This window comes from Lytechinus variegatus, chromosome 17 (genome assembly GCF_018143015.1).
Source record: "Lytechinus variegatus isolate NC3 chromosome 17, Lvar_3.0, whole genome shotgun sequence".
NCBI classification, from domain to species: Eukaryota; Metazoa; Echinodermata; class Echinoidea; order Temnopleuroida; family Toxopneustidae; genus Lytechinus; species Lytechinus variegatus.
The window spans coordinates 14,076,711-14,136,507 of NC_054756.1; the positions used below are offsets into that span (position 1 = coordinate 14,076,711).

The window sequence follows — 59,797 nt, forward strand, 5'->3', positions numbered from 1 at the left end:
GGTTGGCGAAGATTCCTTGAATTAAAGTTCACAATGATGGCGATGATGTAACGAGTTGAAATGTCTGTGAAGATGATATTGATGATGACAAACAGTCAATTTCAGCAATTCATTGGTTGACAAGCGTTCATTAAAATAGCTTGATGATCTCGATTAGAATTGAGAATTCTTTTCGCAAAGTAGCTGCAAACAGTTCATTAATGGTGTGCAAATAATTCCACAGAAGATAAATGTTGTATTCCAGTTGGAAATAAACTATGCTCTGACATAAAGTCTGGTGTAAAACTCTGAGTTCTGATCTAGTGTGATGATGTCCTTGAATAAACTTCTTTATAATTATATACATTTCTACTATTCTGGAAGCTTTTAGTATTGTCTTTAAAAAGAGCATTATCCTTCTTTCCGGAATAGTCCACTTCTATAAGACTCTTGAATAACCTCAGTGAATTTAACAATGCAAACAACATAGCTAATCCTATTGTCCTTTTTCTCTGCAGGCAGGCTCTTTTGTCTATCTTTCTACATTCCAGAAATGACATTATGAAAGGCTTGCCCAACAAAGCTTTACTGAGACATTCTGGGATATTTTCAATCATTATAATCTATGAATATCCTTAAAGGACTATATCATGCAATATTTATCTCTGTTTTCCACCTCGAATATCTTTGACACAGGTTCGTGGACTTCGCGCCGTTGAGTACGTTGAACAGGACGGCGTCTACCGTACTCAGGTCACCTGGGGTCTAGACCGTATCGACCAAAGGGATCTCCCTCTTAACAATGGCTATAGTCCAAGGGGTAATATATTTCTTTCTTTCGTTCTTTGAATTTTTTTTTAATTAGTGTATTTCTTTTTCAGCATTCTGAAATTGTTCCTGTGTTACGAGCGTCTGAAATTACTTCCAAACTTTGAAAGCAATTATCTCAAAATCGTGCTTTGGGGGCCAGCCGAGGTTTGTAACGTTTCGTAAAATCACTGACTATATGTCATTTTGCTATAAAACACTTGTAAATGATACGAGATAAGAAAAGAAAAATTGTTTCACAGTATCTCACTTTCGAGTATAATGCATAAATTGGAGATGAGCCTTGTTAAGTTCATGTGTGAATGCAGCTAGAAAACACTTCGTCCATCGGAAAGGTCGCAAATGTTGGTCCAATGTTTTATGCACGTTAAAACCAACTATTCGTCTTAGAGTAGGGTATCCGGTGTCTTTGTTCTTGGTGGTCCCCGGGAAAATCTCAAGAGTGCGATAATACACCAGGTGGTCTGTAATCTAAGAGGAAAAAAAAAGGATTTAGATAAGTTGTAGGAAGTTTCCGTGTTTCAGACGATGTAAAATATTACAATCAACCATGATCACGGAATTGCCATACTACCATAGACTTTAGTAATTCAGAAATATTTCCATAATGGCGCTCTACACTAATATTATTATGAATGATACAATCTTAAAAATGTTGGCCAACACACCTTTCACACAAAAATTGGTTAAAACTTAATATCAAAATCTGGGTAGTTTTAATGTGTGCTTTGGGTGAAAACTACAACATTATTGGTTCAAAACTACCCAGAGTTGGATATATTTTAAAACCAATTGTTATGTGCACAGTATGTTGCCCAACATATTAAGGGTATAATATAATTCTTTTTCAAAGTTCCACGCTTCTCAAACGTTTTTTATCGCCTAGGAGACGGTGATGCATTTTTCCGTTCTTTGACAAGATGACTTGCCGAAACCACAGACTCACGTGCCGTGGTCTAGTGGTAAAATGCATTGGCGTTCGTATAGCAAAAAGGTTCGGGTTCGATTCCCGGTGGAGACATTTCTCAGCCTTGAGAAAAAAGTCAAAATGGGTAAAATTAGCCTTGAGGGAACATTGGCACAAACTTCATCTTTTTTAATTATTATTATCATTATTCCCTTCTAATCGTAGATGTCAAATGTGTTTTTTTTTGTGGAAATGTGAGTATAGAAGAATTGTATACTTAGCTTTGATAAAGGTTCCCAAAACCTCTTTACCCATTTGGAAATTTCTCTCTCTTTGGGGGATGTTTCTGTTGGGATGCAAACCCTGCCTGCCAGTGGCGTAACCAAGGGGGGGGGCACGTGCCCCCCCCAAATCGGCTGGCAAAAAACGAGGAAAATGGGAAAAAGAGAGAGAAAGCAAGAGAAACGTAAAGAATAAGTTATGTTCATTATAAATGTTATACTATAATTATGTAATATTACATAAGAAGCATTTTCATAACTTTATGAAACATTATTTCATAAAGCTCGCATAGATTGTTTAACGAGATATATAATCCCGTTGTTCTAAAACCTCCCGTTTTCAAATCAATATACTGTACACCAAATATATTTCCTCGCTATTTCATGTAGTGACATTTGCTTCTTTTTCATGACTACTTAAAGTGATTGCCCTATTTAAGGTCTTAATATAAAACAGTTCCTGTCCGTGCTAACGTTCGCATTAGTTGATTGGTGAGATATCTGCTCTTCATGAATTCCTAAAATCAGTCCTTTAAATGTCTATTTTTCTGATCTCAATATCAAAAATTTTCAGCTCGTGCTTCGCGCTCGCATTATTTGGTTGGTGAAATACGTACGGTCTTAGTGAATTCCTGCAAACAAGTCTTATAGCATGCCCCTCTTCAGGTCTGAATTTCCTAAATTTTGAGCTCGCGCTTCGCGCTCGCAGTATTGGATTAGTGAGATGCGTATGACAATCATGATTACCATGTCTACAAAAAGTGGTAAATGTGTTAAGATGTAATTCTAACACAATCAACAAAGGATGGTACTAGCGTTAGATGACTATGCTGAGACATGTATACTCTTACAATGTCTTAATGGATTCCCAAAATATATTCCCTGTTTGGGTTCAATATATACAAAAAATTCAGCTCACGCTTCGCGCTCGCATCGTCTGCTTAGCGAGGCAGGTACGTATCATGATTACAAAATAAAATGCTTATAATGCCCCTTTTTAGGTCTGAATAATAAAAATTGTCAGCTCACGCTTCGCGCTCGCATTATTTAATCAGTAAGATACATGTCCGTTTAATGGCACTGCATGTCCTTAAGATGTCTCTATTAGGTCAGTACACCTGGCAAGCTCCCTAAGTGACTCTAAATTTTTGCTTGTGCCCCCCCCCATGCCGTGACCCACGGTACGCCACTGCTGCCTGCAAATTTAACACTAGACCACAGAGACAAGTTCGTGGCTCTTTTGAAACTGGTATGGACTGTCAGATATACCAAAGACCAACAAAGACATGACAAAGCTGGACCTTAGCGTGTAGAAACAGAAGCTGGGAAGCCGGATACGACTCCGGTCAGTCATTTTTCGGTTTCACCAGTAAAGGAACATCACAATTGGGAACCTTGATACCGGGCCTTGATCAAAGCTCCATGCATGGCCTTCAGGATTGTTTTCTATTCACATTTTTCATTCTACATGATAATGAACCTTATACAGGTGCCCCCAGTAAGGTAGAGAAAAGATGTGATATAGAAATTACCTTTTAGATGATCACGAAAACTGGAAAAGGTCATGAACCATGAGGAACACAACAACAAAGAGTAAACAAGTGGTACCATCTTTACATCGTCTTGCCCCCCTCCACCCTTCAGATTACCGTTATCCCAATTTCGGTGATAATCACGACATGATCGATGGCCGTGATTAAATTGATGATGATGGCGGTAATGATGACGACGACGATGATGATGAATGTATTGAATATTATTTTTCTCTCTCAACCACAGGCACCGGAAGTGGATATACTGTGTGGGTAATCGATACCGGCGTCAGTGCTTCCCACAATGACTTTGGTAGTCGTGCTACCCAAGTGGTTAACTTCGCAGCTGGTTCAAATGTAAGCCTAACCACTCACGATGGCGGTCTTCTGCGTTCTTTTATTATTATGTTTACATTTATAAAAGATTGATATATACTCACATCCTTATTGTATTTATTATCTAATATGACCACATTGCTTATATTGTGAATTATTTTTTATGTTGTTATTGTAAATATTTTTATATTGTGTTTTTGAACGCAGAAATAAATGCAAACAAACAAACAAACTGTCCGTCAAATGACAATTAACACCCGGGAGATCTTTGTCGAAATTGGTGATCCAGAACGGTGGTTTTGACCTGCACCATACAGAGCTGGAAAATTTCAAATATATCATTTGCCGAATCGCAAGAACTTAAACGCTGTTTTGATTTTTGAATACCTGATAGATATTACCTGAACTTTACACAAAATTAATGTCAGTAAAAACAACTGTGTTCCAAGTTTCGAACGTAAATAACCGTTTATGATTGACGAAAAGAACAAAGGCAATTTAGCAAATGTGGTCACACGAATCAACCATTAACGAATAATTTTGGAATTGTTTTGCTTAAAATAAGGGTTTATACAGACTTCCTATCGAAGATTTAGTTCCTTCAAGAAACTAAAACAATGTTACATGTATTCTAATATGTAAAGTACAATTCCCAGCGGAAAATGCTGAAATTTTTTGTAAAAACTGATACCAATATATGAAGTTATCGGATTTTCAATTTCACAATGCGTGCCGAAATGGATAGAAAATAGGTGGAGCGATGATGTCATGTCCCTGCGTTCATTTTCTTTCATAGTTTACCGCAAGAAATCAAATTCATTTCACCTTTCATTTTCTTTATTTAATAGATTTATTTACCACTCGTGGGATGGAACACCCTATCAGCAAATGCTGTTTTTCGTAGTGTGTAAAAAAGGGCTTTTTATTTTTTTCGATTTTACAGTCGGATTGTAACGGGCATGGAACCCATTGCGCTGGGACAGTTGGCTCCAGTACCTATGGTGTCGCGAAGAGCGTAACCATCAAGGGAGTCAAAGTCTTAAACTGTATTGGATCGGGTACCAACAGCGGTGTTATCTCAGGTAAGCTATCCTGAATTACATGCAAAGTGTTGACGACCCAAAAGTTTGTGATGTGATCGTAACACACCAATACAATATCTTAATTTGTTTAATCGAATACATCACAATCCAAGGCATATTATACAACTAATGCGTGCACAATACAGTTGCTCAATTCGATAGTAATTGCCCAGAATATCCAGAATATATATATATATATTCATATATATATATATATATAACAATATTACCAACATACATTGCCCATCAGAGCACGCGGTATGTGTTGCCCAACATTTTTAGTGTGTATAACTAAATCAGGGAGCTTCATGATAACACAGCATTTTAAATTGCGTTTGGCAAGAGTCATCATAAAAGTATCAAGATCCAGACTTGCTAAATGAATTCGTACATTTACATCAATAAAAAAGTTGTCTACAAAAGTTGTACTACAATCTCTGGACAATGTAAGGCCTTGGTAATGTTGTTTGAGGGTGTGTTCAAATTAGTTTATTTATCAGAGCAAACGAATGTAATATTGAGATCAGTCCCCCCCCCCCCCTCCTTCCAAATAACTTCTCAGTTTCCCCATGACACGAATTTAAGCGTTAGAACGTTTTTGTCACCCAGGGGTGGATTATGTAAAGTACTATAGCGGAAGCAACGACGTTGCTTCAATGTCGCTGGGAGGAGGGATCTCAACAGCTTTAGATACTGCTGTCGAGCAACTTATTTCTTCAGGGGTTCCAACCGCCGTGGCTGCTGGTAATGATGATGCCAATGCCTGCTTGTCTTCTCCTGCACGTGTTTCGACGGTAAGTTCAACCAATCCAAGACCTAGGAGTGAACATGGAACACAAGCGTATGACCCTTGCAATGTTCTTTTTTTCTTTTTTTCTGTTCCTACGAGTATACCCCACATGTAGAAATCGGAAATCTCTATTTATTTTTTTATATTTGCTAGCTGGAATGATTATGGTCGGAAACAAATTCTTGAAAGGGGCTAATTTCTGTACCTATGCACTCATCATTCTATTTAAAAGGGGTTAGAGGGGTGAAAAATATCAGAATCATAGAATTTTTTAAGAAATCAGACAGGCAATAAAAAAACTTATGGCTGTTTTCAAAATTGGATCCATAAGACTTTGTCCATTTGGAGTTGGCAACTGTTCAAATTATGACATGTGGTAGGAATCATGTACTTGATTATCAGGGATTTGTGATTTTATCCCAAATACTTAATCTCTTACCAGGTAGCATATTGCACAATGTCCTCATGAAAAATATAATTTTAAGTAACACCATTTTAATTTTAGTCATTGTATGTAATGGATAAAAAGGGAAGCACGGTCCTTACCTTCTGGCATTATGATATCTTGATTTTAAAAGTCTGAAGCCAATTTGAGGTCCCCATTGATAGGCCTATAGCAATTCCCAATTTCTGCAACTTTTAGCAACTAAAAACTCTCTTATTGCTTGTTCGATATTGTTCAGTCTTTCAACTATCTCCTCTTCCCTTGAAAACATTATTTTATTTGGATCGAATTCCCCTGTTAACAGGTACACATTTAACATAGTTGGGCAAAAAAATGCCCAACTTTTAACCAACCTGGGCAACATACAGTCCACACAACTATTGGTTGAAATCTGTCTAATTGGGTAATAAAACTCATAATTGGGTGAAAAATTTGCTCAATTCGATAATAATTGCCCAGAGTATATATATATATATACAGTGCGTATCAAAAAAAGTTTACACTGAGAAAAAATCCTGTAAAATTATACAATTGTAATATTCTGAAGGTTTTTCCACATTTTAACATTGGTACAGATCCATTTAAGCAAATGACGATATAACTGTCGAAAAATATTTCCGCTTGAGTGCGCACCACTTACTTTTGAAAATATAGTGAAAAATGATTTGCGCAGAACTTTGAAATAGTTATGCAAATAAAAGTAGACTTTAATCATGAAGAACATGTGGAATGTCGCTAGTAAAATTGATTTGAAGATATCTTTTACCTTTTTTTTTTACTTGTTTTCTTGCCCAAAACAATTCGAAGAGTGCATTGCGCCCCACCACACTCCCCCACACACCGAGGCCATCGTGACGATATTTGCTTTACACCGAGCTGGGATTTACATGAAATGGCTTTGGCTTGATTTTTATTTTGTTAATCATTGTCAAGCTTGGGAAAAGTGTGGAGAAACAAGTACTGTATTAAATGAAAATTGAAATGTAAACTCACTTTAAATAATAAAATCTTAGTATAAAATTGTTAGAGATGTCTGATATAAACTTTTGTTCAGATTCAGCTACGTCCTCAGATCCAGCTGGCACAAAAAGGGTGAAGGTTGTGCTTACTAAGTGTTGAAATTTCAATTTGGGTGGCAAAATTGTTACAAACTGCTCGAAAGTATCCGTTTTATTTCAATTGACTAAAAGTGCAAGGGAACAGTATGACAAATATTTCGCAGGGTTTCCCCTTGACACAGTGTGAAAACAAGCATTTCTGCGACCTTTTCCAAAAATGGACAGTGCTCACTCAAGTGTAACATTCTGTCAAAACTTTTACATGCATTGGGTAGATAAGACCCAAACCCAAGATGATAAGTGAAAAAATACTTACATGTTGTATATTTTTTAATTCCCAGGGCTTTTTCAAAGTGTAATCTTTTTTTGTTACGCACTGTATATACAGTTGAGGCCAAAAGTTTACATACACCCATGGAATTTAGTGAAATTTGTTCGCTTTCCAAACATTGCAAAATTTACTATATCTTCAGAAATATAAATACTACCATGACGAATTAGGTATCAAATCGAAGAGCATTTTAAGCTCTTTCACATTATTGGGATGCCATTTGGATTATACTATATTTCAGGTGGAATTTTCTTTGAATAAAAAAGTGATATTCGTGCAAAATGTATTCTATTGTTTGCTATTATATTTTCAAACATCGTTTCATAGAAATATAAAAATGTCAAATTTATGATATATATTATACTTTTTATCATGATATATGTCACCACTGAACAAAAAGTGTAACAAAAAATGATTGTGTTTAGAAGTAAGTAGCACAAATATGAAATGTTTTTGTCAAGTTTTTATTCTCAATTTGTATAAAATATGTAGATTTTGGGAAAAAAATTGACACCTAAATATTTTTCAGCACCTGATGACAAAGCAATGTGATGAAAAGGCATGGCATACTCATTTGTTTGATATCAAATTCGTCATGATAGGACAACTATTTTATAAGATACAGTAAATTTTATGATGTTTGGCAAGTGTCAACTTTTCTTTGAATGTCCTGGGTGTATGTAAACTTCTGGCCTCAACTGTATATATACATATATATATATATATATATATATATATATATATATATATATATATATATATATATATATATATATATATATTGCCAGCGCCATAATGAGGCTGCGATGAATGCAAGGAATGCTCCCCAGGGAGTCGAAATTGTGAACTTTTCGTGCTTGATTGAAATGAATCCAATGGCGGTGTAATTATATGCTGTAACACGCTTTGGGCCATTATGGGAAAAGCGCTTTATAAAAATTGGCTATTATTATTATTATTTTATGTATATATATATATATATATATATATATATATATATATATATATATATACCATTGGTTATTCCAAAATGAAAGGCTATTGAAACATAAATGAGTCATCGATAAATCATGATAGGTATTTGCAACAAACCATAATGTAGTTTATTATTCGCTTTGATTTTCTCGAATGCAATGTCTACATATTGGTGAGCTCTGATTTGATGGTCATTCTACGCAAATCATTAATTTAATTGTACACTGGTTGGTTTTCTCCTCATATTTCTGTGGATTAGGTACATATTCACGACTACATCGGAAAACAGTTTAATATTAATCTCGTCATTATGACTGTTTCTGCGTCAATGCAAATATATACACACACACACATTTATATATATATATATATATATATATATATATATATATATATATATATATATATATATATCAAACAAATTAACGTTAGCACAACTATTACTCTAAATTATCAAGATGTTAACAGGCAAGTGTTCGAAAAGAGGAAAGTTTCACTTTGTTGATGGCTCGCTCTGTTTCTGATTAAAAGAAGTTGAAGCGTAGCACACTTCTCCATTGTGCACAATTTAATTGTTTCTAGATGCTAAGAGCCTTAGTATACATGTTATGCATATTGCCATCTTCGTTTTAAATTGAAGTGATTTTTTGGGGAATTCTAAATTTCAGGCAATCACAGTTGGAGCTACAGATAGTAGCGACTATCGTTCCTATTTTTCCAACTACGGTGGCTGCCTAGACATCTTTGCTCCAGGTTCTTCTATCACGTCTACTTGGCATACGTCTGATTCAGCAACCAATACCATCAGTGGAACTTCGATGGCCTGTCCTCATGTTGCTGGTAAGCCCCATTTCAGTCAGACTCCAGGTCCCGATTCTGATGAGCAAAATCCTATCGTGGATAAATTCAAATCCCTGCAAATTCTCGTGTAATGTGAGGCTTTCTTTCTCAAAAATTGTAACCACTGTACCTTAAGGAATATTGTTTATTCTTGCCCAAAAGAAAGAGTAAATGTCATTCTCTTATGAATAAAATATTTTGATAAATAAGTGAATTTCAGGTAAAAAAAATTGCTCAAACAGATTCCCCCCTCCTGTTTTCTCTTGAAAATTGTGCAAAACTTTTTGTTTTGGGCATAAGTACTATTCATTATCAACAGAAAGTTCATACTCTGTATTTTACAGTATCTTGGTATTAAGATGGGTCAGCAGCTGGCTTTTTCTATCAAGATACAAAACAACATTTCTTAAATTTTTGAGTAGCATAAAATCCAGAGTTCTGACTGGCTAAATAATGTTTACAAAACAATATTCAGGTAATTTGAAAAGATTACCACATGGTGAGTGTGACCTTGGAGAGCCACCGTTAGGATTTGGGCGGGTGTGTGGTCTCAATGACCAATCAGTGCGCAGTATTAGTGTTATTAAGCTGCTAAATGTATCAAACAATTTCCTTTTGTGATTAGTTGAGTTTCAGGTGATTAGGATGTTTTGAACTAGATTAGAATATTGCATGACTGACATACATTTTAACATGATGTACTATTTATACAATACATTACTTTTGTGAAGGCATTTTCAAATTTTCCAAATAGGACTTACTATTTGGGAAATGACTTTACAGTCTGAGAGTAGTGATAAATACTAATACGAGTAGTAGCAGCAGCAGCAGTAGGTGTAGTAGTTTTAGTAGTAGTAGTAGTAGTAGTAGAAGTAGTAGTAGGAGTAGGAGTAGGAGTAGTAGTAGTAGTAGTAGTAGTAGTAGTAGTAGTAGTAGTAGTAGTAGAAGTAGTAGTAGTAGTACTTCTATACTTATGAATACAATATGAATAATTACAACATCAATTTACGGTAACAACGATAAGAATAATCTTTGGTAGGCACCTAAATTACAAATGCTTACTATATTCTGTGTTCGACCAAAAAATAGAAAATATACTTATATCTGGATGACGCCTCGTTAATTCATTGACTTTTCTCCACTCAAAATTTATAGGTGCCATAACACTTTTCGGCAAAAGCACTTCCAGTATGCTTTCTAGCGCTTCTAGCAATAAGATTAGTGATGTGGGATCCAATAGCCCTAATAAACTTCTCTACGTCGGATAATGAGTGGTGAGTATAATTCCCTCTATTCCTTTTCAAAACCTTTGGGAACATTTAAGCAACAGATACAAAACTTGAACCCCTGAAATGAACACAAGTTACAAGGTATAGGCCTCCTTTTTTCAAGCTACACTTAGGCCCATCATGGACCTATTACGAGATAATAGAGATCTCGTAATAGGTCCATGGGCCCATAGCCCCTGGCTGGAGAGTGACCATGTTAAACATACCTTAACATATTCTTCAAGGACGTTCGTGCTATGCACTGACATGACTGGGGTGGGGATTTTTTAAAAGAGCTGTCCAGCTGAAATAGTCTAATGCACTTCATTTGTTTCCACATATATTGTATATGCCTTCTCAAAAAAAAACCCTGGTTGGAGAGTGGTCAAGTAGAGATTGATGTCTTGCGTAGTGAAGTTCATTCTCTTATGAAGTTCCAATCCATGATCCCCAATTGGTATTCATGTTTTAACCGATGCGTACTCGTCGGCCTATATGATTGAAACTTTAAAACTTTGTGTCCATATGTTTTGTTTTCAGATGGCGACCCGCTCCAAGCAGCAACGAAGCAGAGTTATGAAACATAAACTTAAAACAAAAAAAAATAAACTGTTCAATTTTCTTTGAAAACGTGCATCTGCGTGTTTGACTTATCCTGGAATGAATAAATGACGCGGTCAAAATAAACCTGCAATTACTTTTATTACAAAATGCTTCTTCCTGCATATGTTGAAATATATAGGTTAAATTCAATACCGGTATTAATGTAAACGTGGGATAACTGTAGTGTAAAGGCTGTTTTAAGCCATGCAAGAATACGGGGGGGGGGTCTTTCTTTTACGGAACAAGCACTGTTAACGTGCAGTAAAGGCCATCATAACGGGATCATAATTAATGATTGATAACATTCAAAATCATATATCAGTCATGGCGATACTTTGAATTCTAGATGTATTTCTCACTGTATATCGGTTGAGCAAGCATCGTGCTGATCTTTTCTTCATGAGAGTGTTGTAACAAAATTATAGATGACAAGATCTGTTGGTAGTTATTGCCATCAAGAGAATGATTTTGGTCTCATCTACAAAGAATGACTAGGTGGTTGGAATGTCTTCTATACAAGAATGTTCACAATGCAATAAGCCTTTTACATTGAAGTTTTGTTCATCAACATCACCTAGTTAACCAAAGTTAAAAAGACATTGCAATATCATTTACCGATCATAACCGAAATGTATAATCGAATCTTCAGCGAATAAATTCTAAATTGAACTGCATTACTCATTGTAGTATCTGGTTTATTTTTGTAGTATATCAAATCTTATGTCCTGGAATTTTGGGTATTCCTTACATGACATATTACCGTCTTAAAGGGATGGTCCGGGCTGAAAGTATATATAGCTTAAGAAATATAATAGAATTCACTAAGCAAAGTGCCGAAAATTTCATCAAAATCGGATATCAAATAACAAAGTTATTGAATTTTAAAGTTTAGCAAAATTTTGTGAACACAGTGGTCATGAATATCCATTAGGTGGGCTGATGATGTCACATCCCCACTTGTTCTTCTGTATTTTATCATATGAAATTAGGTTTATTCATTTTTTTCCTCCAAAAACTAGAAAAACTGGATTGACAACTTATTTAGTGCATTAGATTTTTATTGCTGCAATTATTTCATTGATAAGGGAGACATATTCACACAAGTATGAAATAATGAAAAAATCATGATTTATGAAATAACATAAGAAAATGGAAAGTGTTACAAAATATTGCTAAACTTTAAACTTCAATAACTTTATTATTTGTTATCCGATTTTGATGAAACTTTCGGCATTCTGCTCGGTGAATTCGACTCTGTGTATTAAAATAATATTTTCAGTCTGGACAATCCCTTTAAAGTACCTATGTATCACAAATCGAAGTTATTTCCCATTGGTGCACATGTTGCCGTTTAAGTATCCAAATATGATTTTTTAGATATATATTTTTAAAGAAATATTGAAAGAATATATTTTTTCAAGTTTCTGAGCTCCATCATAAAAAGAGGTATCAGGTCTCATTTTGGCGCAATATTCAATCAGAGTTTTTGAACTGGTGATTTTTGCTGATGACCGAAAGATGATGTCACAGGAAATCCTATCTGTCTCTATAAGGGGTGGAGCGTTCCAAGTTGGAAATTAAAAAATATATATATCTTAAAGTTGAATTAAGAAGGGGGTGAGTTTCCATAAATATGGGTTCCACACACAATATATAGTATATATTAATTGTTCAAACAGATAGCATGTCACAAAAACCATATGCCTTCTCGATATTTTGCTTAGAAAGTCTATGAAATTAGCCCCCTGTCAGAGCCCGAGAGACGAGTGTACAGAAAAATCACTCTGAGTGTGACGTCACCGGCGGGAATTTAGTGTAAGAGGTGCCTGGGTTTAATACAGAAATGCTATGCAGAGTCAAAGAAAGATATTTTTCAAAGCAACTCGAATCAAACAAATAAGAATCATATGTACAAATCTTTACTTTACCTGTATAAAGAATAGTTTGAATTATTATCATGAACTGTTAAATCATGATGTAAGATTGCAAACAGTGAGTTATTGAATGATATTGTCACTATTTCTCATTCATTTTATCACGATGTACCTTCGAGTGAGTAGCTGGAAAGTAGATCCGGCAGCTAGCTCAGCTCTGCCCGGCCGCCTACACACAACAAACACACAGCAAGCTTAGCGCGCGGCTTTCAACTTTGCTGTATTGCATTTACGTAAACAAACGGTACCGGTATAGTATACTACTGCGGTGGCTTTACTTTTCTATTCGACATTTGTTGACGAAGTGAAAGAATGGCCGAAGATACGTTTATCGACTGGTGAGAAGACCTCGATCAAATTTCATATTATTCGCCTTGAAATTATTCTTTAGGGTCTATGGTATCATTGTGAGGGAATTTACATATTTTGAATAATAGTACGACCATAAATATATTTTTAATCATTTCCTCTTTGCAATTTCTCCGGCTCGAAGATACAACTTCAACTGCAGTTTATGACTTGTTTCGCCATACGGACACAGTCCCGAACGAAAACAATGCATTAAATCGTCTAAAATCGCTACAAAGAAAAAAAGTTTAACAATGTAGGGACATATTATTGACTATATGACTTTCAATAATTATTACTTCCTTTTAATATCGTTCACATGAAATCAATATCGATAAAATGAAGTGTTGACACAAAAGTAAATATGCAGGCGTACGTGCATAGTACACAAAATGGCATTGCCTTGTTTACTACATACCCGCCGGTGACGTCACAGTCAGATAACCCCGTCTCGGTAGGCATTGCAGGAGCGAACTCAGGGAAAATGGGTAGGGATAAATCGTTCAAATTCACTATTTTGACAAAAAAAATTGGGGGGTCGAATCACCTCTTAGTGTTTTGGGGGTTGTAAGGTTGCTATTAATGTAAATATCTCAATATTTGGAATCGTCTTCTTAATTCAACTTTAACGTTTATTCAGATATCTGGAACTTCAAACAGCAACAAATCACTTTTAATCTTCAATATACGCCAATAGGAATCAACTTGTGGATTGCAGATTGCAGCTCCAGTAGACCTAGTCTGCTATGCAGACTCCTTGAATCAGCTGTGATACACACACACTGCAGATGTGGGTCTACAGTTGTAGACTACATGAGATATGCCCATACCCTTTGCAGCGAAGGTAGACGAGTACATGGTAATATCCAGCTTTAGATTTGCAACACAACCTCGGCTCTATGTTGTAGAACATCACTTACTATGAAAGAACCAATAAATTAAGAATATGATGGAATTTGATAAAGGAGAGAAAGAGATAAGTAGGGAGTTTGCGCAATTATTTCCAAGACGCTTTCTGGATCGTAGAGAGTCTTCGTGGCAAAGCAGGCTTTGTCGAAAATCTGTGAATCAAAACATCAGTGTCGTCTGGGACTGGAGAAACGGTGAATTGTTAATTCGTCCACTCACCACAAGTCATGGTCTACCTTTATTTAGTCTAATGCCATAACGTCCATTAACATTAATTAACAACAATTTGGCCCAATAAGCATTTGGTCTAATCATCAGTTTGTCTAATCACCAGTTCGTCTATTACCGTTTCGTCTAATAACCAGTTGGTCAAATCCCCATTTTCGTTTCCTTCATTTTGAACAATTAACACTTTTAGCTTATTTAGACCAAATGGTATATAGACCAACTGGTTATTAGTTGGAATGGCTTTAGACTAAATGACAGAAGACAATTTGGTGAGTGGAAGAACTGATGGTAGAGTAGACCAAATAATAGTAGATGAGTTGGCAATTGCACAAATTGGCATTACACGAATTGGAAATAGACCGGACAAACGGCATATTATTTGCAATGTTTCGTCAGCTACCAGCCTTAAAAATGATAAAATGATCTCCCGGTTCATTAATTTTCGACAAGAACCTTTGAGCTGTTCATTGTAATTTGATTGGCATTTTCAACGTATTCACTCTGTTCTAGAAACCGTTCCCGTTGCAATAGCGAAAACTCGCTATTGAGGAGATTAAGTGAGACTTGTAAAGAGAGAGAGAGAGAAAGAGACGGGGAAGAAGAAAGAAGACATTAAGGGAGCGCGATAAAGAAGGAGAGACGAGCGGAGGAAAAAGGGAGCTGTGAATAAAGAAAATGAGAGGGAATGACAGAGAAAGACCTACGTCCGTATAGAAGATACATATGGAGGAAAGAAGTCAGATCGATATAAGAGGGAGTTCCATGATATTTGCTCCGGCGACAATTGCTCCGAAGGAAATCTGCACGTGAAGCCAAGCATAAAACTAATCTCACAAACTAAGTAAACCCTAATCCTCGTCTTTGCATTATCATGAACCAAAAAATATATTACAATTCTAACTCTAACCAAACACCCTCTAACATGTCTAAGATATCAAAACCGGAACAAATGTCACAGGAGTGAATGTCGTGTAACCAAAACAGTTAGGGCATGGAGAGAGAGAGGGGGGGGGTGAATGAAATGCGAGAGATCAACACAGAAAACAAAGAGATTGATATGAGAAATGAAAGGAATTAGATCGATTAAGAAATCGCCTACATTCGTAATTCCCAAGGTTCGTTAATCCGAAAACGTAATGAGGTTCGTAGTTCCGAAGGTTCTTTTATCCGAAAACGAAGTGAGGTTCGTAATTCCGAAGGTTCGTTAGTCCGAAAACGAAATGATTAACGAACCTTATTTCGTTTTTGGACTAACGAACCTTCGGTACAACGAACCTTATTTCGTTTTCGGATTAACAAACCTTCGGAACAACGAACCTTATTTTGTTTTCGGATTAACGAACCTTCGAAACATCGAACCTTATTTCGTTTTCGGATTACCGAATCTTCGGAATAACGCCACAAATGTTCGGATTAACGAACCCTTTTACTTTTTCGGATTAACGAACATCGAGGTATAGGCAATTTGCGTGTTTCGGAATTACGAACCTTCGGAATTACGAAGTGTAACCAGAAAAATAAGGGATGAATATAAGAAGTGAGGGAGATGGTGGAAAGATCAATTCATTCCGCCCTCTCTGTCATTTATAAAAAAAAAATCCTTGCATGAAATGTAATAAAGGAGAGGGCTGGGTGTGTTTGAATCTATTTCATGTAGCGTGTGAGAAAGTAGGTGTGTATGAGTTAACAAGCACCCACACGAGCAACTGTGTACGTACATACTGTACATTCCATACATTACATGCAATTATTCCCACTGTCTCGATTCGCACAACAAATGAAACTGTGATCTCAATCGTGTAGTAATTGTCGGGATCGGACCAGATCAATAGTGCAACAGTATTGATCGCACAAATTTTTTGGATGTTGTTTTTCGTAGTTACGAAAGGCAAATCGTGGCATTACTTAAATGTCAAGTCCACCCCAGCAAAATGTTGATTTGAATAATAAGAGAAAAATCAAACCAACATAACATTGAAAATTTCATCAAAAATCGGATGTAAAATAAGAAAGTTATGGCATTTCAAAGTTTCGCCTATTTTTCGCAAAACAGCGATATGCACAACTCAGTGAAATGCAAATAAGTCAGTCGATCATGTCCATCGCTCACTATTTCTTTTTTTTTATTGTTTGAATTATACAATATTCATTTTGTACAGATTTGACCGTTGGGACCGACTTGATTGAATCATATAGTATCAAACAATGCTGATTCCACATGTTCAGTGGGAAATTGATCAACATTTCACTTGACAATGAGGAGAAAATTGGAATATTTCATATTTCATTTAATAAAATACAAAAGAAATAGTGAGTGGATGACGTCATCACTCTCCTCATGTGCATACCAACCAGGATGTGCACATAACTGCTTTGTGAATTTGAAGCAAAACTTTTACTTACTTTCTTATTTTGCATCCGATTTTGATGAAATTTTCAGTGTTATGCTTGTTATTTATTTATTATTATTTATTAAACAATATTTCAATAGGGTGCCTTTCAGCAAAAGCTGGTATTAAAAGGGGCCCTAAAAGCATACAAACAAACCATGTATATACAAGAGATAAAAACATACAAGGTAAAAACATTACATAAATCATACATATTAGAACACAGGAAGGCATGCAAAATTCGAGTCATTAAAATATTTGTAGCCCAGGTACCGTTGACATTTGAATATTTTGTGGACATTATATATGACTTGAGTTCTTTTTTAAAACTAGAGAGGGTGGATAGGGCTTTTAAATGAAGGGGCAAGGAATTGAACATTGATATTGAGGAAATAATAAATGAGCATTTATAGTATTCAGTATTGCATTTTGGGACATCGAGTTGTAGATTGGAGGCAGATCTTGTACTCACGTTATGTTTTTCGGATACTAATTTAAAGTTATCATTAAAGCAGTCGGAATATAAATTATTTAAACTCTTCAATATGTATACATCGCAAATACATTACTCTTTGGGGGTAGGAGAACCATTCAAGTTTTTTGAATAACTGATCAGACGGGGTGGGGACGTTAGCCTTGAGTATTATTCTGGCAGCACGTTTCTGAACATTTATTATTTGATTCGTTTGTGTGATAAATCGTAAACCCATACTTTACAATAGTCAATTTGACTTTGGATTAAACAGTTATAGATTAGTTTTGCGTTGGTAACATCAGTGAATGGATTGGCCCTTTTCAGAATGGCGAGAGCAGCACATACTTTTTTACTAACGCGTTCTACATGATCATGCCAAAGAAGTTTATCGTCTATTATGACACCTAAACACTTAGTGGAGTGAACCTTCTTTATTACTTTACCATCAAACGTGAAAGAAATATCTGAATCTGATTGATCATATTTGTTCATTCTTTGTCTTGACCCTAGTATCATCATATTTGTCTTTTCAGTACAGTTCATTTATTCATTTCTAAAAAAAGGGGGCAATGAGTACAGATCTATATATAAATAGAAAATACACTTCAAGTATATGCATTAGTATTTTAAAAAATGCAAACATGCAAAACACTACTTAAAATAAATACAATGATATTCGTGTATAATTAGGCCTGTATACAGGAATAATATGAGAAACGAATAGGAGGACTTGAAATAAAACTAATAGTGGCCTTGTGAGTTAAACCCCAGCATTGCGATTGGCAAGCTGGAACGTCAGGACTATGTGTCCTGGCATCTCAGACAATCTTCAAGAGGGTCGATGACACCCGCAAGACAGCGATCATCGACCGTGAGCTAAAGAGCCTCAACATTGACATTGCGGCACTACAAAAGACAAGACTCCCCTCAGAGGGAAGTATCAGAAAAGAGTACTACACCATATTTTGGCAGGGGAGAGAGCCACAGGAATGGCGACAGCATGGCGTTGGATTCGCAGTGAGGAACTCCTTACTCTCCTCGATTGAACCACCAAATAAAGGCACAGAACGCACCCTTTCACTTTGCCTATCAACTGCCTCTGGTCTAGTGAACATCCAAAGCTGTTATGCCCTAAACGCTCTGCAGCTCTGCAGAGACAAAGAACCAGTTCTATGAGCATCTGGACTGTGCCATTGCTAACGTCCCTGCCAGCGAGCACCTATTCCTACTAGGAGACTTCAATGCACGGGTGGGAGCGGATCATGACTCCACTTCGGCATTGGTAAAATAAATGAAAACTGTCAAAGGTTGTTGGATGTCTGCTCTTACCACAACCTCTGCATTACCAACACGTTTTTTCTACAAAACCATGCCACAAGGTATCCTGGAGACATCCCAGATCTCATCACTGGCACCAGCTAGACCTTGTCATCACACGACGCTCATCCTTGAACAGTGTCCAAGTTACCTGAAGTTACCACAGTGCGGATTGTGACACAGACCATTCACTGGTTGCCAGCAGGGTGCGCCTTCAGCCCAAGCGCATACATCGCTCAAAGCAAAAAGCCCGCCCACGCATTAACACTGCAAATATATCAAGTCGTGACCTGCAGGATCTCTTCGCCGACTCCATCGAACAGGCCCTCCAGGACACGGGTCGTGTGGTCCAGTGGTTAGAGCATTGGACTCATAATCGCAAGGTTGTGAGTTCGAATCCGAACTCTGCCATTGTTTCCACTTTAATAAAAAGGCCCGAGAGTGATATCTGTCGTCTATAACGTCAGCCATTTTGACTGATTAACCTAGACGTAAAATGTTTCATAGGTAATTGGTGATATACCAGCTTGGCGTTTACCAGCAAAATGCTGTCCTGCCGAGTTCCTACGGGAGTTACCACAAACAGAAACAGAAACTGTCATTCTGCTACTGCTGAAAAAAGACGGAATTACATTCGCGATGCAATCCGTATCTCAGCCATGGAAGTATTCGGCAAGAGAGAAAAGCAGAACCCAGACTGGTTCATAGCTGGAATCACAGAGTTGGAGCCTGTCATTGAAGCAAAACGAGCAGCACTCGCTAACTACAAGAGTGATCCATCTGTGAAGACGCTCACAGCCCTCAGAAAGGCGAGGACGGATGTCAAACAGGTTGCTAGACGCTGTGCCAATGATTACTGGTTAGGCCTATGTCAGAGCATCCAGCTTGCCGCAGATAACGGCAACACCCGTGGTATGTACGCAGGCATAAAGAAGATCTTTGGGCCAACCATCCAAAAGACATCACAACTCAAATCAACTACTGGGGAGATCATTACAGACAAGAAGCCTCAAATGGAGAGATGGGTTGAGCATTATGAACAGCTTTACTCGCGTGAGGTGATGGTCAACGAATCTACAATTCAGAGCATCTAAAGCTTACCTGTCATGGAAGATCTTGATACTGTACAGTATCAAGATCTTCCTTAGAAGAGCTTAAAAAAGCTGTGCACTCCCTGACCTCCGGCAAGGCTCCAGGAAAAGACGTTATACCCCCAGATCTAATCAAAGCCGGAAAGGACACTGAACTTTTACGCCATCTCCATGAACTGTTCTGTCACTGCTGGAGAGAGGGAACAATTCCGCATGATATGCGCGATGCCAACATCATTACTTTGTACAAGAACAAAGGGGATCGCAGTGATTGTAACAACTATCGCGGAATCTCCCTCCAAAGCACTGTTAGAAAGACATTCGCCCGAGTGATCCTGAACAGACTTCATTTGCTTGCAGCCCGTGTGTACCCAGAATCACAGTGTGGATTTCGGGCTGGAAGATCAACCATTGACACGATATTCTCCATTCGCCAACTGCAGGAGAAAAGCCGTGAGCAGAGGCAGCCACTGTACATTGCGTTCATCGACCTTACCAAGGCCTTTGACCTAGTCAGCAGAAAGGTTCTCTTCAATTTGCTTCAGAAGATAGGATGCCCTTCCACACTGCTTCAACTGATTGTATCATTCCATGATGATATGCAGGGCACCATCCAGTATGATGGCTCTACTTCTGCCCCATTCCCAATGAAGAATGGAGTCAAGCAGGGATGTGTGCTTGTCCCTACACTCTTTGGGATCTTCTTTTCTGTGCTGCTTTCACACGCCTTCAGATCATCTAAGGAAGGTGTGTACCTACACACAAGAAGCGATGTAAAACTACTCAATCTTGCACGGCTTCGGGCTTAGACACAAGTGAGGAAAATCCTGATTAGAGACATGCTGTTTGCTGATGATGTTTCTCTGCCATCCCAATCCGAGGAAGGCCTTCAGAGACTGATTGACTGCTTTTCAGAGCTTGTGAAGACTTTGGCCTCACCATCAGCCTCAAGAAAACAAACATCATGGGCCAGGATGTACGCAGTGTTCCAGATATCTCCATTGGAAACTACACCCTTCAAGTGGTTGAAAACTTCGCCTACCTCGGCTCCATGATTTCAAGCAAACTCTCCTTTGATCCCGAGCTCAACGTACGCATTGGCAAAGCAGCAGCTATGATATTTTGACTCTCAAAGCGGGCCTGGGAGAACACTTCACTAACCATCAACACAAAAATGAAGATATTTCAGGCCTGTGTGCTCAGCAAATCTCCTGTATAGCAGTGAGTCATGGACATTGTATGCACGCCAGGAGCGTCGTCTGAACGTTTTCCATCTCTGCTGTCTGAGACAAATCCTGAACATCAAATGGCAGGACCACATCCCAAACAAGGATGTCCTCAAGAAGGGAGGAATGACAACCATCTATGCTTATCTAACACAACGACGACTGAGATGGCTTGGGCATGTCACTAGAATGGACGACGGCCGTATTCCAAAAGACTGTTGTACGGAGAGCTAGCGACCGGGACCAGGGCTGTTGGAAGACCTGTCCTCCGCTTCAAGGATGTGTGCAAGAGGGATATGAAGACCAGTGAAATCAACAGTGCAAACTGGGAAGCCCTAGCTGCAGATCGCCTCAAATGGATACATGCTGTGAAGATGGGCATCCAAAGGAGCCTACAGAGAAGAGTAGAACAATGGGAGGAGAAAAGACAACTAAGACGACAGATAGCCATGGCTCCAACAGCTCAGCCACAAGTGACATTTGCATGCAGCAACTGCAACAAGACCTGCTTTTCAAGGATTGGACTATTTAGTCATCGCAGGAGCTGCACTTTATGAATTAGGAACTAAAACAAACTACCAGCGCAAATTCTATTGTCTTTGGAAACAAACAGATGCCATTAATTAATTGATACAAAACATTTTACTGATCTTATTTCAATTGGTAATATTTTTTTCAAGTAGAAAAACCCCAATATTGCAACTTGAAATTGATAAAGGTGGAACATATTCAAAGTATTAATTTTACGGAATAAAGGAGTTGAGGGTGAAAGGTAATGACTGTTGGTGCTTATACAAACTGCTCTCTTTTGTAATTTAAATATTTTATCTAATTTGGATTTACTGCAATTACCCCCAAACAGCAATACAATAAAGAATGTGTGATAATATTATTGAATTGTAAATAGAGAGTAATGCAGGTATAGGAAGAAACTTCTTAATTTATACATAATTCCAGTACATTTCGATACTTTAGTAGTTAAATAGTTTATGTGTGAATCCCAATTTATATTTTCATCAACATGAACCCCTAAAAAACAAACAACTTTAGACTTAGATAATTGGATTGAATTAATACTTAGAGTAAGATCATTACATATATTGCTAGCATTAGATAATATAAATATATAAACGAGGATCTATCAAATTTACCACCAGTTTGTTGGCTTTAAACCATTGGGATACATGTAGTAATTCAGAATTAATGTTTTCATTTATATATTTAAAGTCTGGTTGGGTATAAAAAAGTGTAGTATCGTCTGCATACATTATGAAATCAAGTTTACTAGATGACATTACAATATCGTTTGCGTGAATGAGAAAAAGCAAGGGACCTAATACCGAACCTCGGGGGACTCCATATTTAACTATGCGTTGAGAAGATGTTTTGTATCACAGTAATATCAACCATTAATTATTACACCAATGCTTCACAAACATGTGTATCGCAGTAATATCAAAGAATTCCAATGCCTGCAGAGGAGGGAGAGAGTAAGGCTAAGAATTCACCACATAGGGGGACCGGGTCACGAGTCACGTGACCAGCTGGGAGGATGGTGGCTCCACCCAGTGTCCCAGTTTCCTGGGACGGGGATTCCCCTACCAAATATCTGATAATCTTGGCCTTTCCCCACCATTGACTCACAGAGCTCTTGGTCATTCCTTCCCCTGCATGCTTCGAGAAATAACAATGAAATTACCAAGTACTAAAAAACACCCAAGATGCATGTCGTAAACAGGTTACAACGTCCTGTTAATAACAACCCCAAACATCCACCCATACAGGTTACAACATCCTGTATTTAACAACCCCAACCATCCAGCCAAACAGGTTACAACATCCTGTTAATAACAACCCCAACCATCCAGCCAAACAGGTTACAACATCCTGTGTATAACAACCCCAACTATCCAGCCTAACAGGTTACAACATCCTGTTAATAACAACCCCAACCAACCATCCATTTTTATTTTATTTTTTTACAAAGCCATAAAATCAGCCTATGAAGATACATAAATGAATCTTACTAAGCAACAAGACATGCAAACTCATTTAGCCACCCTATGGACAAACTAAAAGTTCAACTTTCCTCTGGAGCATAGCCAGAAGGTAATAGTTTTGTACCAACCATCTGTTGGCAAATAGTCCCGGTTTTATACCAATTACATGGTTATGTATTATAGTAATCACATTTTAACATTCCTAGGACATTGAATGCCAATTGTTTCCTTCATGCTACTCGTTCATGTTATTTGTGCCTGTCTCGCATGTTATTTATATATATATACACTCAGCAAAAAAAGTTCTTGGACACTTAAAAAAGTTAAAATATTCCATATAGATATTTGATTAAAGGCAAATTATTGTATGTCAGCATGACCAGACAATATTCCTCTTCCAGTCTGACATGAAATTTTAATGTGAACAGTCATGCATGGGTGAATAAATGCTTTAAACAATAGCAATGTCAGTAAAAGAAAATTGCAAGAAATAGATCAGTCAGTGCATGGCTGGTTACAGGCATTAAACAATAGCAATGTCAGTAAAAGAAAATTGCAAGAAAATGATCAGTCATTCTTTCAGTTTTTAAGGTTTATGTGGCATAAATATCCATCAAAGGATAAAAGCAAACTTAAAGGCAAATACCACTATAAAGAGAAGAGAAGGTTATACACCTTAGATGCATCACTTTCCCACTAGAATTTTAAAGCAATGTCAAATTTCAGTATCTTGGCATAAGCAAAAGAAAATTCAATATCTCGTTTGTCCACCCTGGCTCTGAATGCTTGTCACAAGTCGGCGAAATTGCTCTCGGGTGGTATCCCATTCTTCCCGGAGATAACGCCAAACATGTTGAAGAGTGTCTCTAGCTAGCTGATCTGAACAGTTTCTTCTCATGGATGACAATGCGCGTCCCCATCGAGCGAACATTGTCCAAGATTTCTGGATGACCACAATGTTCACCTCTTGGATCCATGGCCAGCTTGTTCACCAGACATGAACCCGATTGAACACTCGTGGGATCAGCTTTGAAAATCGGTCAATCAAAGAATTCAACCAGGAGACACTCTTAGAGATGTCCGGCGTTATCTCCGAAAAGGATGGGACAACATCACCCCAGAGCACATTCGCCGACTTGTGACAAGCATGAGACCTCGATTCACAAACGAGATATTGAATTTTCTTTGGCTTATGCCAAGGAACTGAAATTTGACATTTTTTCATCGACCAACTTTGACTTAAAATTCCAGTGGAGAAGTGATGAATCCAAGGTGGATAATTTTCTCTTCAATTTTAGAGTTGTATTTGACTTTAACTTTGCTTTCATCGTTAAATGGATATGGATGCCACATGAACTTTCACAACTGAAAGAATGGCTGATCGTTTTCTTGCAATTTTCTTTTACTGACATTAATTGCTATTGTTTAATGCCTGTAACCAGCCATGCACTGACTAATCCATTTCATGCAATTTTCTTTTACTGACATTGCTATTGTTTAAAGCATATAACTACCCATGCATGACTGTTCACATGAAAATTTCATGTCATACCGAAAGAGGAATATTGTCTGGTCATGTTGACATACAATAATTTGCCTTTAATCAAATATCTATATGAAACATTTTAACTTTTATAAGTGTCCAAGAACTTTTTTTTTGCTGAGTGTATATAGGACAAATACAGGCACTCATCTACGTATTACTTCGCAGTTTGAGATTTTTCAAATCAGCGGCTCACAAAGTGAAACGATCAAAAGTGTGTACGCGTTAGAATTTTAGTTTATGTTTGTGCATGGATATATGTACAATCGAGGATTCAAATTTTAAGGCCTGGTCACACCGCCCGAGCGTTGTTGGAGCGGTCGTGGAGCGGAGAGAAAAAATCATCACCGCTCGCTACCGTTCACCATGTTCGATTGTTTTTTATTATTGGTTTTCGATTTTCCCAAATTTTGTGAGCGAAATTCGACCCTCTCTCCCTACCGCTCCACGACCGCTCAAACAACGCCCGGGCGGTGTAACCAGGCCTTAAAATTTGAATCCCTCGATTGTGACTAATCGTTGTTACTATGTCACGTTTATGTTGAATAAATGTTTTCTTTATTTATATGTTTTTTGTTTTGATGATGATCCTCCAATGTCAGGGTCTTATATCATATAAACTTTTGAATTTGAATTTGTACGTGAGGGTGTGTATGGGGGGTGGGGTTGGGGTGTATTAGGTTTAGAGAGTGTTAAGGTAGTTTTAAGGGTTGTCCGTGTTTGACGGATGGGTGCAAATTAGTGTGTCATTCGCTCCATCCAACTCCTAGTTCTGCCAACTCCACCCCCCCCTCTCTCTCTCTCTGATTTTTGTGTGTGAGAGAAAGGTCAGAATAAGTGTGTGGGTGTTGGGTTTAGAGAGGGGAGTGTTGTGTACACATGTTAATTCACTATATTTTGCGTGGGTTAGGACGGTCTGGGGAAGGTTTGAACTGTGTATGTGTGTATGTTTGTGGGTGTGTGCTAGGACGTGTGTGACAGAATAGTGTGTGGGCATGATGTGTGTGTGCGTGTGTGTGTGTTGGGGCGGGGGGCGGGAGATGGAGGGGGAAGTTTGGTCCTTATGCATTTTTATAATAACTGATTTCATTGTTTTCTTTTAAGTTATATATGATTCATGATTATATTAAGTTAGTGAAAAAAAAGTAAAAATATGAAATGTAAAGTAAATGTGATTTGAAATGTTAGATTAAAATGTTATGTCACTTTTTGTTCATGAAATCAGAATAAAAACAGTATTAAAAACAAAAAAAAAGTATGTATGTTAAGCATACACTGTATCTGGATTTTGGTTAGACATCAAGATTATAATTACTTTTTTGTAACATGTTTCAATTTTGAATTCATTGTCAAATAAGTTACACCAAGATGATCTTTGAAGGTTTTCATGGTGGAGAGAATAATGGAAGTTTTACGGTAAACACCATGTATGTGGTCATGAAAAGTTACCTATCACCTACTGACCAATCACCATCCTCCTGCTTTCCTATTGGTTCATCCTTAAATACCTCTTCTCTCCTGCTTTCCTATTGGCTCAACCTTAATTACTTCTTTATAACTATAACCTAGTTACATACCGGAGTTTTCAAGTGGATCATCGACGCCACAAACTAGGCATTGTGGCGTGCGCCTGTAAGCCATGCAAGCTGTTCCAAATTGATGCAGAGGTTCAAGTTTCGAGCCCTGGTCACGTCTTTCGGATGGTGACGCTGAAGGTCGGACCAAGAGGTAAATAATCCTATTTGATTGATACACGTCTGATAAAACTCAAATACACACACGGGATCATCATTTCTGATGACGACCAGATACACACTGGTCGAAACGCCGTTAACAGTTCTGTCAGAGCTTACATAAAATTGTTATGTAAAATAATTTTAAGAGTATTTACATTCATTTATTTGGTTATTTCCTGTTCACGGATATTCATGGCATATAATGATTAAGAATACTCCAGAATGGCTCAGTAAAGCTTTGTTAGGCATGCCTTTTTAATGAGGCTGCGTTATCTTTGTTATTTCTGGAATGTACAAAGATAGACAATAGAGCCTGTCTGCAGTGAAAAGAACAATAGGATTAGCTATGTTGTTACATTGTTAATTTTCACTGAGGTCATCCGAGAGTCTTCTAGAATTAAACTGCACTAGAAAGAAGGAGAATGTTCTTTTTAAAGATGATACTAGAAGCTTCCAGAAAAATTTATGGAAATTTGTGGAAATTTATATAAACTGGCAGTTTCTTCATCATATCAGATCAGAACTCAGAGTTTCACACCAGACTTTATGTCAGAGCATAGTTTATTTCCAACTGGATTTATCTTCTGTGGAATTATTTGTACGCCATCAGTAAACTGTTTGCAGACACTTTGAGAGAGGATTCTCAGTTCTTATTGAGATCATCAACCTGTTTTAATGAACGTTTTTCAACCCATGGATTGCTGAAATTGACTGTTGATCATCATCAACATCGTCTTCACATACATTTCAACTCGTTACCGTGACCCTTATGATTCATCGTGTTTCAACATCAATATCCTCATCGCCAGCATTGTGGCCATTAATATTTAAGGAACCTTTGCCAGCCATCTTGGATATCATTTGCAATATACATTTGTGGACTAATCAGAACTGACACTTCAAGAGATGTTAGATTGTTATTTTTGTTTTGTTTAGTGTATGATTGATCTATTTCCTGTAATGAAAAGAAAAGGAAATCAAATGTAAAACTTCATTTTCATTGTTATTTGTTTCAGTATCGTAACACAATTAAGATAGAGTAAACAAACAGTCCTTTTCAGGACTACATACATGGTGTTTACCGTAAAAGCTCCAATAAATTACACTAGTTTTTCATAAAACGCATTTGTTTTGAAGCTGTAATCTTTAAGTAACACGTACGTGTTAAAGTCAAAGTCCATGGATGCCAACATCATGGTGAATTTGAATGAAAAAAAAATCAAACAAACAAAACAAGAAAGTGGGATGTCCAAATAAAAAAGCCTTGGTGAAACTTTACTTTGACAGCTTATTCAAGTTCATACCTCGTTTGAATGCAAATTTGGGTAACCCATTTGACACCCTCTCCCTTCTGACGTCGATCCATTCATGTTATGAAACGTTGGTTTTTATTCATACATGACATATGCATGTTTTCATTTCATTCAATGAAGGGCTAATCCAGAAAATCCGTGACATTACAAAGCTTTGATGAATACGATTTTGCTGAACAAACTTTACATGGGACAAATATAAGCCATTCACAAGAATTCCACATTAATCATGTTAATACGCTACACGAATGAAGTGCATATAACGGGAAAGTGGAGGAAATTCTGCTTGTAGATATAGGTTCCCTTTTTTTACATGATGCTTAGAAATTATTTTAAATACATTCTGTTTTGTAGCTGCGATCTTAAATAAAATTCCCATTCTTAATATACTTTATGTTGAACTTAATGACTATTATTTACACAAGAACACCGTCATCTCAAGCGTGGAAAGGAATGGAAATTTCAGGATACAAAATATGCATCTGATACAAAATTAATTTTGGGGGTGTTTTGTAAAGCTGATCGTAAGTTACGAGCGATTTTAAGAACGACTGGTGGACCGTTTTTAGGAACTTAAAGGTCAGGTCCACCTCAGAGAAATGTTGCCTTGAATCAATAGAAAAAACATCGGACAAGCATAATGCTGAAACTTTCATCAAAATCGGATATGAAATAAGAAAGTTATGACATTTTAAACTTTCTCTTATTTTTACATGAAAAATAGTTATGTCCAAATAAGAGAATCGATGATGTCCCTCACTCTCCATCTCGTTTGGGTTTTTATTGTTTGAATTAAACAATATTTCAATTTTTGCAGATTTGACAAAAAGCGCCAACTTGACTGAACCATGAAATATTAAACATTGGTAATTCGACATGTTCAGGGAGAAATAAAAATTCGTTTCGCATGACAACGAGGAGAAAATCAGAATATTCAATATTCTATCTTAATAAAGAAACAGTGAATGAATGATGTCATCAGTTCCCTCATTTGCATACCGACAGGGGTGTATTTTGTGAAATTTAGCAAAACTTTTAAATGTTATCACTTTTTTATTTTACATCCGATTTTGATGAAATTTTCAGTATTATGCTGGTTGGGTTGCTTTCCTTTTATTCAAATCAACCTTTTATGTTGGGGCGGACTTGTCCTTTAATCAACAACTATAAAAATGTGGTGTATATCAATATCGTTTACCACGAGCATGGGTTTATTATACCAGTCGTTCGTAAAATATTAACAGCTTAATTGCAAAACACCAGCCTGGTGCATGTAGCAGAAATTTCACATTATCTAAAATATATATATAAATGGAAACTTCTGTTTTCTTGCCAGATGCTCGTCTCTTGGGAATGTAGAAAGGTAACACATTATGTTATGCAAGGCCCGCTTGAAAATCACCTAATACCTGAAGCCGCTACCCTGGGCAAATAAGAGTTATAATAAAAAAAAACACCCGATCATAATATCATCCGCATTTTGGCTTTATGAATTGGAATGGCGCCATGCGCCGTTAGGGGGTAACCAAACATTTATTGTTCTACAGCACGTGACTACAAAGTTACCATAGCCCTCAAAGAACCATCGGTTTTCTCGTGAATGTATTTTCTTTTGCCATGGCCATTCCACCCACTGTCCAATTCTGTATATTATAGGGAGTTTCGCTCCATGATGCACGACGGGTTCATCCGAGATTGAATCAACAATCATGACAATACACGCCATGCTTCGCAATCTGACATGAGCATGATGAGAGTTTGTAAATCATGTATCAAACCGCCTTTTCACACGGTAATTTTTTTTTTATTTGAACGACGATTCCAGTGAAAAATAAGGCTAATGGCGATTTTTAGCACGCGCGAAACCAAACTCGAATCATGAACGCTAATCACAATCACGAATTCAAATTTCACTCCGGAGGTGAATTCCAGTTACGTTTCACAGTACGAATTTTCTGTGTGAAAGGTCTGATGATTCTAAAGATGAAGTGCAATCACCATTACAACGATGATTCAAGATTCACGTGTGAAAAGGCTCAAATTCATATGTAGTCAACAGAATTTAAAGTCAGTTTTAGATCTATGACGCACGACAAATTAAGGGGAAAATAAATTGTATTGCCAAATGCCCTTCATGAAAATGAATAATCAAGAAATATTTGGCGTAAAATTTGTGAATTAAACAACGGTTTCGTCAAGGACTGTGGACAAACGATATCTTCACAATTTTTCGTCAGCCCTGAAACTTATGAAACTTAGGACGATCTGTTGTTGCGGTTAACCAATTTTCGACAAAGGCCTTTCAGCTGTTCATGGTCATTTTGATGTTTTTTTTTTCAATATGTTAATTTTTTTTAGTCCGGCATGCTTCGTGGAGCAAAACTCCATAGCCAATTCGGTTTTCGTTTTCGTTTTCTCCTACATGAACCGACCTTCATCTTGTACCGTTACGTATGTGTTAAAGTCAAAGTATATGGATGCCAACATCAAGGTGAAGTTGAATAAAAATAAGAAAAGTAATCAAACAAGCAAAACATGAAAGTGGGATGTCCAAATAAGAGAGCTTTGGTGAAACTTTACTTTGACAGCTTACTCAAGTTCATACCTCTTTGAATGCAAATTTGGGTAACCTATTTGACACCTGTTCCCCTCTGACGTCGATCCATTCATGTTATGAAACGTTTTTTTATTGACATAAGCATGATTTCATTTTATTCAACGAAGGCTTATTCCACAAATCCGTGATGTTACAAAGCTTCGATATAACCATGCTGAACAGAGTTTACATACATACGAAAAACTATAATTCATGGTATTGGTGATTAATACGCCACAGCACAGTTGTCATTATGGGGTATCTTCCTTTTATGCGAGCACGAAGTGCAAGCTGAAAATTTTTGATATTCCGATCTGAAGAAGGATAACTTATTATCATTTGTAGGAATTCATGAAAACTATAAAAACTATCTCATTTTCTTTATATTGAGGCGCCCAAAGCCAGTTTTCACAATAAGTCCTGAAAGGTATATTTTTTAGAACCGTATGGATAAAGGAAGAGGAACGGTACAAATCAAATAATGCGAGCGCGAAGCGCGACCTGAACATTTTGAACATTCCGACCTGAAAACTTTACATTCTTAGCATTCTTGAACAGGATCGGAATCTCAATAAACAAATTATGAGAGCACGAAGAGGAAGCTAAAATTTGTGCAATAAAAAATGCAAAGAATTTGTGAGAACGAATATTTTTTAAGGCAAGCATGAAAGTTTGCAGCAGCATACAATGAATAACAGTGTTTTCGTGCAAATTTAAGTTTTGCAAGTAGGTGAAGTATCAAATTATGGTTAACTGAATTGACACGAGCAAACTGAATATCATTGAGTTTACAAGACATTTAGGCAGATGTCTTTTACTAATATTTACTCTACTTGTTATTTTCTTACCAGTTCCTATTTCTGCGACTTATTTGGATATTCACACTCTCTTTCTCTTTTTTTACCTTTCCCTTATTTGCCCCCCCCCCCTGAAAGTGGCGCCCGGGGCACATGCCCACTGCCCCCCCCCCCCTGAAAGTGGCGCCCGGGGCACATGCCCACTGTCCCCTCCCCCTCTAGAAACGCCACTGGATAGATCGATATCCATGCGAACCACGTAGTCAGAATTGCCTCAAAGATTTTTTTCCCATTGTTATTTGCCAATGTGACCAATATTTTAATAGTGCGGAGCATGAAGAATACGCCCATTCGTTATTGGCGGCTTTTAATTGAACCGTAATGTCACTCGCGCATGCGCAATAAGATGTACCTCTACATATTTCATTTATTTGTGATCCTGAGGACACTGTCAGTCAGAGCATAACCTTGTCTTATTTCTGTCATTTACTCATTGGACTCTTTGCCTTGACTTCTCAACAAACCACACTCAAGCAACCCTGACCGATTCACTGTATCAGCATAGTGTGTTTGTTCATCCCAATCGTGTTTCTTTTGTTATGTTTTGCCAGATGAGTCAACCGTGAAGAAAATTTACTCTTCTTTCAATTAACTGACATTTTGCTTCATTTCAGTTATTCTTAATTTAGTCAATGCACGTTTATAGTTCCTGCCTATTGCGGAGTCAAGTTGAATAATGGAGATCAAAGTTGAAATGATAATCGCCTGTTCGGTGATAGTAATAATTTCATCCGTTCTATACGTTCTTGGAGGGATTCTCGGACTTCGCGAAGTCACTAAAAAGGTAAGTAACTTGGGAGAGGGGTGAGAGGGTGGTACAGTGCATCCCACCCACCCCCCCCCCCCCAAAAAAAAAAAACCCACACCAAACGGAAAATAATTTATTTATCATAACTTATTCACACCCACAATAGACATATGAACTGTCATCGTAAAGCTTAGGGTTCACCATTGCATCCGTTGTGACAAACATGATGTTAATTATTCTTTTCGTACGAGTGAGTCAAAACAATTTGATAAAAGGTAACCAAAAAACTAACTTGGCGGGCGGTATCTAAATTTCAAAAAAGAAAACTACATGTCTATAAAAAAAATCGATGTCTCCTCTTAATTTGATACCTGAATCGGATGAAATGTATGTTTCTTTGGCAATAATGATGCTTATATTCCTGTAATGTCATTTGGAAAATAGTGTTTTCATGGATTTCCTAACGGCTACCGTAGTAATCGCAATATGGGCGGGGTATTACCATTGTTATAACATTTTATGGTCCAGTTAAGTTGGTCTTTAATATCAAATTGGTAAAAATTTAGATATTGTATAATTCAAACAATAAAAAAAGAGAAATAGTGAGTGATGGACATCATCGACTCTCTCATATGCATGTCACTGAGTTGTGCATAATATTTAAAATGTCATAACTATCTTGTTTTACATCCGATTTTGATCAAATTTTCAGCATTATGCCTTTATGATTTTTATGTACATGTATGTATTCAATTTTCTGGGGTGGACTTGACCTTTATCTATAACGCGAATACAAAGCGCGAGTTAGAAAATTCTTCATTTTCTGACCCGAAAATTGGCAGTCTAAGCACTTTTTGTGGGAACTTAAATATGGAGGGAATATGTATTTCATTAATCTCATAATGCGAGAAGGTAGCGTGACCTATATGCAGTAAGTTTTGTAACCATGAAGAAGATACGTGTTTCGTTACAACTAAATAAAACAAAATCGAATCATCAGAAGACAAATTTTGTCTTGGAAACGGGATATTTTAAGCATAACGTTATCTTCCTTTTTTCCTCTTGGTCTAATTAATCCAAACTTTTGGCATTTACTATGGGGAAACTTTCTACAAACGCACCGGATCCTCTGAAAATGCAAGTTAAATCACGATGGAGAGCCGAAATGTTTTGTCGAAAGTTTGTGGACGGGGACGGCATCGGAATCTATCGACTCTGGACAACGACATAATTTGCAATTGTTCGTCCGATGCAAATATTCGGATGATCTGCTGTCCCAGTCCACTAACTTTCGACAATAGCCTCTCAGCTCTTCATTGTGATTCAATATCCTTTTCAATGGAATCGATGCGTTGTAGAGAGTTTCCCCGTAGTTTAAGCGAAAACTACCTATTGTTTCACTCAACAGGCAAACGCGCACCTAAAGCCCCTTTCACAATTGACGTACGACCTGTTTACGACCGCCTGCAACAGTTGCACGATCAATCTCTTGGTGTCTTGCGAGCACTCGCAGTCGTTTTAGACGATCGCACGAATCCGAGGTGGTCGGAGGTGGTCGTGACTGATCGCATCTGAACTTTGAACATGTTCAAAATCCAAACGCGATCAAATACGACTGATTCACTCGCATCAGGTCGTACCATCGGTCGGGCGATCATCGTGTGAGTGTTGTTCAACGTTGTACGACTTGGTGCGAGAGGTGGCACAATTAAGTACAGACGCATTTAGTCGACTGGAGGTCGTACAACACTTGCACATGTCCTAGAGACCTATAGAGACCAGTCTTGCGACTGGGTGCGATTATAAAAGACTGTTGCAAGACCGATTGAAATTACGGCTTACAACATTCCACTACCGTTGAATTCGCATGTATGCGACCGTTCAGCCCCTTTCACAATTGACGTCCGACCAGTTTACGACCGCCTGCAACAGTTTTTTTCCTGTTGTTGTACGATCGATCTCTTGTTGTCTTGCGAGTACTCGCAGTCGTCGTAGACGGTTGCACGAACTCGAGGTGGTCGTGACTGGTCACAACTGAACTTTGAACATGTTCAAAATCCGAACGCGATCAAATACGATCGATTCACTCGCATCAGGCCGTACCCGTGGTCGTACCATCGGTCGGGCGATCATCGTGCGAGTGTTGTTCAACGTTGTACGACTTGGTGCGAGAGGTGGCACGACTAAGTAGTCGGATTTACTCGACTGGAGGTCGCCCAACACTTGCACATGTGCTAGCGACCTACAAGTACAGAGACCTGTCTTGCCACTGGGTGCGATAATATATGGGCCATAAGACTGTTGCAAGACCGATCGCAACGGTTTACAACATTGCAATACCGTTTCATTTGGATTTATGCGACCGTTCCACTCGCAATCCCTCGTGCAACACACGCATGTGATCGCACGAGCACATTAAGAGCACATGCGACTTATGCCAGCCTGACACTTGCACGATTTTGTGTCACGCATTGGCACGACTCAAGTCATGCCAGTGCGCAAACTAGTCGTGAACTGGCGTGAAGGGTGCGTAAACACGTCGTGACATGTCGTGACTGCGTGCCATGTCGGGACGAGAATTTTGAAATGTTCAAAATTTTGGTCACGACAAAATTTAGCCACCAGGTCGTGAACTATGCGCAAACTGTTCGTGAACTCGTCGTGAACTCGTCAGGACGATGTGGGAGGATGCGTGCCAGTGCGTGGCAGTGCGCGCCATGCCACGACTGTCACGAATGGTCCACGAACAGCTCACGTCGTGTTCACGAATAGTTCAGCACGACACCGTCCGTATTGCGCAAACTCGTCGTGCCAATGCGGGAAGTGCGTAAACTATGCGTGAACTCGTCGCGCCAGTTCGTGTCAATGTGGACACTGACGGGCACGCATTCGTGAACTACTAGTATTCGTGAACTCGTCGTGAACTATGCGTGAACAAGACGTAAAACAGTGCGGGAGCCTCCCAGTTCGTGCCCCAAAATGGCACGAATTGCCACGACAAAATCGTGGCCAAAAGTCGTGCAAGTGTCAGCCTGGTTTCACTCGTGCAACGGGGTTTACTAGTTGTTTTTGTTGTACGACAGCTGTTGCAACTGTGAAAGCCACTGTGCGATCTTTTGAGATGACTAGCGATTGATGCATGTTGCAGCCTATCGCACTATCAAAAGGTCGCGAATGGTCGTACGTCAATTGTGAAAGGGGCTTAACAGAGTGTTGAATAAGTCAAAGTCTTCATTTTATTCGAACTTAAGCGATTTGTTATAGCGGACCCGAAGGGAAATCGCGAATATTGACGCCGTCAATTCCGTCCTGAACTTCGCGACGATATTCACGATGTTGCCAATTTCGTCTTGAATTTTCACGACGAAATTCACGACATCGCCGAGACTTTTAATCATGCTTTCTGTGGAAATGGTAGGTTTAACTTCAGATTATGATCATTTTGTACAAAGTAGAATAAGCATGTAGATTTGTCTATATGTTGCCATCGCCTAGACTATTTAATTCTAAGTAAGTTGTAGAAGACTACCCGGTAGGCTAGATCGATGCGTCTCGTTTCTTAATTCAGTGCAAAACCCATGCCAACATGCACGTGTTCGACTCGAAATCCTAGTCGTCTTCTGGGGAGCGTTTCATGAAAGGACTTGTCGGACGTTTTATCCGACAAGTCCCATTTTATCCTACAGTTACCATAGTAACAGTGCCTCACAGCCAATCAGAGTCAGAGAAAGATGTCAGATCTGACAACTTGTCGGACAAAAATGTTGATGAAACACTCCCCTGGCGCTTGTACGAGGACCACCCAAGCAAGAAAAACAAATTCATGACGAAATTGGCGACATCGTGAATTTTCGTCGCGAATTTCGTCGTCAATATTCGCGATTTGGTTTATTTGCGATATCCCTTCAGGGCCACCATAGTTTATTCTTCATACTACGCAATAACAGTTTCAACCTACCATTGTGTAAAGCAGTGAAATCAATTTTCGGAGCAGACCAAACATTGCAAATATGTCGTTGCTTCACTTTTATTTTCGACTACGACTTCTTGGTTGTGCTTTGCCATGAAAGGCAATTTAAAATAAAATTTACATTTTCAATCTTTGTTCTTGAATCTCATCGTGCGTTGTGAAAGCGAAAACTTCCTTTTGCAACACTGACAAACTTTTTGTCGAATAGTTGACGAAATTACGAACATGACGAAGGGGTTGTGGAGTCTAGAGCAGGGGCTGATCCAGGATTTTCCAAAGGGGGGGGAGCAAATTTTTCGAACGAAAACAATTTGACAAGCAAAAAAAAAACAAAAAAAAAACCAAAAAAATATGTCTTCACTTTAAAAAAAAAGGGGGCACACCTATGTTTTCATGGCATTTTAACATTACAAATTTTTAATTTTGCTTCTCAAAACGGGGGGGGGGGGGTTCGTGCCCCCTGTGCCACCCCCTGGATCCGCGCCTGGTCTAGAGTTATGACGTAAGACAAGGGAACAGCTCACGAGATGTTCTTAGTGTTGGTGCAAACTTCCACTACGACAAATGTGTTGTATGACCTCATGGTGCATGAAACCTTAAAAAAACGTTGTTTAAAGTTTATTTAAAAAAAAACGCTGTTTACTATGTGAGTCGCACAGTGGTTGTTTAACAGTTTAAGCAACCATGCTTAATTTAATGAAAATTAAATTCATGTATTAGAAAAAAAATTTTAAACTGTTTAAACAACTACTGTGCGATTCATGGTTCTGTTCTTAGAGGTTCTTATTTTATATATATTTTGTATCTAATGTAATTGTATTCTAATTGTATTTCATTATTTTGTATGTCGAGGGTTGCTTGTTTATAAGTTTTTAACTTTTTTTTGCAATCCTGGTATTTTATGTACTACGTTGTTTATATAATTATTGTCATTCGATTTTTATCTTGTACCAAATAAATGTTAATCTGAATCTGAATTAGGCCTAATTAAAGTAGATTGATAATCTAAAATATATTTTATGAAGAATCATTCTACCTTCCATTCTTTAGACTCGCAAACAACAACGAAGGAGGGAAGTGAACGATAACAGGACCGAACCCGAGGTTATTATCGTTGGATCGGGTGTTCTGGGCTCTACTATGGCGACTGTTCTGGCACGAGATGGTCGCAGAGTTACGGTCATCGAGCGCGACATGAAGGAGCCCGATCGTATCGTCGGCGAGCTTTTTCAACCGGGAGGAATTCGTACTCTGGAAGACCTAGGCTTGGGAGGTTTGTCAGTTTTTTTAATGCAATAGAACAACTTTTCGTGCTCTGCTGCGGGGCCGGGGGGGGGATAAACTTCTTTAATTTAAGCATCTTAGGCAATACTACTACTATTACTTCTACTACTAGTACTACTACTACTACTACTATTACTACTACTACTACTACAAAAAGTAGGCCTACTGCTACTACTACTACTGCTTCAAATCATAACTACGATACTGCTGCTGCTGCTGATGATGATGACGATGATGATGATGATGATGATGATGATAATGATGATGATGATAATTATGATGATAATGAAGATGATGATGATAATTATGATGATAATGATGATGATGATGATGATAATTATGATGATAATGATGATGATGACGATGATGATGATGATGATAAGGAGGATTTTAATGGTGATTATCGTGACGATGATGATGACGACGATGATGGGTGTAATGATGTTGATGCATTTTCTTCTTCTTGTTTTTTTTTTTAATTCTAGATTGTGCATCTGGTTTTGAAGAGGTCCGATTGGACGGATTCGTGATTCATGATCCGTTCATCAACAAACCAATTGACTTCCAATATCCAAAGGGTGCAGCTGATAAGATTCAATCGGCTCGTTGCTTCCATCATGGTCGCTTCATCATGAGTCTACGTAAGGCCGCAATGGCTGAGAAAAAGTAAGAACATTTTCTTAGTTACCCGGTACATTTTCGTACTTTTAAATTATCTTACCGTTATTTCATTTTAAGAAGTATTAACTGATTTTAATCTCAATTTAATCCGAAAGGGTTTCTGAGTATCTACCACAGAGTGGTGTCTATTGTTCGACGTTAATCCACGATTGTAAAATACTTTTCATTTATTTTCATTTATCATTCAGAGAAGATTTATTATATACACACAAAATTACTCGTAAAAGATTATTATAATTGCTATTTTTTTTATTTGTTTGGAAAAAACCTTAAATTATTTTTTCATCTCTATTTATGAGCCTATTGAAATTTTATTTTTCAGTTTAGTTAGAAGTGCATGAGATACCGAAACTCTTACACAATTTGAATGATTCTAAATCTTGCACAGAATTTCGAAAGTATGTCATTAAAAAATTACGCTTAATTTTATAAAATCTGATTGAAAAAAAAGTACATCAATTCAATTCAATTCTTTATTCCATTTCCATTCAAAACATAATACAAAGTAATAAAAAGTAATGCAAATCAAGTACAAATTTACAGACGAGCATTCTTACTTCGTAAAAAAGGTATAATATTGAGCATATATTGAGCATACATCCTACTTTTCATTTTTTTTGGTACCAAAATTGATATGCATCAAGCTTTTATTTCGAAATTTTGTATAAGAATTTCAAATTTATGGTAAATACGTTACGAAAAATTATACAAAAAGCAAATTTAACTTATTTTTGGTGCAAAATGCTTCATATATCGTGCGCCTGATCAGTAATAGGTACTTTATGATATAATACATTGATCTGTTGGGTTAAAATTAAACTTGAATCTTGAATTTCTGCTTTGGATGCCAGGTGAGGATTACATTACTGATTTGCTAGTTTATTTATCTAAATATTACTTTTCTATTTTATTTTGTTAAATAAAGTGAGTGCAATGATTGTGTTGCTACACTTTGTTTTTCTGACAAACATGGATTTTGTTGTTGTTGTTGTTGTTGAGTTGTGGATAAATTTCTGCCTTAAAATTTCACGTATGAAATTATTGACTTTTACTGCATGTGTGTGAGGCTGTGTGCGTGGTATGTGGGCGAGGATGGATGTGTGTGTTGCATTCGTGACCACCCATCCCAGAACCAATAAAACTGTAAGTCGCCCAAAATATTTTAGAACTTTTATTAAAACTTTACAACTGAAAATCTTAGTAATATGAAGAAGAATAAGCTAGCTTTCTATTTTTTACATTTTAAGATTAAATATTGTCATTTGTTTTTACCGAGAACGTTCCCTGGTGATTTATTGTAGGTTATAGAGTGGCTGGTCCTATTTTTTCATGTTATTGACCTAAATAATAATAGTTGTGTAATAAAAAAACAAGACTCAAGGTTAGTTGATGATGTTTTCTTTTGTCAGGAGTTTAGTGCTAGTTGGGCAAATATCAAAGTTTCATGACGAAAGCAAATAAAACATATTTCTGTATAATATTTACCTGGGAAGTGAAGGTCAAAATCGAATTTGTTGATGATGTAAGCCAGATTTTTTTAAAAAATGGAGTCGAAAGAGAAGGTATAACGCACGACAGGTGACCTTGTTTGTGCTCATTGAATATGAAGTTGACTTTGTACGCAACACTAGGAGCAGTTTGTAAAGGCCGCCGCACACCTTAAACCGCACTTTGCTCATTTTCGGAAAATATGAATTATGGAACATATCGTTTCATTCGAGGTTAAGATTAATTGACAGAATACTTATATAACCATTTTGAAAGATTGCAAATCTTTATTTTAGAGTAAATGCCAAATTAGTTTCAAATCGTACTACTGCTATGACGTCATTACGACTAGATATTAAAAACGCTTTTTTTTATTTGATTTGACTTTTATTTTAAGATGGATGATAGATAAGTCACAGATTTGAAGATAGGTATTCGTACGACGATTTCGAACAATACACAGTAAGATATTCCAAGTCTCAATATCAGCATCAAATTTTACAACATTTTATTATGAAATCGGGTCGCAGACCAATCGTAAGGCATGCGGTCGCCTTAAAACACCCACCCGGAGAGTGTTTTACAGACATGACACACTGTAGGCTTACACTCTATAAAATGAAGTGCTAATTTAGCACTAACAGTGCTTGTATAGTGACTGCACTACAAGTGCTGATTTTCTTGTTCAAATTTAAACTAGAAAATTAGCACTCATAATGCAGTCACTATACAAGAACTGTAAGTGCTAAATTAGCACTTCATTTTTTTACAGTGTAAGTGTGACCACGTGTCGTGTTTAAATACCAATGTGGGTGGGCACACGATCTACATTTACCATGAAACATGATGTAAGTTACCTGATTGATAACTACATGTTTAGGCGCTGTCTATAAGACAAGGGATGATTTTACCATATACACTGCAAAAAACAACAAAAAACAACGGTATTGATTTGACACTAGCCCGGGATCTACACAGCAAAAACTGTGGTGTTAACCGGTGTACATAGAGGACCGCACCACTTATTTTACACCGGTGTTAAATTGGTGGTGTTAGTTTTACACTTATATGTGTTATTACAACACCTATGTTTGTTACATTAACACTCTTTGGTGTTATGTTCAATCTCTAGGGTGTTATTTTAACACCTCAGGGTGTGGTCCTCTATTAACTCCGATTGGTGTCAGTTTTAACACCACAGTTTTTACAGTGTATATACTTCCACACCAGAGAAGTGTTAAACAAAACCAGTTTGGTTTTGGTCTAACACCAGACAGGTGTTTATTCAACACCAATTAGTATTGAAACAACTTCGGTTTGATTCAGATCTGGTGTTTGTCAATAGTTGTCTGGTGTGGACATGACTGTGTAAATTCCGGGCTGGTGCATGTTAAATCAACACCGGAAGGTTTTTTTCAGTGTACTGTATATAATGGCAGTTTAAGTGCCATTTTTAGTTAAGCGTTATTCTTTGTGAAACGCCCCTCTGTTCTTCCCCCTTCACATTTTGAAAGTTCAAGAACCCCGCAAACAAACAAAAGTCTATATTGTTGTTTTAATTACACGATTAAAAGTACTAGGTAAACTAGTATTGATTTGATGTCCCCAATAGCATATTTATATGTGTGTAAATGTGTGTAAATTGTCAAACAAATTGCTTATTAAAAGATAAGAGTGTTTGAATAGAGTTTGAAGAGATAAGATATAAAACACCATGTCCTCATACTCAAGAAACCCCCCAGTTTTTATTACGAGATGTACTCGGCTTATCCAAACGTTGCCATTCTCTACCCAGGTGTTAAATGTGTACCCGGTAGGATGCGAAATCCTATGTACATGCAGTATGCTTTGCAGTTGACTCTTGAAACTCTTGTTGGAATGCTCCCCAAGGAGTGAAGAAAGTGCATACATTGAATGCGGGCATGTCACAATCCGATGACCGGGATAATAATATAGCTGCAAAGCGCTTAAGCTAGGCTGACACTTGCATGATTCTGTGGCACGCAATGGCACGACTCGAGTCGTGCCAATGGGCAAACTAGTCGTTAACTGGCGTGAAGTGTACGTAATTCCGTCGTAACTGCATGCCATGTCGGGACGAGAATTTTGAACTGTTCAACATTATTTTGGTTACGATATAATTTAGCGTCCAGGTCGTGAACTATGCGCAAACTGTTTACTCGTCGTGATCTAATCAGGACGATGCGTACCAGTGCGTGACAGTGCGTGCCATGCCACGACTGTAACAAACAGCCACGAATAGTTCACGAACAGCTCACGTCGTGTTCACGAATAGTTCAGCACGACACTGTCCGAATTGCGCAAACTCGTCGTGCCAATGCGGAAAGTGAGTAAACTATGCGTTTATTCGTCGTGCCAGTTCGTGTCAATGTTGACACTGATGGGCACGCCTTCGTAAACTATTCGTAAACTAGTCGTGAACTATGCCAGAACTAGTCGTGAACAATGCGGGAGCCTCACAGATCGCCAAAACGGCACGACCTGCCACGACAAAATAATGACCAAAAGTCGTGCAAGTGTCAGCCTGGCTTTAGAGACGTCTTTCCGATGTAAGCGCTAAATAAAAAACGGAACAGCCAGGCTGACACTTGCACGGCTTTTGGCCACGATTTTGTCGTGGCAAGTCGTACCATTTTGGGGCACGAACTGGGAGGCTCCCGCACTGTTTACGACTTGTTCACGCATAGTTCACGACAAGTTCACGAATGCGTGCCCGTCAGTGTCCACATTGACACGAACTGGCACGACGAGTTCACGCATTGTTTACGCACTTCCCGCATTGGTACGACGAGTTTGCGCAATTCGGACGGTGTCGTGCTGAACCATTCGTGAACTCGACGTGAGCTGTTCGTGAACTATTCGTGACAGTCGTGGCATGGCGCGCACTGCCACGCATCGTCCTGACGAGTTCACAAACAGTTTGCGCATAGTTCACGACCCGGTCGCTAAATTTTGTCGTGACCAAAATTTTGAACATTTCAAATTTCTCGTCCCGACATGGCACGCAGTCACGACGTGTCACGACTTGTTTACGCACACTTGACGCCAGTTCACGACTAGTTTGCGCACTGGCACGATTTGAGTCGTGCCAATGCGTAACACAAAATCGTGCAAGTGTCATGCCAGGCTGACACTTGCACGACTTTTGGCCACGATTTTGTCGTGGCAAGTCGTGCCATTTTGGGGCACGAACTGGGAGGCTCCCGCACTGTTTTACGACTTGTTCACGCATAGTTTACGACAAGTTCACGACGAGTTCACGAATAGTTCACGAATGTGTGCCCGTCAGTGTCCACATTGACACGAACTGGCACGACGAGTTCACGCATTGTTTACGCACTTCCCGCATTGGTACGACGAGTTTGCGCAATTCGGACGGTGTCGTGCTGAACCATTCGTGAACTCGACGTGAGCTGTTCGTGAACTATTCGTGACAGTGGTGGCATGGCGCGCACTGCCACGCATCGTCCTGACGAGTTCACAAACAGTTTGCGCATAGTTCACGACCCGGTCGCTAAATTTTGTCGTGACCAAAATTTTGAACATTTCAAATTTCTCGTCCCGACATGGCACGCAGTCACGACGTGTCACGACTTGTTTACGCACACTTGACGCCAGTTCACGACTAGTTTGCGCACTGGCACGATTTGAGTCGTGCCAATGCGTAACACAAAATCGTGCAAGTGTCATGCCAGGCTGACACTTGCACGACTTTTGGCCACGATTTTGTCGTGGCAAGTCGTGCCATTTTGGGGCACGAACTGGGAGGCTCCCGCACTGTTTTACGACTTGTTCACGCATAGTTTACGACAAGTTCACGACGAGTTCACGAATAGTTCACGAATGTGTGCCCGTCAGTGTCCACATTGACACGAACTGGCACGACGAGTTCACGGATAGTTTGCGCATAGTTTACTCACTTCCCGCATTGGCACGACGAGTTTGCGCAATTCGGACGGTGTCGTGCTGAGCTATTCGTGAACACGACGTGAGCTGTTCGTGCCCATTCGTGACAGTCGTCGCACGGCGCACACTGCCACGCATCCTCCCGCATCGTCCCGACGAGTTTACGACGAGTTCACGAACAGTTTGCGCATAGTTCACGACCCGGTCGCTAAAGTTTGTCGTGACCAAAATTTTGAACACTTCAAAATTCTCGTCCCGACATGGCACGCAGTCACGACATGTCACGACGTATTGACGCACACTTCACGCCAGTTCACGACTAGTTTGCGCACTGGCACGACTTGAGTCGTGCCAATGCGTGACACAAAATCGTGCAAGTGTCAGGCTGGCATCAGGCTGGCTTCAGGCTGGCTTTACTGTCCTTGTTAATATCTGCTAAAGTTTAAACCATATGCCACTCAAATAAAGACACACAATGTGCATCTTTCCGTCTCATTGAGAACAATTTATTTTTCTGTTTATGACAACATATATGGAAATAATGGTATTAACCATCCGCAAAGAAAGACAATTTTGTGTATATCTTGGAAAGTCCCAGAACTTAGTATTGTGATATCGTTTGTATATAAGTAATGGCAAAAGCTTTTGCTCGTGATTGCGATGGGACTTACCCGTTAACTATTGTGACTTATGTAATTGTGTTTTCTAGCGTGACGTACATTGAAGGAACTGTCACTACTATCATAGAAGAGAAAGGACGAGTCGTGGGTGTGGAATATAAGAAAAAAGGCGAACAGGAGAAGAAGGTAAGACAACAATATTTTGGAATATTATTGTAAGGAATTGTGTCAATTGAAAATCATTCGAGGTTAGTTGTATAAGATTGAAACATAAACAAAATATTGTATATGTATTGTGTGTGGGTGGGTGCATGGGTAAGAGTGTGAGAGCTTATATGTGTGTGTGTGTATGACTAATGTAGGCACCCGATCATACAAATATTTACTGCTCAAAATCATTCCCCAGGTGCTTTATGTACCAGCCCGTCTATTATCACAAGACCTTGGTCGAATTTGTACGTGTTTCAAATGATGATTTGATGTCCATTTCTCTCTGGTATAATTCAGTTTTTTTTCCTGTGTCGTTTCGAGCAGACCTTACTGGCACCACTGACGGTGGTTGCTGATGGCACCTTCTCGAAATTCAGGAAGCAGTTTTCGATGGCCAGTCACGAGAAAATGAAAACACCGACATCCTACTTCATTGGTTTCAAAGTTAAGGAAACGTATGACCTCAAAGCTAATCATGCCGAGGGCTTTTGGTATGCATTGTCCGTGTATTCTTTACTGAGAAAAGCATTAAACTTTCAGATACATATTCATTAATCCATTAAGATCATTTGCCAAAGTTATAAAATTAAAGTTATTCATTGAACAATCTTCTCATCGTAAGGTAGATTATGATTATCCGAAAATCATTCCATCGTTTGTCAGCTTTAATGTTACCGGGTGCTCTGTCGTTATCGTCAGATCACCTATTCTTTTCGTCAGAATTTTCTTCATTTCTTTTTAAAACCAATGTTTGTCGCCATGATACACCAAATCGGCTACGTCAATTTCATTTAATTCCATGTCACCTTGGCCTATATAAGTTTTTATAGACACGTCACAAAGGTTTTCTATGATTGACAAGATAACTGATAATATAACCCCGATTCTCTGCTTTTTCTTCATGGGACGCTCGGATGTAGGTGCCAATCGACCCCGACAATAATGTACCGGATCTGTCCCGACACTATCCGTCTGATGGCAGATATTGAGACATCGGTGCAACCTAAGAACCCGAAGCAGTTCGTCATGGATACATTATATCCGGATCTGCCAGGTGATTTTCTTTACTGACACATCAGATATTTTAGGTCGGATTTTTTTTATTCAACTAACTGACTAAGATGTTGAAATTCGGATTACTCTCTCGGTTGTGTTTTGGTCCCGGTAAAATAATTAATATCTTTTCGAGTGTCATATATTCACAACAAAAAATAAAAGAGATTTTCCCGAAACAAATATGCAATAAAGCCTTGAGGAATTGAAGCCATCAACAATTAATGATATAATCAGCGTCTTGTTGCTTGGAATAGGAAAGACGACTGATGTCCGAAATCAGAATATGATTAATACGCGACTGAATCGAGCGAGCAATTCTAAGAATACATATCCGAGTGAGTAATGTCTGATAATAATTTGGATATCAAGCACTTATTACACGAGATTGACTGACATATTTTTATTCATAACAGCCGAACCACTGTAATGAAAACATGTTGAACTTTGAATGATCTTATGAGATTGGTCATTTTATTTTAAAAGTTCTGTCAAGTGATAAACAATTAAATTTTAAAATTATTATTTTTGCGATCTCCAACTTATCTTGCTTAGACCATCTTAAGAAAGTAGTAGGCCCGGCCATGGAGGACGATGCCGTGCGACTTCGTCTTGTTCCTACCTTCTATGTTCCCTCTGCACCCCTCCAGAAACCCGGTACCTTGCTGCTGGGTGATGCACTCAACTGCCGCCACCCGTACACAGCTAGTGGAATGACGGTAGCTCTGATGGATATCAAGTCCTGGGCTGATATCCTGCAAGGAATTGATTCACTAGGTGAGTAATAAATAGACATCCAAAAGCTCGATGGGGCTCGCATATGTTACCCCACGCACGACCCTGAGGCAAAGGAAGGTACTCCTTGACCAATTAACAGAATAGGGTCATACATATGCACTCTAAAAAAGTATTTGGTAAAAGTGCTCCATGATGGTAATTATGTATCCAACCAACATTGGGCATTTTTATTCATCCAGTGTGATGAAAATGTTTGCCCATTCTTAAGTAATTGCTGCTTATTTTGTAACCTTACTGGACAAATATGCTTCCCGCATTGGGTAAAATACTGCCAAAAATTAGGTGGACACATGAATACCCTCGTAGTGATAAAAAAATACCCAATGTTTTTTTTTGCAGTGTACCAACTTGCAAGAAATAAAACGCACGCGCACACACATACTCCTACTATTTCTACTACTGCTCTCAGTACTAAGCTACTACTCCTAATACTATATCTCCTTCTGTAACCATTAGTACTTCTACTATTACTCAGTCTGCTACTACTGCTCTTACATCTATATTCGTAATACTTCTACTTCTACTAGGCTAAAAATTAGTCTTCTACTGCATTTTCTCTTCTAAATTAAGGTAATGTCCTTGGCGTATAGTATCATTCTCTTCAATGTGCAGATTTGCCGATATTGTGAAGAAGAATCATAAGTATTCCGAATGTGCACTTTCTGATAAAGTATCACAGGCTCTGCATGATAGGATGATATACTGGAAATTAATCAGGGAAGGATCAAGGATTTTCCAAAGCGTTGGGGGCACATTCTCCTTAGGAAAATTTGACATGCCAAAAAGAAAAAAAAGAAAATAAAAAGTTTTCACTAAAAAAGAAGGTCATTTTGTCCCCTGCAAGATTTGATGAGCAAAATAAAAAGCTTTACACTGGTGAATGAACGACATATTCATATTAGAAATATTGACTCTCAAAAGGAGGAAGCAAGGGCCGGATGTCCCCCCCCCCCCTCTCCCCTGGTTCCGCCACTGGTATTAATACAGATACCGTACCGCGGTCTTTTGGCCTCTCGGTCGATCAGCCCTTTCACGGGCATAGACCGACAAATCCATATACCGCTCTATTGATATCGTCACCATTTAGTAGTTGCGGTAAACCCTTATTTAAAAAGAAAATCTGTAACTCCAAGATTTTTTGTCACTCTCATCGTGGACCTAGATCTGGTGCAGACAGTGGCGTACCTAGGATTTTCCACAGGGGGGGGGGGGCAAAACCGGCGAAAATATGACAAGCAAGCACGTAGGTGTCAAAACACTAAATTAATGAAAAAGGAGTATCCATTTCGCTAGGATATCTATGTGTTTAGGGTCAAATTTGCGAGTGCATGAAAAGACTACAATGTTTTATATAAGGATGTAATAATAATAATAATAATGATAGCCAATTTTTATAAAGCGCTTTTCCCAGAATGGCCCAAAGCGCGTTACAGCATATTATTACCCCGGTCATTGGATTCATTTCAATCCCGCACGAAAAGTGCACAATTTCCACTCCCTGGGCAACATTCCTTGCATTCATCGCAGCCTCATTATGGCGCTGGCAAAATCAAACACAATATCTTTCGCATCCTACCGGGTACCCATTCAGCACCTGGGTCGAGAGTGGCAATTGTACTTTTTGCCCTTTCAACACAACGGCCCGTATTCTTAAATAATGTTTGAATTAAACCCTGAATTAAGGTTGTGGTTTAACTATGGAGAGCCAATTGGGGCACGAATCTCTTAGAGTGTTTATCCAATTTATTATTCCATATGACACCCAAATTGTCTGGGAATGATAACTGAAGTATTTTGAAGTATTTTTCTTCATTATGAAAGCAAAAGGAAGCGAGATAATAAACATAAGAAATATACAATATAAACAGAATTTTTGATTTTTTGGCTCCCTGTAATTTTAGCACAGAGTTAGACCGTGGTCTAAGTGTTAAACCTGACTCTAGAATACGGGCCTACGTGTTTAGACTCCGATTTGCGCGCGGTGTGGGAGGTTGGCCATTCTATACCCAATGAGGTAAATGTAAAACCGACGACCGGGTTTTAAAACAGCCCGACATGTCAATTTCTCAGCAATTTCACAATTTCCTCCAGAATTCTTTGGCGGATGTTTTGTTTTTGTTTAAGCAAAAAGACTATTAGGCTATCATTTTATTCGATTCTGTACTCATTGGATTCTGAACTTATTTTGATTTTGGTATTACAACAGGCATTTACCTTTAAACCTTTACAGATGACAAAGAGATAATGGCGGAGGCTATCAATGAGTTCCAGAAACGTCGCCGTGCTGGATACGCCCTCGTTATCAATGTCTTCGCTCAGTGTGTGAAAACGGTGCTCTTCGCTACCGACAGTAAGATAATTTACTCCTAAAAGTTAATACCACTGTAAAAACTACATTTCTATTAGTCCTTTTTGGATGCAAATATATTTTCATTTAAGCTTGTTATCGCCTCTGTAGGATACTGCAGAATATTTCAAAATAATATGAAATGAATTTCAATATTTCAGGATATCTATCAAAGTTCCGGCTTGGAGCTTACAACTATGTGTTACTAGGCGGAGAGTGCTTAAATGGACCTTTACGTATCTATGGCTGGTAAGAACATGCATATTGTTTACCATCTTTATAGCAGGGTTTCCACATGAAATTATAACTTTTTTGTAAATAATGAGGATGATGTTAATAAAAATAATAATAATGATCATTATAATAATGATTAAATTATAATAATAATGATAATAATAATAACAATAATAGCAATAATAATGATGATGATGTAGATAATAACAATAATGATGATAATTATTATAATGTTAATGATGATAATATAATAATAATATAATAATAATGATAACAATAAAAATAATAACAAAAATGATAATGATGATGATGGTGGTGATGATTGTACGGGACAGCCACTACTCTGCTGCGCTTGATTTATTCGAAATTGCCATTAATGAAATATAATGGTAGAGCTCCACGGCATATTGTGATTTACGACCAGAGGTCTGTAGCAAGATATGGTCACCGATGAGGGCACAATTAATTTTTAGCCTTCAAAACCTTGGTTCAACAATCGTGTGGTATTATTACCAGTGATACATTATTAGATACTAAATAATCAGTTTTAATTTGTGAATTTTTTTTTGTTTTAACCTCCTTCAAAACTATAAATGATCCCAATGAATATATCAGTTGTTGTTTTTTCAGCAATCTGCTTATAATGGCGATCCTTCTCCTGCATACTGTAAATGTTATAATTATTTGGTAGATCATATTTGTTAAGAGTGGCTTTTAATTTAGTCGTCTTTTTTTTCTTTATGATTCATGCCTAAAAGCAATGTTTGTTCTGTCATGAAAAAAAATGTATTATATACGAATATTATGAATGCAGAAATAAACAAATCAAATATTCAGCCGTCAGGATATGCATCCAGTTACTTTGAAAGACTATACTTCTTATTTCGCTGCTTTGTTTTCTTTTTTTATCAACAGTTTGGAACCTCGACCGGCTCTATTGCTGTATCACTTCCTGGCTGTAAATCTCTATACTGCTTACTACCTCCTCAAATCGGCACCGTGGTATGCCAAGCCAATAGCCCTTCTAGATGGACCGCTTGTCTTCCTTCGGTCGTCTTACATGTTCTTCTCCCTCTGGCTCTCCGAGTGCAAATCCGTTACTTACCAGTAGTAACAACATGGATACAGTTTCTTAAAAAAAAAACTAATTACTTAATCACTTTTAAGGCTTAAGGCCACTGCACATCTTACGACTGGTCCACGGTCCGGATTGTTGCTCCTTTTTCTTGAAAATGGGAATTAAAGAAGACCCTATCTATTTATTTCTCGTTCAAATTAATTGTAAAAATATCCATATTAATACAACAAATTTGGATGATTGAAAGCCTTTATTTTCTAGTAAAGGTCAAATTAGTTTCAATTCGTTGCCAATCGTACGATTGCTATGGTATCATTACGATTAGATAATAAATTCACTTGTATTCTAATAAGGATGGTAACATAGTAGCAAATTATGTATTGATCACACGTATTCGTACGGTGATCAAGAACATTATTCGGTAGATATTCCATGTCTCAATTTTAGCGACTAATTCTATTCCGTTTTATTCTGAAATCTGGTCGCAGACCAATCGTTAAGTATGCAGTGACCTTTTGATAATAAATCATGTTTTGAAATGCATCCACCAATCAGATCCCATGGTTTAAATGAGGCGTCTTGTAGATTATAGACTATGAACATTTTGCCTACGGTAAACGGTGATTTCACACAAAAAAGCTATGTCTAGAAAGTTCACAATTGATTGCAGTTTTGTTATTCGCCATTGCGATTGTTCCTTACGTTGCCACCATGCATGGGGAATCCTCAATACTCACCATAATCTAGTTAATCGAATAGTTATTTCATTTTCATTTCGTTTATTTCCACAATAACAGCAAAGATAATTATTTTACAACAGAAATGTGAGTATAGAATAAATTAACAATTAGAAATATTGAAATAGTTCACAAAGGTCCAGTACACAGATATAATGTATAATTGAATTTTAGAAAGTTCAGTTTTAACTTAAATGCTAGCTGCATATTGTGGGGGAAACCTTGGAAAGCGGAGCTTGTAATTCAGGTTCCCCAAAATAATATTACAGTATCATTAATTAATGAAAATGGTATAAAAAGATACAAACTAGACGGGACGATACAAGACTACAATAAACGGGACAAGTACATCAGAACAACTCAAGCATATATTATATATGCATGACCCAAGTTATATATACATGTAGACCCATCGCCATTATTACATGTTTATCGCATTATAGCCAATTATTAAGGCCTCAGCTGGATTGTCGCGTTTTGATATTAAATATGTTAGCAAGCTGGAGTGATACCATATGATGTAAGTATTAGTAAAGTTAGCGTTCTTCATATATTCTTAACTATATATTTTTTACACAATAAGTATTCAATACCATTTTTTTTCATAATCACTATATTCAATATTCAAATCAAGGAACACATGTGTATACGGCGTAATAAATAATAAATTGCATGCGGGCAACAAAGGTAGATGACAGAGAAGACAAATCATGATATCAACAACATTTGAAAAAGTACAAACAATATTATCAAAAATATAAAAGATCAATTTTTGAGCATAAAAACATGAGGGGTATACGCCTTTATGCATGATCCGATTCCGGAGAACCGAGTACGGACCATTTTGTAAAGTTAACTTTCGAAGAAAAGAAAAGTAGTAATCTTAAGAGGTTTTCCATAATACATCAAGTCAAAAATCTGCATAACAAATTATTGGCATCTTTTTTATCCTCTCCGTTCTTTCATCAACGAATATTTCACTATACGCATGATACGTCATTAGCGTTTTATTTTTCTTTGATTTCAAAATAATATCAGAAACATATTAAACGTTCATAACACAATATCTATTTGAGTCGTGAAGTAATATGCACGCACAATGAATTAATTCACTGAAAAAAATATTGTAGTTATATTGAAATGTTCGTAAAATCATTTTAGATAAACATTGAAACACAATGAAAAGGCCATGTACAAAAATTGAAGAAATGAGCTTAGCTTGGCTATCCGCGTATGTCGGGCAACAAAAAGTCTATAGAATAACTATAGAAATTTTAATCAGCTCAGATTCTCCTTAATTTTACAAATCAACATGATCAACTCGATGTGTCTTAATTGATATATTTTAAGAAGACGATCTACATATTAAATTAGATGAGAATCTATTGTATTGTATATATACAAAAAAGGCGAAAAGAAGAGTAAGGATCTGTGGTGTGTGTTTATATTTGCCGGCTCATGGGGCAACTTTAAAAAAGATGTAACATCTGAAAAAATATAAAAAGGATAATAGATTTTTAAAATGTTTTTACCACATCGCAAGGACAGTAGTGACTTCTATAGGGAATAATCCGTAGTTGCCTCTTTTGATATCTTTTATAGACTAAACCATGTGCTCTGTATATTCATAAAACTATAATTATACAGAAAATGCAAACATTATTCGAGTGTATGGATCAAATATTCATCTATAGTCATGCTGTATCATTTTCAAAGTCATTAATCCGGCCTTGCTTACCAAAATAGAATGAGAAACTTCTTTTAGTTGTTTTCAGTTCTAACGATTAGAATGTAGTGTTTTGTTTAGCATGTGTAGTACGACTTGAAATAAGAAACATATGCAAATTTCAAGTACAATATACAGTATCATACTTGTAGTCTGGATTATCATACCAACAGGTAGGGAATTGAGGGGGCTGTTAAAATAGCGGAGCTTGGAGGGTGCAACCTCTTTTTTTAACAGTCCTATACTTGACCAAAGTGTCAAGTACAACTTGCTGGTAACATACCGATGTCTTAAAAAAACCCAGCTTCTTGACCGTTTCTGGCCTCGCCATCACGCTATAAACATGATAAAGTTGCCTTCCTCGAATCTCCTTGGAATAATGTTCCATGTATATAAAGAGCTGAATTGCAAAAGGGGTTAGATCCATTTTCATCAAATTTGATTTTTCTTTTGTTTTGGTCTCAATATATAGACTTTTAGTAGCTATATGAGATGATACCAAAGAAAATTAACAAATAAACTCAAATGACAAGGAAAAATCACCCTTTTTTCAAAAGTGGTTAGATCCATTGCAGTTTGTTTGCAAAATGGGCTAGATCCAAAAAGGAAATTTTTGAAAAGAATATTTAAAAAAATATATGATGACAGGTAGATTTCTATACACAATTTTATGTTCACGTGGTAGGGTATATCATAAAAATTTAGTTTCGCAAAGTGAAGGATATCGCAATATACATGATATATGAGAATGGTAAAATTATTTTCTTGGAAAGGATCTAACCCCTTTTGCAAACAAACTTTCTTGAAGAGCTCATTTTTAAAAAGGTACAATAAAATTTTATGAAAAATTGTTTTTTTTGTCTCAAAACCTATAGATTTTTAGCCGCTCTGATGATACCAAAGAACATTTAAAATACCCATCAGCAGCAAAGAATAATCCCTTTTTTATTCAAAAGGGATCAAATTCATTTCAGTTTGCTGCAAAAGGGGTTAGATGCACAATTGTAATGTGTTTGAAAAAAAAATATTTCAAAAATTAAAGAGAGGTAGATTTCTCCAAAGTGGATCTAACCCATTTTGCAACCAAACTCCTCATATGTCCATGGGGCATACACAAGAAGGAAGGACTACGATTAAAAAGATAAATGTCAATACCCTGGATCGAGGGTCGTTCTGTACACATTAATTGGATAATCCAATTGACTGTATAATCTCTCTAATTCTATAGATTTAATAAATCCCAAAATAAAAATATTGCCAGAATGTACAAGAATCAATTATGTCATACGGATATCAATTTCGTTGTAATGTTCAATAAATTATTGAATCAAAAAGTCATAAATGTGTATATTTAGTGTTTTTTTTAATGTTAATTGCATAACCTATACTCCTTTTTATTTCAATTTTCCCTTACTATATATATATATTTCTCTTTTATTCACGGCTAACAAAACAACAAGAACAAGTGAATTGCGATTTGTCGTGGCTTTAATGAAAATAGAGATGAATGTGCATCTTTACCAATTCTGCTTTTTGTGTACAGTGTATGAATATCATCACATATACATATACCGATAATGTCTGTAACCAACCGATACCCTTGTTTAATAAGCTCCTCGGAGAGGGGTTAAACCCCGGCTAGAAGGCCCCCCTCGTAAGTTCTTCAATGTTTAAAATTCATGGCTGTTTTCCCACTGGTTCCCTGCTAGCCGGACCGGAATCCCAGCACAGCTATTAATTATGAGCTATCGGTGGATTACAGATGACATAAATATAGCATATAGAGATATATGAATGCCCATGACTATAGACCAGCCTGCCCGCCTTTAAGATCAGGTCAGGCTAAGATTAAACTTTAAGCATGACACAATTATTTCAGTTTAACAGCGTTCTCAAACATTTGTATGTACAAATAGGTCCCCCTCACCTAGGTAACGAGTGGGGACCTGCAACTTACATAATAACATAACATAATTGATTAAAATCCACATGCCTGCCCTGGCATGGAAAGGAAAAAAGGAGGTACTTTAATAATGCGCCTCTTACTGAAATCATGCCCCCAGAACTTCAACTGCTTGTTTTTCAACAACACACAAGGCGTCAACACTCCTCCCAAAAACGAGTAAGGGCGAAAACCCGCCTGCCCACTGGCCAAAATAGGACAGGAGGATAAAATTCCCTTACGGCCCACTTATGCACGACGATCGTTGTTAGGATTGGTGTGCGACCAGGTCAAACACCCTCGAATTTGGATTCGTGTTACGCTCTTCTATCAGCCTAGGCTCTGCCTAGATTCTGAAATTAACCATGAAAAGTATACCATCACCCTCCAACTACTTCATACACCATTCATTATAGAGTATCATATAGATTCAACAAATACAACTTCCCTGGAAAATATAAATGCAAAAGTACTTGTACCCCCCCCCCCCCCCTAATCACACTTTGCCAAGATCAACTACTGCTGGTATTCAAGCCAACTATAGGTATCCAATTTTCATCCCACTGAAAATATTGAGCCCCTTAAAGGAACTTTAATAAAGGAAATTGAATTCAGAAAGAAATTTGTTTCACCAAACGAAATTCACTAATATGGCCATACTCTGGCAAAGGGAAGCAAGGTACGAAAGTATCACTCGTTGTAAATGACCAATGCGTGTTCGTCATTAACATATACATCAATGCAATTAAACTAAATAATATTTTCTTCAATATCTTTCCCCAAAACGATCATTTCTTCACAATTTCTGCCTGAACGGGCAGCACACAACAGATATTTAAAAACCATAACTCAAATCTGACTGATGCGTGAGCTGCTTCCTATACCAAAGGTGGGCAGTATTAATAATAAATACACCATGACAAAATTACCATACAACTTCACATAAGTATACCAACATACTACGCCTAAAGACCTGAACATTCGGCTGAACTTGAAGAAGCCTAAAAATTGGGACAATACTTCCGTCTAATTCCTAAGGAGTCCGATGCAGACCCGAGAAATAACTTTATCTGAAATGAAGCCTATGCAATCTTATCAAACATTTCTTCATATATAATGCTCATGGTAGAGGAAAATAAAACATACATAGAAATTATGAATTCATAAACATTTCTTCTCAAATGACCTGAGAAAATTATAATTTCAATCCCCAGATTTTTTCTATAACCATCCATAACTTGGATTTTTATGACAACTCACATGAACGTTTGAGGCATAACCTGCTTCATAGTAATTTCGAATTGACTTCTTCCTTGCAAACAAAAACTAAATAAACAAAATAACATTAAGAATGCACAAGGACAATAAATACACAACCATATCCATAATATGCAAGAATCCCCCCACGATATATATGTCAACATCCCCCTTAATTATAACTAGAGGATGGTAATGGGGAGGAGGTGGGAATTTTGTAAGCACGCTTTACACATGCACCGTCATCTCTCTTCATTGAAAGCCAAAACGAAAATGAAGCATTCCCCGCACTTTTATCCGCGCATAGCTCAACCGCGGCAAATGTCTGGCATTGTGCCCAAATTCTTTGGCGCGGGCGCCAAAAAGCGCTGCCCCGCCCTTTACGGGTCGGGTCACGAGCCCTTTCTCGGGCAACCACGCCCCCTTTCAAAATCAAAACAAACTAAAATGTGTATTTTGCTAGCCCGCTAATAAATCATTTTAAATCGTCAAGCCGTCTTTAAAATCCATTATTCACGGCTAACAAAACAACAAGAACAAGTGAATTGCGATTTGTCGTGGCTTTAATGAAAATAGAGATGAATGTGCATCTTTACCAATTCTGCTTTTTGTGTACAGTGTATGAATATCATCACATATACATATACCGATAATGTCTGTAACCAACCGATACCCTTGTTTAATAAGCTCCTCGGAGAGGGGTTAAACCCCCGGCTAGAAGGCCCCCCTCGTAAGTTCTTCAATGTTTAAAATTCATGGCTGTTTTCCCACTGGTTCCCTGCTAGCCGGACCGGAATCCCAGCACAGCTATTAATTATGAGCTATCGGTGGATTACAGATGACATAAATATAGCATATAGAGATATATGAATGCCCATGACTATAGACCAGCCTGCCCGCCTTTAAGATCAGGTCAGGCTAAGATTAAACTTTAAGCATGACACAATTATTTCAGTTTAACAGCGTTCTCAAACATTTGTATGTACAAATAGGTCCCCCTCACCTAGGTAACGAGTGGGGACCTGCAACTTACATAATAACATAACATAATTGATTAAAATCCACATGCCTGCCCTGGCATGACCAGAAATACCCAATTATTCTTGGAAAATACGTGTTTCAGGTGGCCTAATTGCCAAATTACCGCCAAACGAGAATATATAATTTATTTATATATGATCGACCGCCAACAAACACGTCAAAATTTTACTCGTATCTACCAAGATATTCAATAAATCTTAGCAACCATTACAGGATCATTCTACTAGTATTCACCAACGTTATCATCCTTAGTGCTTTTACCAGGGGGGGGGGGGGTACCAGGGAACATTGCTCATTCCTCCATTACAATGTATATCTAGGTTATCCATAACTGACCCCAACATGATTTAATGCATGCATACATTGAACGTAAATGCATGAGCAGCTAAATAACAACAAATGATACATTATGAAAGCATAGACACACTGGTGAAACCGGCTCCAGACCAGCCAAAACCCTTATTCATACTATCGGATCGGACGGTCTGGAGTCGGTCACGCCGGAGCGACTAAGGTAAAATGTATAAATACATACTCAACGAAGATATGAAAGACCAACTTTTAACTCACTGATAAATCTGTCCAACCCTTCATCGGCCAGATGTAGGCCATCAGTTCTGTACAGCGAAATGTCATTATGGGATATTGATGGATGCGGTATGGCTTTACCATGAAATCTTGCAGCTAAAGCCTTGGCGTACCTATTGGCCGCCCTTCTCTTTAAGTCCAATTTACCTTGATCTCCTGTACAGCCAGCGGGGTACCAAACCCTCTCCAAAATGTCCGACCACACTATTTGAAATTTGTCCTTATTGGCGTCAAAAAGTCTATACGTCAAACTAGCCAGCTTCTTCTTGGACAGTGCCTCAATGTCATTCGTTCCTACATGCAATACTACTACTGAAGGCTTTGGTTCACTCCGACCCATCTTATCTAACCAATCGCTTACCCCTTCAATTCGTAGCCCCCTTTTCCCCAACCAGCGGACCGACGTTCCAAGTCCAAGGTCAGCCTCGCCGGTGTTCTTCGCCCTGCGATGTGCCCAAAACACTATCGAGTCCCCTATGATCCACACCACAGGTCCTGTAATAGAAAACAAGAAAAGAGGGCTGGGCAGAATTCTGAAGTATGAAAATTTCCCCCTGAAAGGTCTGCTACCCTTCACCACCCCTTCATCACGGGGTTTTCCCCTCCAAGATACAATGTATGTAATCACATTTTTGACCCCTCCCCTTAATCCTGAAAGCATTGATATTAAACACGTCATTATACCGTTGTAACATTCTCTCTAAAAAGCAGAATGCTCGTAATTGTGTGATATCATTAAACCCGCACTTACTCATTCAATATTAAGCCCAGAGTTATTTTGATGATACATGTATATTGATATCAACATGTACAGGGGGGGGGGGGGGGGGGGGTCGTTATGATCAATCTGATGTTCCAAACACCTTCCAATCAATATAGTACTATCCCTTTCTTCCTTTTGTATAATGTAATAATGTATAATGTATAAACACATTCCAACCAATATATAATAATGTATAATGTATAATGTCTGAGCACATTCCAATCAATTTATAATAATGTATAATGTATAATGTAAAATGTATAAGGTATAATGTATAATGTAAAATGTATAAGGTATAATGTATAATGTATAACGTATAAACACATTCCCATCAATATAGTACCATCTCTTTCTTCATTTTGTATAAAGAATGTAATAAAGTATAATGTATAATGTATAATATATGATGCATAATGTATAATGTATAATGTATACTGTAACAAGGGCTCCTTTGTAAACAAGCCTCTTGGCACTGAACATACCACCCTGCTTCTGAATAGGGCTGAATAAAATAAAACAATACCATGTAAGCAGATATATTGAGAATTATACACCCAAATATCCAACAACCCATCGGCCACGGCTTTGATTAAAGCACATGTCCTCGTGTAAAGTAAACGCGTTGTGACATTATTGGAAGATAACTTACACCTGATTTTGGTCAAAATGTCAAATAACCTAAAATCATCATTTCATATATATTTTCGTTCTTTTTTTTTTTTTTTTTTTTTTTTTATTTTTTTTACTTAACCATGTCGAGTCTTATATATCTCCGATGTGCACTCGAAACCCAACGCCCCATGCGTTGGATTTCCTCATCCGAGCAACCGGCCATGGCAGCGGTCGTAGCCGCCCCAATACGAAAGGAATGCGATGAAAACATTGCCGCCGGCATATCCCCGTATGTCAAACATCGTTTTATCATGTTTCCAAATTCACGCCTAGTTAGCGGGAGAGCACCATATGAACAAAAGAAGGCTCCACCATTCTTTGGGCGGATTTCTAAATAACGAATAACCGCCATCACAGGGCAGCTAACTGTCCCCAACTCTGGTATCGAAATGGTGCACCCATTTCCCCGCTGGTCAGTCTTTGACTTCCTTAGGAATAATTCCACCCTGCGATGCGGTGCATCGCCAGTGACCCTAACATCTGTGTGCTGCAGAATAGACTCACATCTATGCCTGGACTCTACTGTCAACTCACTAACTCTCAACAAACCATAAAATGCCACTGAAAAAGCAGCAGAGTACATCAAAACATCGTAATGACTACCACAAACATGCCTCAAGTAGGCGAGCATTCTATTTAACACAGACAATGTGATTGGATGCCTAGCATCTCTTCTCAAAGTACTTCGCCTACACCCTTCAATTAACCTTGTAATCACAAAACTCTTGGTCACATCCTTTAGCCCAGATGAACTCATATAAAATGCCAACCCAGATATGTATGTTTGAATAGTAGACCCTGCATATCCCATAAAGGATAAATAAGAAATGAACTGCGCCACCCATTCTACATTAGGGGGTAGCTGGGGGTCGTATCCGTACACTTTACAAAATTTCACGTATGCCCCCAAGGCAATAGAGTAAGTTGTGTGTGTTCGAGCTGCCCTAGAAGCCATCAGCAGTCGACTTCTCTCGATAGCCAGCTCTTCCAAAGACGGACTGGAACCTCCACGCCCTCCCGGGCGGCCCCCGGTGCTAACGCATGGAACCTCGGCATCTGAAATCGAGATAGTGCATCAGCTATACCATTATCACATCCATGTACATGCCTAGCCCTCAACACTATATTATTGCTTAAACATATAATCACCACCTTCCTCACCAAAACCATAATATCAGGGCATAGCGCCGACTGCTTGTTAAGTACTGCCACCACGGCCTGATTATCACAATTAAACAATATATTCTTGTCCTTTAGCTCCATGCCCCAAATCTCCAAGCCTACCCAAATAGGGAATAGCTCTAAAAAAGCTATAGACCTCCTACCGGCCTGGAAATCAGCAGGCCACCTGGATTGAGCCCACCTGCCTCCAAAGAAAATTCCAAAACCAATGCCAGCCGCCGCATCAGTGAAAA

The 59,797-nt window shown here is 37.9% G+C and overlaps 2 protein-coding genes across 2 annotated transcripts in view; both read left to right on the forward strand.

Annotated features, from left to right (window-relative positions):
• LOC121430444 (aqualysin-1-like) overlaps nucleotides 1-11,321 on the forward strand; it is a 14,652-nt gene extending 3,331 nt beyond the window's left edge. The window contains exons 4-10 of the mRNA XM_041627711.1: nucleotides 676-799; nucleotides 3,775-3,884; nucleotides 4,807-4,945; nucleotides 5,555-5,739; nucleotides 9,213-9,384; nucleotides 10,540-10,658; nucleotides 11,193-11,321. Of these exons, the coding sequence (XP_041483645.1) occupies nucleotides 676-799; nucleotides 3,775-3,884; nucleotides 4,807-4,945; nucleotides 5,555-5,739; nucleotides 9,213-9,384; nucleotides 10,540-10,652 (843 nt within the window). The 3' untranslated portion in view covers nucleotides 10,653-10,658; nucleotides 11,193-11,321. The remainder of the gene's footprint in view (nucleotides 1-675; nucleotides 800-3,774; nucleotides 3,885-4,806; nucleotides 4,946-5,554; nucleotides 5,740-9,212; nucleotides 9,385-10,539; nucleotides 10,659-11,192) is intronic.
• Nucleotides 11,322-31,672: 20,351 nt separating this feature from the next.
• On the forward strand, nucleotides 31,673-50,413 carry LOC121431359 (squalene monooxygenase-like). The gene is made up of 10 exons (XM_041628899.1): nucleotides 31,673-32,002; nucleotides 36,987-37,209; nucleotides 37,706-37,886; nucleotides 44,026-44,122; nucleotides 44,471-44,637; nucleotides 45,067-45,200; nucleotides 45,755-45,976; nucleotides 48,228-48,347; nucleotides 48,506-48,593; nucleotides 49,494-50,413. The coding sequence occupies exons 1-10, from the start codon at nucleotides 31,895-31,897 to the stop codon at nucleotides 49,687-49,689; spliced, it is 1,536 nt and encodes a 511-aa protein (XP_041484833.1). The 5' UTR covers nucleotides 31,673-31,894; the 3' UTR covers nucleotides 49,690-50,413.
• Nucleotides 50,414-59,797: the final 9,384 nt, after the last annotated feature.

Excerpts from the sequence above, each read along its gene's own strand:
- LOC121431359 (XM_041628899.1), top strand. The coding sequence starts at position 31,895 with ATGGAGATCAAAGTTGAAATGATAATCGCCTGTTCGGTGATAGTAATA. Across the intron at positions 32,003-36,986 it reads TTCGCGAAGTCACTAAAAAG|ACTCGCAAACAACAACGAAG; the intron begins GTAAGTAACTTG and ends TCCATTCTTTAG. Across the intron at positions 45,977-48,227 it reads GCAAGGAATTGATTCACTAG|ATGACAAAGAGATAATGGCG; the intron begins GTGAGTAATAAA and ends AAACCTTTACAG.